This window comes from Beta vulgaris, chromosome 8, assembly GCF_026745355.1.
Source record: "Beta vulgaris subsp. vulgaris cultivar EL10 chromosome 8, EL10.2, whole genome shotgun sequence".
Lineage (NCBI taxonomy): Eukaryota > Viridiplantae > Streptophyta > Magnoliopsida > Caryophyllales > Amaranthaceae > Beta > Beta vulgaris.
The window spans coordinates 35,544,349-35,614,280 of NC_079209.1; the positions used below are offsets into that span (position 1 = coordinate 35,544,349).

Sequence of the window (69,932 nt, forward strand, 5' to 3'; positions counted from 1 at the left end):
TAGCATATTTTTGAGTCATTATATGCATTTTAGACATGAGCATTTGAGTTAGAAACTACAATTTTAAATTTTAATCCATTTTTGGAAAGTGATTATGACTTTTTGTCTTGAGTTTCGAGGTCGAAACTTCTTTAAGGGGGTAGACTGTAATACCCCATATTTTCAGTATTTATTTATTAATTAAAATATTTATTTTCTAAAATAAATATTTTAAGCAAAGGGTATTTTAGCAATTTCACTCGTTTTAAATTATTTTGGCGGAAGATGGCGCCAAAATTGGATTTGTTAAACTTTTGGTTTTAAATCCTAGTCAAAATTATTCAAAAAACCAAAAAAAAAAAAAAAAAAAAAATTTTTTTTTTAGGCCATTATTTTTGACGGGATTGTGAAGTAAATGGGGGAGTTTTGTTTTCCAAATTTATGATGAAGGTTACAAATCTTGGTTTAATCTTCTAATTTATGGTGAAGGTTACAAACTCTTTAATTTTCAAAATTAAGTACTCTACCTATCTACTCCTATAAATACCCACTTTTTAGTCATCTTTTCCACACAAAAACTTTGGAGAATCCATACTTCAAGGTTCTTCTTTCTCTTCTTATCTATTCTAGTTTTATATTTCTTATTCAAGTTCTAATTCTCTTTGGGTTAAGAAAAGAAAAAGATTTTCCATGTTTCTTACTCAAAAATATTATGCTCATGATAGGTTATTCATGTTTACATTCATGATTAAGTTCATGTGATAAGTTACTTATTAGATTTTTATTATTGGTTTGTTAGGAGATCGTTCAAGATTAAGACTAAGTGGAGATACTAGTATACTTTTTGTGCAAGATCAAGGTACGTTATGTAGCTAGATCTTTTAAAATGTGGTTTATATGATAAAGTTGTTTATTGATTTTATTGGTTGGATTGGTTAGAAATTTGGTTTAAAATGGTTACAATGTTTTATTATTCACTCTTGAAAGTGAAAAGAAGGAATGATATTATCAATCATTTTATATAGAAGTTTTGTTATCCTTTTTGGAAAATTAAATTATTTTTACAAGGAAAGGTTGATTGGTTTTTATGAACTTTGAATGTTCAAAAAGTTGTTTATGAGGAAAGGAGGTTTATTCATGACTTACAAGTCATATTATAATTATTTCCGCTTGATTAATATCAAGAGATTCAAAGTCCACTTGTTGGCAATTATAGTTACCCCTTGATATAGCTCGTGATGGGATGACTAGGTTGGAGGGTGTGCACACTTAGCAAAATAGAAGGGGAGATAAGAAGAGGAATTGTTTTCAAGGTTATTTTTAATCCAAGTTGTTTGGAAAGAGTTTATTCTTAAAAGGTTATTCTTGAATTACTATTCAAGTGTTTGGAAAGAGTTTGTTCTGTTGTTCTTGAATTATTATTCAAGTGTTTGGTAAGAGTTGTTCTTAAAATGTTATTTTTGAATTATTATTAAGTGTTTGAAAATAGTTTATTCTTAAAGAGTTATTCTTGAATTTTTGGTTATGGAGTTTTTGAAATGAAAAATTATGATGAACTAACAAATGTGTTACTTATCTAGTACATTTCGTACTCAGTTTTATACTGACGCGTATTTTCTTTTTCCTATTTGGCTTTGCCCTGTTTACCTTTTTGGTAAGCAGATTTGCAGGTGAATTTTGGATGTGCATGGGAGCATACTAGGAAGGGGATCTTCACCTAGATTAGAATGTTTCATTTATTTTGAGTTTTGAGACAATATTTACTTTTATTAATAAAGAAGTATTATTATTTTTGGTTAAAGTCTTCCGCTGCAAGTTATTTTGGTTAGTTAGTAGTTGGTTGCCGAAAGCGTGGTAGTCACGTGGCGGTAATACTCCTAAACTACTCAAATATTTATATATTAAATTATTTATTTAAAAGTGAGTAATTTGGGGGTGTTACAGCTTTCACCATATTCAGTATCAAGGTGAAGCTCATGAGTCATAAGTGACCCTGCCAGCTGTTCTAAGTTGAACTTAGTGAAGTCTTTTGTTTCTTGTAGAGCAGTGACCTTGGCCATCCATCTGTCCTTAGGAAGACTCCTAAGAACCTTTCGAACCTGTTCCTCAGATGAAATAAACTTTCCAAGAGAAGCCAACTCATTAATAATGTTAGTAAAACGAGTAAACATGTCTCGAATGCTTTCCTTCGATTTCATGCAGAACAGTTCATATTGATTTATAAGTAAATCAATTTTGGATCTTTTGACTTCATTAGTTCCTTCATGGGTTACTTCTAGTAAATCCCATATTTGCTTTGCGGATTTGCATCCCATGATCCTATTATGTTCATGGGGTCCAAGTCCACAATGCAACAGTTTAATAGCCATGGCATTTACTTCCATCTTTTCAAAATCAGATTTGTCATAATCAGAGAGGGGTCTTAGAGTTACCTCATTTTTGTCATTTGTAGTTGTGACTTCGAAACCACCAACTTCAATGACTCTCCATACCTGATAATTTTCAGCTTTGATGAATATCTCCATGTTGTTCTTCCAGTAGTTGTAGTACTTCCCATTGAACATAGGAGGCCTTTGAGTGGAGTAACCTTCCTCAAGTTTCTCGGTGGTATTCATTGTTCCTTGGATCTTTTTCTCAATAGGGTTTCCTATCTTACGTGAGTTCTAGCTCTTATACCAATTGTTATTTCCCTAGGAACACTACAAGATGGGGGTGAATTGTAGGTGTAGAAATAAACGTAACTTTTTGCGGAAATTTAAACTTAAACGAATAAACAAGCTAAAGGAACACAAGGGATTTTTACGAGGAAAAATTTCTTGGGCCCAACAAGAAGAAACAACCTCGACCACTAGGGATTTTAAACTCAACTCTTTCACTAATTAGGCCAAACAACTTTGTTACAACCTAATTCTAATCTCGAGCCACACCTTGAGTTCCTAAACTCAAGTTCCTGAGCCATTGTTATTTCCCTAGCCACACTGTTCACTCGAAGTTTTCTCACTCTTACAAGCTTTACTCAAAGCTTCTCTCTTACAGAACTTCACTCAAAGTTCCCTTACCCCAAAAACCAAAATACAATTGATCAAAATAAGCTTAGTGGAATTAGAGTAAGAAAGCAAAGAACAAATGGCTATTATGAGAGAATGAAGGCACAGACACTTAATTAGTTAAACTCACTTAATTACTTAGTCAGACACACTTTGGAACTTATTTAGACTTCAATATTTATAGTGACTAACACATAGAACGTGGGAGTTAAAATCGAGTTCATATTAAATCCATTATCCCATGATGTTCCTTCCCCTAAGGAACACGTTCCTTATCATGTCCCATGATCCCATGATCTTTTTTTGAACGTGGATATGTTTTAGCCACAACTCCTAAAGATTAGGAGTTTCTTGAGCTTTATCTGAAAATAAGTTTAAATATCAAAACAGTTTTTTTATTAAAAACGAATTTTAATCTTCAAGAAAATATTATCTTTTAAAATAACCTCTATAAAACCGAATAAATAATTTTCTTATCTTTTTCGAAAAACAAAATCTTTTCTTTAAAAAGATTTTCTATTGAAAACTGATTTTCATTTAGGTAAAATTGATTTCCTATTATTTTAGGCATGACTTACTCAATTACATAATTGTACCGTTATTTTACTGCACGCCTAAGTCTTTCCTTTTATAAATCAATTCTCTTTAACAGATTTGTTTAGTGCCACTTAGTTTGTTCCTTAGAAAGGATCGAACAAACTCTCATTCTCAAATAAAACTGCCAATGTTCCTTACCATCCTTACTTTGTTCCTTTACAATGGAACTAGAAAATAAAACGCCTTGCTTTTATTCTTCTTGATCCAATGCTTGCTCCGGTATCAACTTATAGAAACTTCTTTACTTAGCCTTTGAAATCCTCTCTTGACTTCTTCCTTGACTTCGTATTCTCCTAGTTCCTTTCATTGATACCTTAAAAATCATACACTTAAATAACTTATTAGTTCACTACTTAGTTTGCATCTTTGTTTCTTTATCATCATGAAAACTAGGGTTCAACAGTCTTGAAGACCCCTTATGAGCTTCTCAAAGGAAGAAAACTCAATATCTCGTACTTTAGAATCTTTGGTTGTAAATGCTTTGTACATAACAATGGGAAAGACAATTTAGGAAAGTTTGATGCTAGAAGCGATGAGGCTATTTTTATTGGATATGCTTTAAGTAGTAAGGCATATAGAGTTTACAACAAACGAACAATGGTGTTGAGGAAAGTGTCCATGTTATTTTGATGAAACTAACTCTCTGCAGGAACCAAGTCATGAAAATGACTTTGAAATAGGACTGACTCGTATTGAGGAGTCAGTAAACATTGATGAGGAACTAACACCTGCAGGAACCGACAAAAAGCATATTTCTGAAGAAGAGATAGTTGTTCCTGATCCTGTTATACAGGAGGAACAGGCACCAGAAATTCATCCAGTAGACGAGACGAATGAAGCTCCTCAAACTGGAGGAGCAGAGACAAGAAGATTTGAACCAAGACCGTGGAAACACTTGAAATCCCATCCATTGGATTTAATAGTAAGTGATATTGAAAAGGGAACTCAAACGAGATCCCAACTGAAAAATTTATGTGCTTTCCATGCCTTTTTGTCTATGACAGAACCACGAGATCACAATGATGCCCTACTGGAGTCTGACTGGATAAACGCCATGCAAGAGGAACTGAATGAGTTCCAGAGGAACAAGGTCTGGCATCTTGAGACCAAGCCTAAAAACCAAAAGGTGATTGGACTAAAATGGGTCTTCAGGAACAAGCTAGACGAACATGGAACAGTCATAAGAAACAAAGCCAGATCGTAGCCAAAGGGTACAATCAACAAGAAGGTATTGACTTTGATGAAACCTTTGCTCCTGTAGCTAGAATAGAAGCAATAAGAATTTTGATTGCCTTTGCATCATTCATGGGTTTTAGGTTGTACCAAATGGACGTCAAATGTGCCTTTTTAAATGGATATTTGTTGAAGACGTTATGTGGAACAACCTCCTGGTTTTGAAAACCCGGATCTTCCGAATCATGTCTATAAGCTAGATAAAGCTCTTTATGGGCTTAAGCAAGCTCCTAGATCATGGTATGAAAGACTTTCAAAATTCTTACTTTCTAATGACTTTATACGAGGCAAAGTTGATAGGACCCTTCCTTCGATCCAAAGGAACAGACATCCTAGTGGTTCAGATTTATGTGGATGATATAATTTTTGGTGCAACTAACGAATCTCTTTGTAAAGAATTTGCTGAGTTAATGCGTAGTGAATTTGAAATGAGTATGATGGGAGAGTTAAACTTCTTTCTCGGTTTGCAAATCAAGCAAACTGAAAAAGAACAATGATCCATCAACAAAAATACGTAAAGGAGTTATTGAAAAAATATGGACTGGATCAAGCAAAATCAAACCATACTCCTATAGGAACAGGTACAAGGTTAGATGAGGATCAAAGTGGTAAGTCCGTAGATCAGAAACTCTATAGAGGTATGATTGGTTCCTTACTTTATCTAACTGCTAGTAGGCCTGATATATCCTTTATGTTGGTTTATGTGCAAGATTCCAATCAAATCCTAAGGAATCCCATTTGACAGCTGTCAAAAGGATTCTTAGATATTTGAAAGGAAGTGATGATCTTTGTTTGTTCTATCCTCGAAGTGACATCTTTGATCTAGTAAGCTATTCCGATGCTGACTATGCTGGAGACTTGGTGAATCGCAAAAGTACATCGGTATTATCCAGTTCCTAGGATCAAGCTTGGTTTCTTGGAGCTCAAAGAAACAAAACACTGTTGCTCTTTCCACAGCAGAAGCTGAATACGTGGCAGCTGCTGCATGCTGCTCTCAGGTATTATGGATCAAGCAACGGGTACGTGACTTTGGCATAAAATTTAAGTGTGTTCCTATATTCTGTGATAACACTAGTGCTATTTGCATTTCCAAGGATCCAGTTCATCACTCTAGAGTCAAGCATATTCACATTAGACATCATTTCCTAAAAGACAATGTAGAGAAGGGATTAGTCAAAGTTGATTTTTGTCCTACTGAAAATCAAATAGCTGACATATTGACTAAACCTCTATCTAGGGACAGGTTTGAAAAGATACGCTTGGAACTAGGAATGATAAAAATTGTTTAAATGTACACATGATGTTGATTCCCCCCAAATTGTTTCTTACTAAGTATGTCCTGCAACCTTCATGAATTAAATTTCATACACCTAGGGTCAAGTATAAGGACTCACATATGTCTCTGAATATTACCCTTAGTGTCCTTGCACATATTTGGTACGTATGTAGTTTGTATATATGGACACATTTTTATCATATGCAAGAGTAAATTTTATTTTCTTTTCATTTTCTAATTTACCTCCAAATTTCCTTGTTTCTTTTTCTTTTCACACCTTTCCGTCCAAAATTAAAAACTTAATCTGAATTATGGCCAAAATTACGCGTTCAATTAATCAAGTTAAATGAAGAAACTTCATTAATTGCCTTCCAAAAACCCATAAACCGTTTCATTAAACCTAACTCTCCATTTTTTTCACACGGAATCATGATTACTTATAAACCCAACCATCACATCACTGACCCCTCATAATTTCCCTCTCACATCAACTCGCTTATCTCTCTCTCTCTCCTCTTTCTCATCTTCAACCTCACACCAAAACTCTGTCACCATGTCTTCCAAAACTCAAAATTCTGGTGATCATGAAAATTTCCCAAAGAGAAAACACCATCCCATGATGAATTAAGTGCTCAAGAATCATCCAAGAATGACGCAGATTCTACCGGGTCAAAATCGGCATCCTCTACTCCTGTTTATCTCTCTCCAAAAAAAGGAAGAAGGTGAAAACGAGATTGAAAGCGATCAAGAACAAGAGATTACTGTACTACAAAACGAGGTAAGAAAACAAAATCTTCACAATTTCTTGTGGGCTTTTGTGTAGATATTGCATGGTGCAAAAAGTCTAAGTGGAATGAGTTATTGAAAATTTTGAAATTTCAGAAGTGGTTAAAAATTGTTAGAATAGATGAGGGTCTTTATGAAAAGAATGAAAGCTTTTTGTTCTGGGTTTACCATAACGAGGGTGTGTGTGTGTCAATTGTCAATGGGTCTGTAGTTACCATCACTGAGAAGAAACTGGGGAATGGTTTGATTCCGAATGAGGGTTACAAGGACTACATTAAGGGTAGGGCTAAGTTGAACATAAATGGAGTTCCAATGCTCAAATTCTTGCTTTCTTTAACGGCAATTCAAATGCTTTATCTTTAGATCAAAAAGAATTGTCTCCATTTCATAAGCTGCTATTTCAATTGGTTTGGCGTTTCATTTTACCCCGTTCCTCAAAAAGAACCCAGGCAAGTCTAATGGATCTTTCCATTATGTACTGCCTTGCTGAAAACATAAAAATCAACCTTCCCTCCTTGATAATTTCACATCTCTCTCACTGCATTACCCATAACACCAAAGTGGGTTATGGAAATCTTCTTTCCTCTGTTTTCAAACAATGCAAAGTTAAACTGCCTACTAGTCCCTCCTTTTCTCTTGAGCCAGAAAATTATCTTACAAAAGAAACTCTGACTAGGCTGAGCTTGAGGTTGGTAAATGGGAAGATAGATTTTGAGAGAGAAGAAACTCCTGTAAAGTTGAAGGGGTAGTAAGAGGAAGTTGGATGAAGAAGGGGTCCCAGTGGGTCTGTCAGGAAGAGCCAAAGGTTGGCTGGGTCCAAGTTCCAGAAGGAGCAGGATCAAGGTGACACAGTCTTTATTCACCTAGATTCTGATCCTGTCCCTTCTACTGCTGTGGATTTTCCGTTACTGTCTACAACTGTGCTTAACAAGCTACTTCGGGAAATTCAGGACTCCTTGACCCTTCTGCACACCAGGATTAATGCCATTGAAGCTACTGTCAATGTTCTGGACTCTCAGCAGCAACAACAAATGCTTGCAATCAAGAATGCTGATACTGGGATCAGGAACAAGGTGGATGGTGTGCTCTCCAAGATAGATTATGTGGTCTCCTCTCTTTCAAAAGAACCAAACCCTAACTTCTCTTAACTTTGGACAACTGAACAAGTTTTTTTTTGGTGTAATTATTAAACAATCTTTTGGATTCTCTTCTTGTGTCCTTCTGAGACACATGAAGTACTTTTAATTTCTCTTTAATTTCTTCACTTTCTTTTGCCTTACTCTGCATATTGCATAATTATTGTCTCTAATGTTGCTTTCTGCATGCCTATTTTGCTTGTGTGTTTGGATGGCTAATATTATGAGATGTATGTTTGAGCAACTTGCTTGTTGCCTAGACTGTTGACTCTCTAATGCTGCAGGTACAATCCTTGGTTTTGATAATGACAAAGGGGGAAGAAATATGAGTGTCAAAAAAAAATTTTATCTTAGTTCCTATGTATATTTTTCTCTCATCCCTGTTCCCAGTCAAGTCTGATCATGTTCCCAGTCTCAGTAGAGTTTTAATTAGGTTAGATTGTGGATAGTTTGTGTAGTTTATTTTCTTAGTCTTTAGCTTCTTAAAAAAACATAAAAACTTAAAACAAAATTTAATTATTTGTCATAATAAAAAAAAGGGGGAATATTGTTATTTCACTATTTTGATAATGACATATAATTAAAGTTTACGTGATTTTAGTTTATTAAGTCCGGTTTTTAGTGTATTATGTTAGAAGTAATTTCATATGTCTTAGATTTATTTTTCTGTTTTGTTTATTTTTTTGTTAGATTTATTCTTTTAGTTTTAATTAGTTATTTATCTTTAGATTTCAGGAATAACATGTTAAATAACTTATGAAGAATTGATTAGGAGTTTAATCAAGATTAAGTTGTTTATATCTTATTTGTGATATTCGGTTAATATTATGGAGGTAACAAATTTAATATATTAAGTTTCCATAATATTTTGTTTAGTTGGTGTGTGCACCATCTTTGGTTTTCCTACACTCTAGGAGCCGCTAAACACTAACCTAAGTATGTGCTTAAAAATAGATCGTTGAGGTAGTTCCTACATTTTAGGAACCACAACAACTAATCTATTTATAAGGCGTGTGAACGTGGAGAAGTGGCTAAGTTTAAGGAAGCCCAACTGCCAACGGAATTATCACAATGGACATATTGTGGAGAAGTGGCTGAAGCTACGCGTGATAATGGAGAAGATCTAAGGGAAGATCGTGGAGAAGAACTCGAGAAGAAAGGTCCCTACAAATACAGTTTTGTAATGATCTTATTTTATATACTTTCAGAAATTTATGTAATATTCTTAGTGAAAGTACATTGGGTTTTCTTCTTCTTAGAAATTGATGTATTATAGATTGGGTTGAGTGAATCTAAGTCTGTAATCATTTTGAGAGAAAAAGAGAAAGAGAAAGAGAAAGAGAAAGAGAAGAGAGAAAGAGAAAAGACTTTGAGTGAAGTCAAGGGAGAAGTCAATTGTTCAGGGGAAACAGGCTGACAGGGAACCAGTTCCTAGAGGAGCAGAGTTGGTCCAAGTTTAGGTTATATATAAGAGAGTATTTTGGCCTAAAAGTTATTAAAAAGAATTGAGTCAAAATCCCTCGTGGTCAAGGTTTTTCTTCCTATTGGGCCTAGGAAGTTTTCCTTGTAAAAATCTCGTGTTCCTAGTTCTTTCTTATTTCATGCAATTATTTCTTTCTTACTCAATCATTCTTTTATTTCCGCAAAAAGTTTGAAAATCTCTCCAACTGCAATTCACCCCCCCCCCTCTTGTAGTTGCTTAAGTGTTCGTCCAAGACTAACAACAACCATCACTCGAGTTCATTTATCACTTCAGATTCATAATCATTTCAATATCACAAGTCTTTATTAATACCAATTTTCATAAATTCCCATAATAAAATAATAATCATAATAATAATAATAATAATAATAATAATAATATAATAATAATAATCATAACATTATTAAATGACATTATCCGATTTTAATAACGGTATAATGAACATCTTTGTCATATCGTACATTGTCCATTGTTATAATCCATAATCGTTATCCATTTTGTCATTCGTAATCATAATCCGCATTAAGTCGATAATCCATAATTATAGTCATACTTATAAATCTTTGTAAGCACATAATCACGTAATCAATTTATATTTCACTTAACAGGATCTATGTTTAGATGGACATCAGAGATTACCTCGTGACGCGTGCCCAAAAGTTAAGTTTTGCGAACAGATTAGCGCTCTTGATAATCCTCGTCTACGAAATCGGAGTCTACAATAGATGTTAATGAGATCTAAGTTAGTTCCTAAATAATCCCTTTTTATGTACGTATATAAAATAAACGATTCAAATAATCCAAATAACTTTAAAGAATTCTTAATGATTTTAAAAGAGTTTTAAATCAAAGTTTATAGTTTTCAAACCATATATGAAATCATTTTAAGTATTCACAGAAATTACTTCAACTTAATTTTATTAACTTAAACAATTAAGTTAAACATGAAAACTAACTTTACTAAAGTAATTAATTTAGGAAGGTTATTGAGTTTTGGTTTCAAAAATAAAAATAGACTAAATAAAACTAATAAAACCAATAAAACTGAAAAGAAAAGAAAGAGAATGAGTTTTAAAACAAGGAACTCAGTTTCTCAAACTGAGAATTGAAATGAGGAACGAAAGAAGTCAGGCGGAACAGGGGAAGGTACGAGGGTGGAGTTCGAAGCAGGGGAGGATCAGTGGTGGTGGTTTTGGCCGGCGCATAGAGGCGGACGGAGGAAGGCAGGCACCGCGAAAAGGATCGGGTAAGGTGGCAGTTCGCGCGGTGGCTAGGCGCGAGCAGGCGACATCACAGGGGGGAAAAGGCTGGGGTTTCGTCTGTTGCGGTGGGTGGCGCAACTCAAGTAGTCGGGTGGTTTTATTTTTTGAGTGGTGGTTTCCGGTGGTGTGTGGTGCTTTCCGGCGGAGAAAGAGAACAGAGGAGGTGTTTAAAATTTCCATTTTTAACTTTCAAAACAATTTTCAGAAATTAAGGAAGAAGATGAAGGAATTGAAGCAAACCTTTGAAGTTTAACTTGTTTGCTTGGGCAATTGAATGTGTTTGGATTGCTATTTATAGAGAAAATTTTCTGAATTTGTGGAGCTTAGTTAAGCTCCATTAATGGAGTAAGTGAGGCTATGGTGTAGCCTTTTGAATATTTACCCCTAACAATCTGATTTTGTGGACTGAAATTCAAGTTTGCTGTGAATTGTTGACAATTTGGCTCCTTTGGAGCTGTTGTGAATCAGACGAGCGAAAAGAAAGGAGGGGAAGAAGATGGTGAATCAGTTTTCACTTCTTTTTTCCCTTTTTTTTTGTTTTTGTTTCAACTTTTCTTTTTGGTAAAAGACATATGGACTATGGACTAGTATTTGGGCTTTGGATTACTAATGTGGATGGACAATATGAACAAAGGTACCCACACACAAATTTAAGGAGTTTGATTCATTAGAAATAATGAAATGAATAATAAAACAAGTAAATGATTCAATTGAAACTTGTTAAATAAATCAAAACTAAATGAAATCATTATTTTAACAAATAAAATCGCATTATCATAAAATAATTTTAAGTGAAAATAATATTAAACCTTAATAAATAATAAAATAATCTTTGAAAATTCGGGGTATTACATCTAATCCTCCTTAAAAACAAAGTTCGTCCTCGAACTTTAAAGTTAGATGTTTAATATTAACGAAACATTAGCTTTGCGCTTTGTTAGTATTACACAGTCATGCCTTTTGGATTCACTAATGCACCAGCAGCTTTCATGGATCTCATGAATAAGACTTTCTAGCCATACCTGGACAAGTTCGTGATAGTATTCATCGACGACATATTGGTGTACTCGAAGGATAAAGAAGATCATGAGGATCAACTGAGGAAAGCATTGGAGATTCTTCGAGAAAAGTAATTGTACGCCAAGTTGATCTCCAAGTGTGAGTTTTGATTGGGAAAAGTATAATTTTTGGGTCATGTGATATCAAAAGAAGGCGTTTCCGTAGATCCATCGAAGATACAAGCAGTAACCGATTGGCCTTAACCTAAGAACGTCACCGAAATAAGGAGTTTCTTGGGTTTAGCTGGAAGTAATAAAATTCCTAATAATTATTTTAAAAGAACACATATAGAAACTTAGAGAATTTCTAATACTACTAAAGAGCTTAGTCTACAAACCTTATTATAAATATAAATTTCTACATCCTATGGTGAAACGATCTTCCTAGCGCAATATTTTCTTGTGGTTACATTTTATCTCAGCATCTAAACATGCAAGAACGAAAAGAAACAATTAATAAGACCTGAGATAAGTGCTTCCACATTAAGGCTTATAAACCCTTTCGATCCCACTCTCACAATTTATTTTAATGTATATTATTTAATTTATTAATACCTATATTATTTAACCTTAGACTCGTAATTATATGACACATTTATTAACTCCTAATTTATATTAATTTATTATAACCTAAGCTCTGATACCAATTTGTAACACCCCAAAACTCTGGTTTTAAAACTTTATAAAAGATTCACTTTTCATTAAAATATTTGACCCAACCTTTAGGATGTTACCACCGTATCTATTGTTAAAAATAAATAAAAGACTAATTATATAAAATTTTAACTCACAAACCAAAGTATCAAAATAAACCAAACTAAGTTGACTAATTTAAACCAATCAAAACTAAACAATCCCAATTATCAGTACTATAATATTTATTAAAACTAGGTGAACTTAAAACCATAAATTCTCTCATTCTTGCAACGTAGTCCCTTTCACCAACTTGCACAATATAAATAGGAAAAAGAACTAAGAAAGACAAAAACACAAAAATTAGCAAAAGCTAAGTAATTACAACTTCATCCCGTAAAATAATAATAGTTATATCGTGAAAATAATTTTTTTATAGCATAACACAAACGAGTATGACGTAGTACATACAAATATTAACATAATACAGACAAGTATATAATATACTTAACCATTTTAATTATTTCAAGTTTATATGAGTCTTACAACAACAAGTTTAATTATTAGAGGGGAATTGAACGTTAGTAGGTCGAGACTAATCCCGATAACCACCTACTTCAACATGGGTCGTCACCAAAATAAATTAAAAGTACTGGCCAATATTGTTTTGCATAGCATCCCTAGTGTGCACACCCCTCACTAATCTAATGGGTATCCGTAACGCGCACCAATAATATTAGGAGGAAGACAGCAGAAAAGAGTTGTAACAGAATAAAAAATTAAGTATTGTTCATCACCGATGGAGGATCCAAGTCCACAGGATAATTCCCTCAATAATGTTTCCACTTTACGTGATTAATAGATTTTAAAAGTTATGACACATCAAATATCATATTAACATTAACAGGAACATCTTCAGTTCAATAAATATTTTTCACAACTTGACCACTTTATAGAATTATAATAATCAATGTCCATAATTTATAGTAACCAATACGTCCATCATTAGAATCTCATAAAATCACAATACCAACTTATAATACCGTTCGAAACATCAATAACTCACTAGTTGTACCCATTAAGTTACATTACCAACATTACTATAATTTTTAATATCGTGATTACATGTGTACATTATAAATCCGAAGGTAATAACTAAATACTAGTAGATACTTATGTATTATACGCAGAGATAGTAGTATTAAAATAATTAATAATAATAATTTTAGTCGTAATAAGTACTAATATTATTTTTGTCACATAATATACATTTAACATAGACATAGAATCACATAACTAAATGTATTACACATAGCACATGCAATTCCTAACGAGATTCTAGTTGTTGATGGACATTGTGAATTACCTCGAACGCGTCCCAAAGTATAGCAATATCAACTAAAAGTCGTCTTCTACGAAATTTCCGTCTACAACAAATAATATTACCTAAAATTAGTCACTTAATATAATATCCCGAAAACTTAACCAAAATTTACAAGATTAATAATAACAAGGTGAACAACCAAAGTAGGAAAAGAAAAGAAAGAAAAAAAAGTAAAAAAAAAAAAACTGGAAAACGTGACAGCAAGTCACAAAATATTGGAGGATGGAAAACTTGTAAAAGTTTTCATGTGACAGCAAGGTCACCACTTGACTTTTGCTGCACATGACAACTTCTCCCTTTTTTTTGTTTTTAAAAAATTAAAACTTGGAGCATTTGCTTCATGTTGCAGCACACAAATCCAGAGAAAGAAGAAGGAGAAAAGAAGAAAGAGAAAGACGAAGAAGAAAGAAGAAAAGAGAAGAAGAAGACCGACGCCTACTCCGACCAAGTCGCCGGAGTCGTGGTGTCGGGTTTTAATATATATATTTATTTATTTATTTTTTCTGGTTGGAACCTTCGAAACACAACAACGGTGGATTCTAGATTTGGAATTTGGAACTTACCAAAGAGATGAAGAAAGTGTATTACGTGGGGATTTTTGGGTGTTTGGGAGTATATATATATAAAAAAATTAATCCTTTTCCAAAACTAAGTCAAGTTATAATTTCAGAAATTTCTTTTCTCTCTATAATTTTCTTTTTGAATGAAAATAATCTGATTTAGTAAGAAAAATATGATTTCGAAAATTTTATTTTTAAAGCATAAAATTTTGATTTAATAAAAAACGAGTTTCATAAAAATCTGATTTATTGTAATTTTAATTTATTTTTCGAAATTTCATAATTATAAAATCTTATTATAACGAAATAAATTTCATAAAATAGTTATAAAAATTTGGGATATTACAGTACGTGGCTTTCAATCAAAAATCAAAGAAAAGTTGTGGCATTCTTTCTTTATTAATGGTAGGTCTTTGCATCACGATGAAGATTTTATTTGCCCCGTAATAAATTAAATACAACGGTGAAAAATATCTAGACAACTTTGCAAATATTTTTTTTATTAATACTTTGTAAAAAATACTAAACTCTACGCAACTTTGCAAACTCTACACCAACCGGGTCTTTATTATTGTAAAAAAAAAATTATTCTAATAATTAATTTATTTTAATAATTAATAATGTGACTTGTATAATATTGTAATAAAATGTTCACCAATAATATCAATAGTGGAGAATAACTAATCATACAATTATCAAAGTGTATATTGAATAATAAAAAAGTAAAAATATAATCGATTGACATATGGACCCATACAAGCAACAAGGTGTTGTAGCTCACACATCGGAGTTGCTCTTATAACTAGGGGTGAAATTTTTTCGGATAAATTCCAAAATGTAATCCAGTCCAATCCGAATTAGTAATTCATATCGGATTTAAACTGTGTTCGGATTGGCTTCATATTGAAATTTTTTGAAAATTTGGATTTTTTAGATCGGATTGCATTGAGGGTAATTGGATCCAAAAATTCAATATAACCAAATAGTAATATGCCTTGTATTATTTATCAGGATTGGGCTTAAGTGCTTAACTGGATTATTTTATAAAAAAGCCTAGTTCATATCTTAGTAGGCTTAGCACTTCAACCATCCTGTAATTCCCCGAATTTTCAAAGCTTATTTTATTATTTATTAAAGTTTAATATTATTTCCACTTAAATTTATTTTCATGATAATGCGATTTTATTTGATAACTATGTTTATTAAAATAATGATTTCATTTAGTTTGATTTATTTAACAAGTTTCAATTAAAATATTTACTTGTTTTATTATTCATTTCATTATTTCTAAATAATTTAAGGAAAAAGCTAAATACAGCCCTAAAGGGCTGCATATAAGAAACTAAAAATGGAGAAAATAAGCATTAACTAATCATTTATTACATAGATTTAATGCAAACTTTTGTCATGAATTTACAACTAAATTCCATTTTAAGCAATGTATTTATGTCTTATATGCAGCCCTAAGGGCTGCATATAGCATAACCCATAATTTAAACCCTTTATTTAGTTGTGGGTATCCTTGTATATGTTGTCCATCTATTTTTAGCAATCCAAAACCCAAATACAAGTCCATAACCCATATGATTTTTAGACAAAAAAAAAGTTAAAAAAGAAAAGGTGAAAACAGTTTTCACCATCTTCTTCTCCCTCCCTTCTTCTTCGTTTGAATTCCAGCTCAAAGGAGCAAAATTTTCAACACAAAATTTCAGCTTTGTCAGTAGGAAAATTGATTAAAGTCCACATTTCATATATTAGGGGTAACAATTTCAATAGCTAGTCTAACACCATAACCCTCACCTCCACCATTAATGGTCTTGACCAAAGCTTCAAATTTCTGACCAAATCCTCTTACAAATACTTAACTTTACTCACCAAATTACTCAAGCAAACAATCTTAAAAGGTTTGCTTCAATTCCTTTCTCTTCTTTCTTAAATTCTGATTTTTGATTTTGAAAAGTTAAAAATGAAATTCAAACCACCATTAACAACCTCCTCTGCTCCTCTTCACCACCGCACCACCTTTGACCCACCACACCACCGGAAATCACCACCTTCGACCACCAAATTCAACCACCTGAACCACAGCTTCGCAGCCCTGCAACCCGCGACAAACCGCCAGCCACAACCCCCCTAATTCGCAGACCTGCTGTCCCCTTTTTCAACCCGCGCGAACCACCATAACCCACCCCAGCCTCTTTCGCGGCGCCTGTTGTCTCACCGGCTGCCGAGCCACCGAAACACCAGCACCACCTCAACTCCTTCGCATTCCCCTCATTCGCCTCCTCTATTTTCTCCCTCCTCTTATTTCGTCCTTCCCGTGCCTCGTTTCTCAGTTTGAGAAATTGAGGTTTTATTTTTGAAACTTCCTTTTTCCTTTTCCTTTTAGTATTCGAGTTTTAATTAGTTTTGTCTAGTTACTTTTTTTTATTGTATACGATCAATAACCTTCTTAAACTAGCATACTTTATTAAGTTGGTATGTTTACTTTTATGACTTGAAAATGTTTCTTGATTTTCTAAAATAAAATAAGGAGCATAATAAAGTTAATTTTCTATGTTTAAAATAATTATTTAAGTAATCTTGTGAGTATTTAAAATAATTTCATAAATGATTTACTTTGATTTATAACTCTCTTAAAATCATTAAGAATTTCTTTAAGTTATTTGGATTATTTAAATCATATATTTTATATACGTATATAAAAAAGGGTTATTTAGGAACTAACTTAGATCTCGTTAACATATATTATAGACTCCGATTTCGTAAACGAGGAATACTAGGAGTACTAATACGTTCGCGAACTTAACTTTTAGGCACGCGTCACGAGGTGATCTCCGATGTCCATCTAAACATATATTGCGTTAGTGTAAAACGAATTGATTACGAGATTATTATATGCTTATAAAATTTATAAGTATCGACTATAACTATGGATTGTCGACTTAATGCAGATTATGAATACGAAGAACAAAATGGACAATGACTATGGATTTCGATTATGAATTATGAATCATGATGATGGACGATGGACGATATGACAAAGATGTTTATTATAACGTTATTAAAATTGTTTAATGTCATTTAGTAATGTTATAGTTATGGTTATTATTATTAATATTATTATTGTTATTATTATTACTAGTATTGTTATTATTATTATTATTATTATTATTATTATTATTATTATTATTATTATTATTATTATTATGGGAAATTATGAAAGTTGAAATTGGTAAGAACTTGTGATAATGAAATGGTTATGAATATGAAGTGATAAATGAACTCAAGTGACGGTTGTGTTTATGAAATGAGTTATTGAAACCGCTATGGATGGATTGAGAATATGATGGATTATGTTCACACTGGATTGAACAAGATGACGTAAATGTGTACGTGATTTATGTGATGACTTGAATTAAAATATGTTAATCACGTAAAGTGAAATATTAGAGGGAAATGATGAACAGGTTGCCCTGTATGAGAGGTTTAACGACCCCTACAAGTTCTATGGTTACTATGCTGATTATTCTGTTATTGTCTTCCTTCTATCTTGTTATGATCTAAGTAGAAGGGGTGTGCACACTAGGGACTCTGTTATTATGGCCATTATGATATTCGTAAGTGGTTACAGGGGTTCACCGCAGCCTACAAGTAGGTGGTTACAGGGGTTCGGCCCGGCCTACAATGTTGAAGTAGGTGCTTATAAGGGTTCGCCCCGACCTACAATGTTGAATTAGGTGGTTACAGGGGTTCGCCCCGACTTACTGGCGTTCTCTTTCCTCTCTTGAATAACTGGATTAATTGAATCAATGATATGATTATTTAGTATATATATATAAAGGCAAGATCATGTGAGAAAGGAATTTAGGTGAGAAATGAGAATGAATAAGGACCATTCGATCTAAACAAATCATACGGTTGAGATATAACCTTAAACAAACAAGTTTACTCATTTTCTCACGCTAGTATGAGTTACTCCATCATCTTTTACCACCATTTTCTCTCTCATCGACGCAAGACCAAAATTAGTGTTTCTCATTCATCAAATGAATTTGTATTAACAAATCGATCAATCAAATGCAAATCAATCATCTTTAGTTTTACGAATTGATACCGTAAGTCTCTTCCCCATCTAGATCTATCTAGTACTCATCCAATTCAATTCATTCACTGTGATTTACTATTGAATTTTTCAAATATTTATGGTGATGAATTCATCTTTATAGTTCGGATTGTTTTATGTTTTTATGTTTCTTCGATTTTACGACTTGATGTTGATAGATTTAGTTCGAATTTTGGTACGTTCTTGCTGAAATTAATCTATGCATTCGTGGATTGTAATGTTGTCAAGCAAACCGTAGGTAGGTTGGTCAAGTGATTGAGTTGCACGAACTTTTGTTTGAGTTAAATAATTATTTATTACTAGAGTTACAACAATATTTATTTAGAGTCATAGCTGGCGTTAGTTAGAGTTACTTCATCTCTTTTTTAGAATTATAAGAAGTGGTAATTATAGTTAGGGGAATACTTATTTAGAGTTATAAAAAATAGTATTAAAATTACAAAAATACTTCTTTAGAGTTATAGAAACTAGTAATTAGAGTGACAACAAGCTTGGTATAGAGTCATAAGAAATACTTCTTTAGAGGTATAGGAAATAGCAATTAGAGTTGCTATTTTAGAATGTTTGTTTAGAGTTGTAACATTGCTTGTTTAGAGTTATGTCAACTCTTTTTTAGAGTTATTATATGAACTAGTCATTATAGTTATACCAATACCTCTTTGGAATTGTAGGATGTAGTAGTTAGAGTTATAACAACCTTTGTTTAAAGTTATAGGAAGTAGTAATTAGTGTTATGTCCACACTTGATTAGAGTTATAGGAACTTACAATTACCAATGTATCTAATTTTTAGAATATAGTGATTGCATACACTTCGATGAAGAAAGTTCCTTTTCTTGACATATAAATCAGAGGTCGTTCAGTTAAAAAATTATGAATGTTGGGTGGCTTTGAGTTTAACTTGAATAAAGAGTATTATGAATTTGATCATTTTTTGTATGGGTGGCTTTGAGTTGAACTTGAATAAAGAGTATTATGAACTTTGATCATTTTTTGTATCCTTCAAGTTCTATGTTTATCAACTGCGAATTTGCTCAACTTGGATTCTTCATTTGATTTTGAATTTTGATTATTCTTTGTTGTTTCCCTATTTTCCTCTGGTGGGTTGTATTCATTTGAACTATGAAAACTATTAGTGTTATGATAACATTTGTTTAGAGTTATTGAAGAACTAATTAAAGTTGTATCAATACTTTTCTAGAGTTGTAACAATATATTCTTGAGTTATAGGAGGAACTAATCGGAGTTGTTAATTACAATACTTTTTAGAGTTGTGGCAATACTTACTAGAATTTTTTGCACGCGATGCGTGCTTGAATTTTTTCGAACATAAACTCAATTTTCTTCGGCATAAGAGTCAAAAAATTTGAACATTAGACGTACGAAGTATAATTGTTTTTAGTTGCAAAATTTGATTGGTTTAGTTTCTGTCACTTAAGTCTCTCACTATTCTTTTTTTTTTTTTTTTTTACTTTTCAAAGTAAAATTCTATGAATAAAATAGAAAATTTTTTGAATTTATTTATGATTTCTAATATTATAATTTTGTAGTTGATTTTTGAATTAAGTACAGTACTTCATAAATTGTAAAGAAAGTAGACACTTTGATTTCAAGTCAATTTTTTCATAGGTTGTAATTTGTAAGTGAATTTTTAAGTTTTTGTAAAGTTTTCTCATTTTAGTGATTTGCATAACGTAAATTATGCAATTTTATGATTTTAGTTGACTTGTGAGTGATTATTATAATTATATTTTTGATATTTTTGTTTGAAGTCCCCTTTGATTTGTAAGTGAATTTGTAATTTAGAATGTAAGAGGGTAAGATAGTCTCTTCATTCGGGGACAACATAGCTCCCTCCTTCCCTTATATAATAGAGATATGTTGTACTTTAATTCTTGAATGATATTTTATATAAACCTTTTTAGCTTGATAATTTATCGCTATTATATAATAGAAAAAAATACGTCCAAATATATGTAAAAGTTTCATTATATATAGGAAACACTATAAAAAAGTAAATAATTTTTTTCCTTGTCTAATTTCTAAATTCTGATTTCACTACAAATATACCTCTATTTTTTATCATGACCCACCATCAATTGTGAATGGTTCTTGAGAATAGTAATGTGTAAGTAAATTTTTGTAAATGTTTTTGTATGTATTGACGTTCTAGGTTATTAGTTTTAGTTTGTATATTAATTTGAGGTTTTAATAAAGTTTCCTGGTTATTTGAGTGTTTTATGTGATTTTTATTACGTGATTTTCTCAATTGTATGGGTGATTTGTAAAGTTTCTTCTTTTAAGTGATTTGTGAGTGAGTGTTGTAAATTTATTTTTGGTATTTTGATTTTGACATCCCTTTTGTAATTTAGAAAGAGAAGGGGGGCAAAATAGGCGTTTCAAAAGAGGACACCATTGCTCCCCCCTTCTCTTATATAATAGAGATTTAGAGTTATACCAAATCTTGTTTAGAGTTTGTAGGAACTAGTCACTAGAGTTATACCAATACTTTCTTTAGAGTTGTAGAAGTATTACTTAGAATTTTAACAACATTTGTTAAAAGTTAAAGGAAGTAGTAACTAGAATTATGTACACACTTGTTTAGAGTTGTAGGAAGTAGTAGTTACGGGTCAATATCAATGCTAGTCTAGAGTCATTTTAGAAGTGCTAATTAGAGTTACACCAACATTTGTTTCGAGTTATATGAACTACTAATTAGAGTTATACCAACATTTGTTTAGAGTTATATGATGAACTTAATAGAGTTATAGCAATACTTCTTTAGAGTATATCAATGCTTGTTTAAAGTTGAACTTTATCTTTTTAGAGTTTATAGGAAGTCATTAGAGTTATACATTATGTCCACACTTGTTAGAGCTATCAGAACTAATATTTGGAGTAGTATCAAGACTTGTTTAAAGTTCTAGGAAGTAGTATATAAGAGTTACATTAATGCTTGTTTAGAGTTATATGAAGTATTAATTAGAATTATAGCAACATTTCTTTAGAGTTGTATAGTTATAGCCCTAGAGTTATACCAATGTCTCACTAGAGTTACGACAATATTACTACTCTATATGATGAGTTAAGGCACATGGATTATTGACTAAAGTGTGTTTGCTCAGTATTGGAATTATGTTTTCCATTTGATAGCCTGTTAGCTCAATTAGTAGAGTATTATGTATGCAAATACACAAAAATATAGGTTCGACTCCCATACAGGCTCTTATTATTTAATATGCTTTGAGCACTTCTTATTTACATGGTCTTGTTCAGCTTTTAGATGTAATTTTGCTCTTAAGGCTGACCTGGTAATGTGGTAAAAGAAGAAAAAAAAATGTGACTAGTTTGAGTCAAAATAATGACAATTTTCAGTTCTAGTTTGTGCACGTGAGTCTTAATGTACTTATTTTATTCTACTTTATGTTTAGGGTTCTAGTTGTCATATCATAACCTATGTGGGAATCGAACCCACATCTTGTGCATGGCAAAATACTCTACCATTTGAGCTAATAGGTTTTATAATACTAGTGAAACTACACAAGTACTTACTTCTAGCTTATATAACTCTACTCAAACTACTAATTTATATAACTCTAATCATAATCCAATATCTTCCCAATAATCATTGAAGAGGCAAGCAAGCCTGCATGAGTGTTTAACTAGGAACATAAAAGTTGTATTCGAGAAATTAGATTTTCTAGGGGTTGCCATCATACCTTGATGCAGATTCTTTAGCAGATGTTGGGATAGTTTCTAATCCAAAATCTGACGTCGGGAATCACCATCTGATTTACAAAACAAAGCCAGAGTACTTAACTTCCCCCATTTGGTTATTAAACTTGCTAATTACAGCATATGGAAACATGCAAAGCAAGTGGAACTGGTAGTTTTACCTCAGCAGGTTTAGTAGTATTTCTTTATTAATTAAATATGTAGACACCCATAGATAGCGATATAGGATTGTTTTAGCTTATTCTTCTGTAATGATTCTTTTGATAAAGGTATGATATCAACCTAAAAGATTCTGCTTAACTTATTCAATTAAAGAGAAATCATCAATCACAAGCATAAATATTAGAAACATGATTTCTCACTAATATATAGTCGAAGTGATCTTACCATTGCTAGATCAATGAGGTGCATCCAAAGCACTGTCAATTTCCATACCTAAACTCCGATGAATATCAAAGAATCTGAAATTACTATGAAGGTAACCTCCAAGTAATGGAATTGTTAGAGTTAGTGAATAGTTAGAGTTATAGCATCACATACTTACACTTCTTAAAAAGAGACAATTCCAAGCACTAACAACGCGGCTAAGAGTAGTACTGTAGTAGCATAGGTAGCAAACATAATCAAATCAGATTTTGCATCAAAAAAAATCGAACCAGATTCCCCCGATTACTAACTGATTGGGATCAAGATAAAAACAAATGAACTATACACAGATAAACTATAATCGAAGATTCAATGAAACTTATATCCAACAACAAATGACCTAAAATTCGTCAAGAATTTTTTTTTTTGATAATTTCGTCAATAAACTAATTAATAGGAAATAAAATCGAAAGACAAGAAAATGTAAACTAAAATTGAAATATTGAATTGAAATTATAAGAATGAAAAACACAATATACTTACACATAATGAATTGATAATAAACCGAAATTGGCAGTTGAATTTTGTCAAAAATCTCCAAATTGGCCTCAAAAATAATCCAGATGCACCTGGAAATAATCACATCGTAATAATCTAAAGCATTGACTTTCACACAGATATGATGATTTGGAAAAAAAAATCAGTCAAGATTGTGCTAAAAATCAAAGAAACGAGAGGAGAGAGAAACAAGATGAGAGAGAAAGAGAGAATGTTCAGGAAAAATTCAATGCGCGACAAACCCATGAAGGTTTTGGGAATTTTCAATTAACTTTTTTCTTTTAATCTGGGTCGTTAAATAGGTCATGATCTAAAGGCTGATATTTGTTCTCACTTCTCATATAAAACATCATTCTCACCTGAACTCAATTCTCTCTCTCTCTCTCTCTCTCTTCTATATATATATATATATATATATATATATATATATATATATATATATATATATGTGCTATGACTTCCAAAACTATTAACCTACTATTTTACAAAGTATTTTCAACTTAAGTATTTTACGGGATGGAGTTGGAATTACTCAGTTTTTATGATTTTTGGGAGCTTGTCTCTCTCGTCTCTTTTCAATGTATTTGTGCAGGTGGGTGATCGATCGGGGGAACAAAAGGGAAATCATTTAGAGTTGTCATCCACTTAGCATATGATTTAGCTTCCGCTGGAACTCTGAAACACTTAATTAATTAGTAATGTTTAACTAACGATTTACTTTGGTGGTAAGGATTAATGAATTTGAGTTTAGTTTGTTTTTAATTTAGCCTTGCCTTTATTTCCAAGGAGATAAGTGCAGCGGTAGCGCCACCCGTTGAGTCGAACCCTCGTGGATTTATTCCCCCCCAAACCCGAGCTTTATCGATTAAAGAAGGGTTCGGGTCGGTGGGGGTGTTCCACATACTCCTAAACCCCTAACAACACTTAATTCTTCATTTACCAAATCTACTAGGCTGCTGTTATGCGTAATTAATTTTATTGAAAAACTAAGTTTTAAAAAATCGGAGTTTTGGATTGGATCAAGTGTAGAGTATGGAAATTTAGATTGAATCGAATTCAATCTCTAATTGATTTAAATTCAGATTAGAAAATTAAAATCCAAATTTTACTCATATCGAATTAAATTAGACCCTAATTCAAATCATATGCCGAACTTTCACCGTGTTTATAACAGCTATGAATTTCGAGTTTATCGCATTTCTCAAGTATAATTATCGTACTCTTGCACTTCACCGTCTATCTTTCTCATCCTCGCTCTTCACTTTGGAAATTTATACTTGTTTTTTTCCAATCTCATCAACAAATATACCCAAATTCTCCCTGTGCCAACACCGTTGTTGTAGTATCCAACCAACTAAAGTACTAACTATGCAGATTTTCTTGGATTTTCTGCCTTAAAATCCCCAAAATTCTTGTTAAATCAATGGAGATTGTGACCGGAGATCGATACCTTGAATCCTTGGTGAAATTCGTTCAGAAAAACGCAGGCGGATTACTCGAAGGAACCCTAATTTTAAAACTGAACCCAGTCGGGCTTCACTATGTACAATCGAGATTGGAAGCGCTTCGTGAACTGGAGAGATTGATCGCCGGAGCTCCAGTTGATTATCTTCGCGCTTACGTTTCTGATCTCGGTGATCACCGCGCTCTGGAGCAGCTTCGGAGGATCCTATGTCGTCTTACGTTGTTGAAGATTGTATCGGTTCTTCCCCCTTCTTCCAGGGATCCCACGCCTTTGTCGTTGCTTGGTTTTGGGAGATTGAAGGTTCTTGAGCTTCGTGGTTGCGATCTTTCCACAACGGCTGTGAAAGGGTTGCTTGAGTTGAGGAATACTTTGGAGAAACTTATTTGTCACAATTCCACTGTAAGTTTAAGCTCAATTGTTCTAGAGATTCATCAATTTAATTTCATTGGCTGTATTTATGACATTTATTGGGTGTGATTGACTTGGAAGCGATCTACGAGTGCCGGGTTTCGAGTTCAGATGGGCCATGTACAGTCTGTTTCGTTTGATGGAAAATGGTTTTCATAAAAATATTTCAGGAGGATAATGTAAATGAATAGTAGTTTTGCTTTGTTTTGTTTGATGGAAAACTATTCAGCTAAGAAGGAGAAAATGGAGAGGTTGGGAATGAGTTAGTCGAGGAGATTGGTTTTTCTTCAACTTTGGAGAAAAATGTTTACAAAAGAATGGAAAACTCTTTTCCACTTTAGTTTTCCTTTTTCAGTTGCTTGTCCAACCAAATAAAAGATTATAGAAAAAATATATTTTTCCTCCAAAAGAAAATGGTTTTTGAGGGGAAGGGCTCACCTAAATGCCTCATGCATCCGTATTTGGCAACTTTACGAGGATATATGATGGCAATTTGACACTAGTCATTGTAATTTGTAAACAGTTTAAGCATCCATCTGGTTGCTTCATGATTGTTTTTAGGTGGTCAAATCCTCATCTATAGCATGCTCAAAATTTAGGAGGATGGAAAGTTGTAATATGTGACTAGAAGCACAATTCCTTGTTTATGTTCCAAAACTAAAAGCTAATACAACTCTAGTTGGTATTATATTATACAGAAGGTTCTTTACATTCCAATTCGGCCCTCTTTGCAAATTTCTTTCTTTAGAATCAGAGCTCCCTTCGTAGTTGGTGTTATAAGGAACGAAACTATAGTGAAACATCTTAATGAGCTTGATTCTAGCTTTGACTTTGACAAAGGAAATGTTGTACTTGAAGAAAACTCGATGATGAAAATGTGCTCCTTTCGCATTATTTTTCTAGTGCATCTCTACTTTCGCCAATCAAATTACAATTCCCGTAGTTATGAATGCCGAGGATGTTTATAAAATGACAAAACAAAAATTGTTCCCGAATCATGCTATGAGGGTTCAATATTTGTTTAGTACTTATTAGCCCTTATTTGAACTAATATAAAAGTATAGGGCCTTAACTTATTAGCCCTTGTAAACTAATGTGAAATTATGGCACTTATTAGCCTTATGTGAACCATTAATCTATATCTGTATTGATTGAAAATTGGAACTAGTATTGGTTGTGAGCTGAATTTGAGTAGGCTTTATCAGATTATTCATAAACTTATTGCCCAATATATGAAGACATATTTCTTGAAGTGAAACGAATAGAGCACAAGTGTGGCACCAAATAGCACAAATTTAGGTGCATGTGTAATGATTTTTTCTTTAATTTTTTACTTAAAAAAGAAGTTTCACGATTTTTAAGTTTAGATAATTGCTAGTAGGCCACTTAAAATTTAGAGGGTAAGTAAGTTTAGATGAAGGTCAATAAGCTCATACAATTTAAGTTCTTTTTAGGGATCCAAGTTATATTTACAATGATAATAAGTGCACACCAATTGAGATTTAGGTAAAAAATACAAGATAGAGCCTATAAGTTCAAGATTAGGGATCATAACAATAATTTAAATAAGGTATTTTGTTTTTTTGTTGATTCATTTTTTAATAGATTAATGCTTATGTCAACACTTATATTTGTATAACTAGCTTGGAACTTAAATAGCGTAGCTTGATAATCTAATTGCACCATGCCCAAAAAATGTAGGAGGGGTTTTTCGTTGAACAATTTTGGCAACTTAGTTTTATAAAGCACATCAAGAGGTGCTAGCCTCCTCGTTTCTAGAAACCCTAGGCATAGTGGATGATGAGGCGTACCCGAAGCAATTGTCCTTCTTAGTTTTTTTTGTTTGGCCCTTCATCAAATTTTTTTCATTCTGGGTTAATAGCACTGTTCCTTGAATAAAACATAAAAAGAAGCATATCTTGCTCTAAAAATGGAAGTAAATTTAGTTAGCCTTTTGCAAAAAAAAGTGTGTCACGCATGTGTGATGTGCATGTCTTCACCTCGCTGCTTGACTCTAGAATCCTTTTGCTTCTAAAGACACCTCACACTTTTTAAGAAGGTTGGGTGATTTTTGATGGTCATTTGAATTTATGATTCCAATTGGTGTTTTGCTAGAAGATGTACTTGCATGGTTTCACCATGTCATAAAGGACTTCTATGTAATGAATTCCAATCATATGCATGTCGAAAAGGAAAGGGCACAATCAAGTAGCAAGGTGGCTAATCACCTAAGTCAGTTAAATTGCAGCATTATGTGAATGGAATAATTAGTGGCACTTAGTGTCATAAGTTGTTAGGGAAACACGAATATTTTATTTTTGAGAGGAAGTAGTGAATGTATATTAAGAGAAGAGTGTAAAGGAGAGAAAGGAAGCGAAAAAGTAATGTGTAGTTTTATTATTTCGTTTTGGGAGTGTCCGAGCCTCTCAAATGCTTAGTGGTGACCATCTTAATATAAACGAATCTCTACTTGATTTTAGCTTGCATTTCTTCTTGCTTACTGTCATTGAGAGTGCTAACTGAGATCGTTACACTTGGTTCAGAGCACATATTCATGACTCCGATGAACACCTCTCAACGGATAGATATATTAGAGGAAAGGTTGTCTTCCCTAGAAACCATTGTTTCAAATATGTGAACCAATCAAACCTTGCGGTTGCTACCATGAAGCTATTTGTGGTGGATTAGATTGTGGTGAGGCGAATCGAAACTTTTAAGCAAAATAGAAAAGATATTTAGGCGTTGGATGAGAGGTTGGAGGGTCGTATCTCTCGATCAAGAGAGATGTTAATCAAATTAATGAGGGAGAGCCAAGAGAAGTTCCAAGCTGAGATGCGTTCTTCGACCCAAGCATGTGGTGCAACCGGTGTATGAATAAGTTGGGAAGTGTCGCTTAGGACTTAATTGGAGAAATGGCTGGAGGAGAGCGTAATGGTGAAGGTAATGGTGGAGGAACCCCTAATAGGTGAGTTTATTTTGTAAACAGAAGGTTCGGTGGTGGTGGGCCGGGAGGGTACAAGGTTCTAGTGGTGGTGGGTTTAGCGGTGGAGGTGGAAATTGGCGTTATTGAAAATTAGACATGCTTATTTTTGAAAGAAGAGACCCCGTCGGATGGATTTGAGGCCCGAGCGCTCATTGTATCGATTGAAAGGCGAGAAGTTGGAGGTGGCTGTAGTGGCGACAGAAGGCGATGCCCTTCGGTGTCACCAATGGGAGAAAACGACATTCCATTCACCTTTGGACCTATTTGAATCATTTCGCCATGCCTCAATTTCGGCCAACCCACGCCAGCTCATTTTGAGTAGTAGGTGCCTTAGTTTTAAAAAGCGTGCCCAGGGTGCGACTAGGCGTCAGGCGGATCCAGACGACGACGACAAAAACGCATCTCCAAAGTGAGGCAAGCCGAACTACCCCAGGCGCTCAGAGGCGCGCGCCTTGATACGCCTCCGCGAAGCGTAAGGCGGCCGCTTTTGGTAGAGAGGTACGGAAGATAAAGGGAAAAAGCAGATCTAAGAAAAAATAAGAAAATGTCTTCAAATTTTAACTTACCTTTGCTTTAATTTGTTAATTTCGAGCAAAAATCCTATGTTAATTGCATGATATCTTATCAAATCAAAGCTTAATTAAAAGCCCTAATTTTTGCAAAAACCCTAATTTGCGAAATGCGAACCAATAGCACAAATTTGTGGTCGTTGGGTGGACAATACTTGCCGAAAAGACTTTTCTGGTGGCCAACGGCACCTCCCGTCATGTCCAGCGCCGACATAATTTTTCTCGAGGTTAGTTTGCTCTGTATCTCTACGACCTTCTCTTCTTCTCTTTCTTCTCTTTCCTTCGAACTTTTGAGGCGAACTCCTTTCTTCTGTTCTTTCGTTCTTCCATCTATCTCTTTCTTCCTTCGAGGTTTTGTGGCTTCTGCCTTATCTCCAACCTTTTTCTTTGTATTTTTTTAACTTCATGTCTGATTAGCCATGTGAAATGTGACCATATCAATTTTTCAATTTTATTTTTATTTTTCTTATCCTCTCCCAGTCTCTTGTCCTTTCCTTCTATTTTTTTTTTTTTTTTTTAAATTATTGCTTCAGTTTTTCTTAGCCGATGACTAAGGTTTTTTTAAATAAGTACCTTAATTTCATTGATATAATAAATAGGCAATCATAAAATTTTACAATAGCGAATCTAAAGTACGAACAATAGCTTTTATTTTTTTAAAAAATTACAATAGCTTATATATTTTTTTTTTCTGTCATTATGTTCTTTGGAGTACAAAATATGTTCTATGGTTAATTATTATTAAGGATTTTGACCCCAAAGATGCGCCTCGTCTACGAGATGCGTGCGCCTTCGCCTTGCGCCTCCCTTCGCCTCGCGGCACGCGCCTCCCTTTGGCACGTGCCTCCCTTCGACACGCGCCTTTAAAACTAAGGTACGTGGCCATACTGCCGCAACTTCATCGCTGTTGCTTTGCGGGAAAGGAATTCTAGAGTTGATACTTATTAGTAAGTTTGTTAATGGGTAAAATGCATATAGATTCGAGTCCTCGACCCAATTAACCTATAAGAAGCTATTGAGACGATGGGCCGACTTGAAGAGGGGAATCGAGTTTTTCGATCGAGGAGGCCTAGTTCCAATTTAATGAAAAGTGGATCATTATCTATATACAATTTAAGCCCAAGTGTGCCTAATTATTATGGAGTCCAACCCACTAACCCCTCAATTAAAAGTTGGGCCTCAAATCATAATGAATCACAAGGTTATGTCATTTCACCCAAATCATACGCAAGTGCCATAAAAACTTACAGCGAACTACGTCGGCTCTCACAGAAAGAGTGGCGAGCCGAGGGCATATGTTTTGCATGCGATGAAAAATGGGCGGCAGGTCACCGGAAGAAGGAGTTTAGCAGTAGTAGTAGTAGTAGCAACAGCAATAGAGCGTTCTTCTTATGGATAGAGGTGATGATTTTGAACCTTAGTCGGATTTTTGATGTAGTGAATGGCCAATATCGCCACTAAGGAAACAACAACCAATGTATCCCTAAACTCTGTTATTGGTTTATTGTGCCCTAAATGGTTGTTATGATGATTAATCCGAAGTGACACAATTTCATTTCCTTAGAAATGTTTCACAGGCTTCCGGTGATAGGGTCAAAGGGATTTGGGGTGTCTTTGGGGAATGGTGAGGCGTTTCGAGATAATGGGGTTTGTAAACACGTGTAACTCGCCTTAGAAGGGGTTGTGTTGATAGTGGAAGATTTATTCCTTTGGGCTTGGGTAACTCTAACCCATATTGTTTGTTAAGTGGCTTGAGAAATTAGGGTTGTTGTGACAAATTGGAAAACCCACAAAATGCAATTCAAGGTGAACTTAGTTGGAGATCCTACTTTGGCATGATCTCATGTTTTCTTGAAGACTATAATTTGAACCTTGCAGAAGGAAGGGGGAGGACTTTGGTTAGAACTGAACCTAAGTGGAGAAAATGGGGGTAGTAAGAGAGTTTGGAACGTTGCATGAGTTTGTGCAAGAAGTGTAGGATAAATTTTCCCCGATTTTTGTAACACCACTCCATCACACTCAAAGAGGGTAGCAATCCCGTGAGTGTGCGGCCCTAACGTTAACAATAGTTTCAAAAGGATGAGATTGAATGTGTAACACCACTCCATCATGCCTTCCACTAGCCTATTATGGAGTCCGGTTTTATTGGTGAAAAAAAAGAATTAATCATGGAGATTTTGTGTTGATTATCGGGCTCCCAACAAGGAAACTGTTTCCGCCAAGTACCCCATTCCGTATTGATGAGCTTTTAGATGTGATTCATGGTGCCACTTTGTCTCTAAACTTGATCTTCAAGCAGGGTGCTTTCAAATTTTGGTTAGGGCAGAAGACACACAAAATGGTCTTCCGTACACATAAGGGGCATTAAGAATTCTTGGTCATGCCTTTTGGATTGACAAGGCTACTTTTCAATCATTGATGATTGACGTTTGCCGCCGTTACTTACGGAAATTTGTGTTAGTGATATTCGATGATATCCTTGTTTATAGTAAGACGGTGGCGGAATATGTGAGAAATTTGGAGTTGGTTTCAGTAATGAACTAACATCATTTGTAATGAACTAAGCATCACTAAGCTAGATAAAAGAAGAAGATTAAGGAGTAAAACTGATATTTGATTAATAATAATGAATTTGACACCGAACAAGATAGAAATAAGCATTCGAGAGGCTTGTTTCCCTCCCCAAACTAAACTACTAAATCCTTTTATATCTTCTTCATACCTTCTTCTTTCCCTAATCTCCTCTATTTATAGTGTATTTGCCTTATTCTCCAAGCTAACATCATATTAACTAATGTATCTAAAATACCCCTCCCCCCTAGGCTAGTCTATTACAATACTAACATGCCAAACTTCCACCTTGTCCTCGAGGTGGATAGAAATCATGATCATCTTTGTCACCATTGTGAAGAAACAAGACTGTCTATTTTTGGTGTTTCAAGGAGTCAACAATGAGCCAGGTAGTACCACTTTTGGAGTAGAGTAGGTGGAGCTCCTTGGACACCAGTTGCAGTTGAAAAAAGGTGTTGGATGAATTGGACTCACTGGGTGGTAAAAGAAATAGTGTGAAGAGATGGGCTGTACAGATTGAATGGGTAAAATTGGGTGGGTTTAAAACAATTGGTTAGGCTGAAATGGAACTAAGGGGTGATACGAGTGTGGGCTGGAAATTTTGAATTTGAAAAATAGGTGGGTCCATGAGTTGAAGGGTTGACCACTTGAACTTGGGTGGAGTAAATGGGCCTAGGATGAGTGATGGCGGTATAAGGCCTTCCTTCTCTAGGCATATGCACTGAATTGCTTCCCATTTGAGGCTGCCCCACTATTTCTTTGAAAACCTTGACCCTGAATATGTGACCTGAGGTTAAAGACCATTGCTTAAAAAAATGGAAAATGGGCTCCAATTGAGGAGGCCCAGTTTCTTGGGTCAACTCTCAAAACCTTGGGCTAGTCTCCATCTCATCTTCATTACTTGCATGGACCTGGCTCAAAGCATGGGTCCTCAACAACATCCATAGAAAAAACTCGGTTGCGGTTTCGTTTGCGGGAACAGTTGCGTTGTCACGGGAACGACTTGTAACGAGGAAATAGAATGTTCCGCGGCCGACTGATATTTGATTGATAATACAGAATAAGGTTATGGACTAGCATCACTAAGGTTGATAAAAGAAGAAGATTAAGGAGTAAAACTGATATTTGATTGATAATACTGAATTTGATAGTGAACAAGATAGTAACAAGCTTTCGAGAGGCTTGTTTCTCTCCCAAAATTAAATTGCTAAATCCTCCAAGATTTTCTTCATACCTTCTTCTATCCCTAATCTCCTCTATTTATAGTGTATTTGCCTTATTCCCCAAGCTAACATATTAACTAGTATATATTACTAAAATACCCCTCCCTCCTAGGCTAGTCTATTACAGAGATCTTGGCTGACAACAGTTGTTTGCCAATATGAGGAAGTGTGATTTTGGGCAGCAGCAAGTTGCATATTTGGGTATTTAATTTCCATTGAAGGGGTGGCTGTGGATCAAGATAAGGGCTTGAGTGGTCATTGCCCCGAACTCCGAGGTTTTCATGGCCTTATGGATACTATCGCAAGTTCATAATGCACTATGCTCAGATTGCGGAGCCACGAACTGTCTAGCTCAAGGACTGTTTCGGATGGTTGATGGAGGCTACAATAGCTTTTGAAAGATTGAAAAAGGTTGTGACCAACCAACCTGTGCTTGCTATGCTAGAGTTGGAGAAAAATAGTTGAAACCGATTCTTCGGGCTTTGGGGTTGGTGCAGTTTATAGTAAGTTGCTTGGCCCCCACCTCAACGCAAATCGCTCTATGAGAAAGATTGATGGCTATTTGCTTGGCAAAGATTGATGGCTATTTGCTTGGCTGTGCAAAAGTGGAAACATTATTTGTTGGGCCATCACTTTGCAATTCATACGGACCAACAAAGCCTCCGCTACATCACACAACAACGTGAGATTGGTGCACGATGCATAAGTGTGTAAGTGGATTGATTGGGTTCGACTTCATAATTCAATTCAATCCGTGAGCGGCAAACCAAGTGGTCAATGCTGTGTCCAGAAAATGGTGGGAGCCGTGGAATCGGGCCTTTGGTGATAATTCGAGGGGTGGATTAGGAGGTTTTAGAGTCGAAATTTTGAAGGACCCACCCTGAAACACATCAGGCGAGAAAGGCGAGAAATTCAACAGGAGGTTTATCTTCATGTGGGCTTCACCCTTGCTGGAAACAAGTTGCTGTACAAGGGACGAGTGGTCCTACCAAAATATTCCACTTTCGTTTCTAAGTTATATAAATATCATGAAGCACTTGTCGGTGATCATGTCGGGGAGGTTGAAACATACCTTAGAATGGCGGCGGAGTAGTATTGGAAGTGGGATGCAAGGACATCACAAGTTATGTCCATAAATGAGGTGTGTGTCAACAATAGAAAGCATTTCAACAATCTTCAGCAAGTTTACTTCAACCTTTGCTCATGCCCACTTGGATTGGGGATGATTTCTCAATGGATTTCTTTGATGGATTACCTATTTCCCTAGACACTGTTTTGGTGGTAGTGGATCGACTACATATTCACATTTCTTAGGCCTACGTCATCCTTTTGGTGCTTTGATTGTTGCTAATGTGTTCATTGAAGAGATTGTGTGGTTACATAGGTTTCTTAGTTCTATTGTGTCAAATAGGGGTCGCATTTTTCTGAGTACTTTCTGGAAGGAGTTATTCCGTCTCCAAGGTAACACCCAGAAATGCAGTACTTCATATCACCTGCGAACCGATGGGCAAATGGAGAATGTCAATTGGAGTTTGGAGATCTACCCCCGTTGCTTTGTGGCTGAGCACCCTAAATCTTGGGCTAAGTGGGTACCATGGGTTCTTTTCTCTCATAATACCTCACCTCACATTTCCACAAAACTCACTCCTTACAAAGTTGTGTATGGGCGGGACCTTCCCACATTTGGCTCTTTTGGGTAGAGGACATTCTCCAGTGGACAGTTTGGAAGAAATGCTCCTGGAGCGCGATGCCATTTTGGATGAGCTTCAAAAAGGAGAAATGAGTCTTTTGAAGTGGGAGACAAAGTTTACTTGAAATTGCATCCCTATCGTCAAAAATCAGTAGCAAAGCGTCAGTTTCAGAAATCGGCGGCTCGTTTCTAAGGCCCATTCTTTATCATCCGTAAGGTGGGAAAGCTAGCCTATCTTTACAGCTCCCCGGTAACAGCAACATCCAACCTACCATACATGTCTCACAGCTTAAGAGAGTTGTAGGTGACAGTCCTGTGTTCCCTACCATTCCCGAAGAGTTATACTCTGACATGGAGTTGGTAGTTGAAGCTAAGGCCTTGCTGGATGTGCTCTATATTCAGGAGTGTACATCAATTAAGACTGAGGTCCTGTTGAAGTGGAAGCATCTACCATACTTTGAGGCTATATGGGAAGACATGGACACTATTCATGCTAGATTTCCGTCTTTCCACCTTGAGGACAAGGTGAGTCTTTTGGGGGGGGGGGGGGTAATGGTATGAATTCCAATCCTCCACCTTTGCTGACATATGCATGTCGAAAAGGAAAGGGCAGATCAGTCAAGTAGCAAGGTTAGCAAGGGCAAATCAGCCAAGTCAGCTAAATTGCAGCATTCTGTGAATGGAATAATTAGTGGCAGTTAGTGTCATAAGCTGTTAGGGAAAAAGGTATATTTTGTTATTGAGAGAAAGTAGTGGATGACTGGATGTATATAAAGGGAAGAGTGGAAGGGAGAAAAGGAAGAGAAAAAGTAATCTGTAGTTTTGTTATTGTTCATTTTAGGAGAGTCTGGGCCTCTTGAATGCTCAGTGGTGACCATCTTACTACAAACTACCTTCTACCTGATTTAGCTTGCGTTTCTTCTTGCTCACTGTGTAGTGACAGCGAGTGCTAACTGAGATCATTACATTGTAAAATAGCTTCTTTTGGAACTTTTTTAGTCATGAAAATTTATATATCAGATGTTCTGGTTTAATTATAGATCAATCTCCAATTATCTATAGAAGTACATGCATGGAATGTTTTCGTTTTAAGAGTTTAATTGTTACTAACTCTTTACCTCCAAATAGGCAGCAATGATTACCGTAACAAATTGCAGAGATAGGTTATCTATGATCTTTTCTCTATATGTATGAATATGGGTTTTTATCTTTGTCCTCTAACTATCTCCGCACAACTTACTGATTTTTTTTTTTTTTTTTTTTTTTTTTTTTTTTTTTTTTTACCTTTTTCCAATTATCTTCAAGGGAGTGCTAATAAAGTTCCAGTAAGATCTTTTAAGAATTTTCCATATAGAAGTACAATCTAGTGTATCTATATTTTGTAGACATGTGGTTGTATTCATTTATTTTGCTACGACCGCTTCCTTTGAAACATGGATATGGGCAGACGACGAGCGGTATTGAAAATCAATGAAAAGAGATACATGTTCTTGAGTGCAGATGCGTTAGATATTCATGCAGGACATTCCACACTAAACATACTGTGAAAGCTCGTTTTTATTCCCCAAATATTATTTCATGTACTAAAGGAGCTGTAACTATACATCTTTGTTGTTTCTTTCTTAATAGTCTCTTTACTTACCTTATTTTTGCTTTTATTTTGATTGTTTCCTCTCCTTTCTGCTCAGTTTTGGTCAGCAAAATATGCTGGTGCTTTGACGGTCATGCATGGTGATCTAATTTCTTTTCTCTCTGTTGAATTTCAGGATGCATTACGTCATGTGTTTGCAAGTAGAATTGCTGACATAAAAGAATCTCCCCAATGGAACAGACTATCGTTTGTATCCTGTGCATGTAATGGTTTGATTCTAATGGATGAGTCATTGCAGCTCCTTCCAGCTGTTGAAACCCTTGATCTTAGCCGAAACAAGTTTGCAAAAGTTGATAATCTACGAAAGTGCACGAGATTGACACACCTGGATCTTGGATTCAATCAACTTCGATCAGTTGCGTCATTTGGTGAGGTAATTCTGGCTGGTAGAAGGGCTTGAATATGAGTGAACATTCAGATATAATTTCTTTTTCCCACTCTCTTGCACTTCCATGTAACTTCCTTCACCTTCAAGACTACCTTTTGTCAACTGTTTGGCAATTCGGAAACCGGGTTTCCTTCTTCACCTATTAACTTTAACCTAATTATGAAAGTGGTAGAATTGCTGGCATAAAATAATTACCTCTCTGGAACTAACTATTGTTTGTATCCTGTGCATGGAATGTTTTGATTTTAGTGGATGAGTTGTTGCAGCTCCATCCACCTGTTTCTTCCTTCATTTAATTATAACACCTAAGTATATTTTCTGTCTCCTACTACTAATTCTGTTACTTTTTATGTTAATCTGATTGTTTTGCAGTAGTTAATCAGGAGTAGAACTAATAGTAGTAGAAATCAATACTACTGCTACTGCTACTGCTACTACTACTACTATACTATCTCTTATACTTCTATTCTTTATTTCTGTTGCTATGTCCGTTCATATTAATACATCACCTAGTGAGTATTCGTATATAAGTCTATTTCTGAATACTTACCATCAATCTCTTTGCATGCAGTTTTAGGAGGATAATAGAATAGACTAACTGATAAATTAACTAAGGCAGTGTGTGGGAATCTTGATTTCATTTCCTGGATTTCAATTCTAGATGGTTAGATTCCCAAATTGAAATTTAAATTTTTTGTTTGGGAAAAGTAAGTTCAAATCAATTATTTCAAATCCAATGTATTGTTTGGATAGAGATTGGAATTTCAATTTCAGAATTCATTTTTTCACCAAAATATAATAATCGCAAATTAGCTACAAAAAGGAGATTAATACTACAATCGAACTACACCTTGGTTCTAAAGTCTAAACTATATCGTTATAAAAAATTATAAAAGGAAATCTTGCCATTGGCTATAAAGTTTTTCATTGTAAAATATAAAATAAAATTGGAATCTTGCCATGGTAAGAAAGGAGGCCCGTCAAAACAAAAGCAGGAAGAAGTGGGAACAAGCAGAGGAATCTGAAATATGAATGTTGCGCCGGTGTGGATATGAATCGACATCAACCTTATTGGTGGCCTGTACTGGTTGCAACATTGGCAAATAAATGAAATATGGTGGTGATGGTGGAAGAGAGAGGGTGGAGAGAGAACACAAGCTTTTATTTCTAAGGATAGAGTAAAGAGAAAAGAGGAGTAAGGAGGTATGGTGTGCTGTAATTTCAAATGACATGTCTGAGATGTCATTTGAAATCCTTACTTTTATGGGTCTTCTCTATTATGCCAGAATTTGGGCTAATTCTAGATTTGAAATTCTAGGTCCATCCAAGCATTTCAGTTGTCCAAATCCAGAATTTGAGGTCGAATGCTTCTATGCAAACACACCATAAAACAATTTAAACACCTGCTAGGAGTGATTGAGTTATTAAGTGTGTAAGTTCAACTTAATTTGTGTTGTTGCCTTGTCTTCCATCCTCCTAAAACTAGAGAGGATTTTGGTTGCAAGTATTTAAAAATAGTGGAAGTGTATTCTGTGTGTTATTCTTGTTCTTGTGATTTTAATACGAGAATTGGCTCATTATTGATGGTTCACGATTATTGTATGTGAGCATCCAAGCTCCTGACTTGGTGGAAGCATTTCTAACAAAAAGCAAATATTGGTGCTTAGTTCAAAATCTACTTTGGTGGTGCAAGCATGGAAGAGGTCGTGGTTGTGGGGTATTAATGCTATTCCCATCAAATTACTTTGAAAGCTATATCTCCTAAGTGCTTTATTGTGCTTTGCAAACAATTTTACGTGAATAGCATGTTAGAAAAATTCCTTTTCATTATTGTAACTCAAGATTTTGGAATGTATCCTTAAAAATAGGGTTTGCAATGTCTTTGTTTTTAGATATGATAATTTATAAATATATATTTTTAAGTCACTGAGGGGGTGTCACCTTATACAAAAGGAGGGTAGAAGAGGGAAAAACTTAAGCCCTTGAACTACCATGTGGCAGTTTGACTACAAATTTAGGAAACATCAAGTATCGCTGGGATAAAACACATTACTGCAGCTATAAAATAACCTAAGGAAAAGGAAGGGAAGCTTTTTTCAACAGAATTTCACTTTTTTTATTCATGATAGTTGAAATAATAGAATTACTTTTCGGAACTTGTTATTTTCTCGCAGAATATAGAACTTATGAACATTTTTGTCTAGACTGGGCACTTAGGTTTTTGTTTTGTGAGTTTCATAGTATAAATATGCTTAATGGGTCAAGGCTTTTATCAAAGATTGTAAAGTTTTACACGATAACATTTATGTCTATTGGATTGATCATTTTTTTAACTGGAATTGAGAAAAAGAGGAAGAGAAACAAGAGGGGTGGGGGGTGGTGGCAGGGCTATTAAGGGGCCTTGCTGCAAGCACACAAGTAAGGGGCATGATCGGGGGTGGGAATGAGGCGAGGCGAGCCCGAATAGTGTTAGCTATGTTACCTGGACTCGGCTAGGAGTGTCGGATATGGGTACGGATCCGAGTGCCTGGTACGACACTTACAAAAAATCAGGACACGAGGACTCTGTCCGATATTTGGACACGGGTATGGGTATGCGAAATTAATATTTTATAATATAAAATTTAATAATTAATCTGCTAATTCATATTTTATGATTGTATTGTTAATAGGCAAAAAAAATTAAGAAGGAAAGCTGAACAGAGGAAGGGAAGGAGAGAAGGAAAAAGAAAAAGAAAAAGAAGAAGGAAAAAGAAAAGAAAGAGAAACAAAGTCACATGAACAATGGATGAGAAGAAAAAAAAAAGAAACAAAGTCACGTGGACTTATGTGCTTTCCCTATGAGAAGAAAAAAAAAAAGAAACAAAGTCACGTGGACTTATGTGCTTCCCCATCTACTGTATAAAGGACAACAAAAAAAGAAAAAGAAAAGATGAGGAGGTGAAAATTGAAGAGATAGAAGATCGAAGAGAGAAGAAGAGAAAGAAGAGAACGGAAGAAACATGAAACTTACTGGCGAGTTGGATGCTCCGGCGGCGAGTCAGATGAGTTACCCACTTCTCCTCTTCTTCTTTTCTCCTCTTTACGTTCGAACTCTAGGGTTTGAGTATCTAGAGTTTAGGCCGCCGTGTTCGAGTGGAGGTTGCCGAATCTGACACGGATTTCGTACCGGTGTCGGTGTCATGTCGTACCGACATTGGTATTTGGCAAATTTTGCCAAGTCCGGGTAACAGATAGTGTTAGGCTCGGCTCGAGCTCGAGTTTCGAAAACAAGGCTCGACTCGAGCTCGAGGCTCGCCGAGCCTCAAAAACAGAGCTCGGCTCTGGCTTGTGTCTTTGAATGTGAGGCTCGGCTCGAAATTGACTTGGTTGAACTTAGAAAATCAGGCTCTAACATTTTACGGCTTAACTTAATCTTTTCAACTGAAATCTTTTATTCATTAAAGATTTAGATATTGAAGAGTCAGTCCCAACAACTAAGCTAGGCCCAACATCTAAAATTATCTAAACATTTGTAGATACACCCATATTTAATTATAATGATGAATTCTCACTATACTTGTTATTCCTTCGATGTGGGACATATTAAAGTTAAAAAGCAAAATCATCCAGCTACGAGCCTTGGCCGGGAGGATTTATAAACTACTTCAGTTTGTAAAGTATTCCCACCATCCATTCCAAAACAAACGTTCCGGCTATCTTAGTGGATCGTAATAGTTTTATATTGCATAATAATTAGATAGTGTTCAAGTTATTTGTTAGAAGCTTATAAGATTTGTGCAACCTATAAATTGTGAAATGTTGTCAAAGTATAAATAGCCTTCATCAAGAAAAGTTAGACATGGCAAACAATAAAGGAAAATAAGGGTGTTGTTTGTCTTAGAAATCGATGTGGGACACTTAATAATTTGCATAAATATTACTCCCTCCGTCTTTTTTTATTTGCTACAAGCACTTTTTCACAAAGACCAAGGAGGGAGTGGGGACCATTGACATAAATGGAATTAACAAAAAAGCAAATAGGTAAATTGTGGGACCTATGTATTATATATGGAAACATTTACAAAATCAAGAAGGGAGTGATGGCAAATTTGTAAATAAAGTGTGGGACCTATGTACTATATATGGAAATATTTGCAAATGTAGCAAATAAATTGAAACACCCCTAAATGGCAAAATGTAGCAAATAAAAAAAGACGGAGGGAGTACCTAAGTAAGAAGTTTTCGAGCATGCTCACGAGCTTTCGAGCCGAGCCATAGACGGCTTGGGCTTGGCTCATTTATATATCGAGCGAAACCTGAACTCAAGTCGAGCCCACTCGAGCCGAGCTTTGACCGAGCTCTAACTGAGCCGAACTCGAATAACTTGCGAGCAGGCTTGGCTCATTCCCATCCCTACGCATGATCATCTCTTTAACAAGAGGCAGGGGTGGCTGTATAATAATCTTGAGGTTATTAAACAAAGATTTCTGAAGTTTGGCCGACATGTTTCTTGGTGGTTATAGAGATGGAGGAATCTATGGCTATGTTTAGTTCACCTGAAATTTTCTGATCTGAACTTATCTGATCTAATCTGAACTTATTTTTTCTGATCTGATCTGAACTGATCAGATTACAAAATCTTATTTTTTAGATTTTTCTCAATATATAAGAAAAAATATAGTCATGTGGGGTCTTGTTTGATTCGTCTCAATAAGTACGTTATTAATATTCAATTATTATAATTTTTACTAATATGTTATGAAAGATATAATGATTTTTAAATATAAGCAAAATCTGAACTTATCTGAACTTATTTTTTCTGATCTGATTTGATTAGATCTGAAATAAGCAAAAATAAGGTGAATTGAACATAGCCTATGTATGTTTGGGAGAAAGAATGAATCTCCGCAGATCTCATTGGCTTCCTTTGACTGAACATTAATAAAGTTTGGAATGCTTCACACAATGACAGTCCCCTGGGGAGTGCTTATGTACAGCAAAGGACAGAGGTTATTGTAAGGTGGACAGCCCCACTTGAGACAGTGCTTCACATGGATGGAGCTGTGCGAGGATCATTAGGTTTAGCGGGTAGTGGTGGAATTCTCAGAGATTCTCGAAGGAAGTTGATTACTATCTTTTCAGCTCATTTTGGTATGCCCATGCTTTTTGTGCTGAGGTTGTGGCACTACTTTGTGGCCTAAAACTAGCTCAACAAGTCTGAATTCGACAGTTGTCCATGGACAATTAAACTGCATCAATATTTTTGATGATACAAGCTACTCTGGAGAGTGCATGACTGCATTCACTTTGTCAATCAATGCTGCAACGGTTCAACCATTCAACGTAATTCAGGATTTCAACTGGGAGGTAGTCTTCACTCATTACTATCAGGAGGCTAATCGCACAGTAGACTGGCTTGCGAATAGGGGTTTAGAACAAGCTATTGGTAGTAGTATTCACCATGATGTTCCCTCAGTGTTAGGATCTACCCTTTATGAGGATATTAAGGGAGTGGCTTGGCTGCGTATAGTTATGCTTTGATTTCTTGTTTTTTTTGGGGGCTAGCCCCTCTTTTGCACCCAAAAAAAAAGAAGTCAATTGAGAGTGTTTAGTGTTGATTGTTCTGTTGGTCTATGCTCCACATAGTATCAAAACATCAGATATATCAATCCTATTGAATTGAAGCCATTCTTGTTTAGCTTGCAAGCTACAAAAGCGAGAGTGTACTTGCATGATGGTACATTGGCAAGAACAAAGGTCAGATAGAGCCATAGAGGACATTACTGTTGCTGATGTGCTCTGTTATTGCTGCATGGTGTATTGGTGCTGTATAAAGCCCACAAACCAGATTTCAGGGAGTGGGAAGTGAAGGCAGTGTGCCGTAGAAAAGTTATGGTGGCAATGTTGTGTTGCTGACGCGAAGGTATCAGTAGTGTGGATTGGAAATTGTAGCGAAAAGGATGAGGATGTTTGCGATTGGTTATGGCTAATGATTGCAAGAGAGCGAGGGGATAGCTTGAGAACTATATGTACTTATTGTGCAACTCCAATATCTTTGGGCTAAAAATAAAATAAAATTGTCTGTGAGCTTAGCCCAGGATAACAGATAACCTTATGTCTGACATGAGCTAATAGAGAAGTCTGTTATTTTGGGGTTGATTAGGAGAAATAGATTATGCGAGGCTAAGCTGCTATCAATTTTTGGTGTCTAACTAAAAATAGATGGTAAAATTTTCTTGAATAAGTTTCAGCTTAACTTGTGCTATTGGATTAAGTGGTGTACCTTGTTTTTTCTGGTGCACACTACGGAACCTTTGATGGGGTTTGGGTTTCATATTTTAATACTTGAAAAAACCAATTCTTTATCCAGCTTTATTTGCTGTCTAACTGTTATTATATTGTTGATATTACTTTTGACTTTTGATTAATTTATTCTAGGAAATTATTTTTGATCGCTTATTAGCTTACATTGCAAATGGTGGTGCATCTTTGCTGTCTTTGAGTTCAATCATTCTGTTACATGTCCTATGTCGGCTCCTTGGAGGTCCTCTTTCTGTGCTCCTCATCCTGCTATATTTGTGGTTAACAGAGAAAGCAGAAGTGTCACTTGCCTTTAGTCGGGGTTTATAGTTTCTCGTGTTATATTTTAGATTTTTTTCCCTCTCTTTTCACATCCTGTATTTCTTTAGGCTAATTCATGTATTGTTACTTGTTAGGCTGCACTGTTTCATCTATCTTTTCCCGACTAGCTTTTTGTTGACAATGGGCCAATGACGAATTTGTCCTTTTTATTTGTGGGGTTAGTGTTGCTAGAAGTGGTTCAGCTTTGCTGCTGCATTTGAAGTTTGAGAATCTTCTTGCATCTCTTGGATGATGTTTTCGAATTTATTATCTGAAAAGCTTATAGGTGTCTTTTCCACTTTGAATATAATGTGGCACTCCTGTCACTGGAGTACTGGACAATGACATAACTTTGAGATTTTCAGTGATTATGTTGTATTGCTGCCACAAAATGAAGCCTTTTTTGTAAATTGCAAAGGAATTGGCTCCTGATTAAATGTATTTATTTCATCACGCAGGTCACATACCGTATATTAAAACTTGTCTTGAGGAATAACGCATTGACTACGTTACGAGGGATCGAGAATTTGAAATCTATTGAAGGACTTGATGTCTCTTACAACATTATCTCTAACTACGTGGAGCTAGAGGTCCTTTCAAGCCTTCCTTCTTTAAAAAATATTTGGCTTGAAGGGAATCCTCTTTGTTGTGCTGGATGGTATCGGCCACAAGTTTTCAGCTTTTTCCTAGATGCTGCACAAGTGAGTTTTGCTATCCCTGTTTGACTTCTCTCTTGTTCCGTCATATTCTTGGAGATTATTTTTCTAAAACAACTGGTCTGGCTGAGCGGAAGAAAGTTTTCATCATAATTTTGTTCTGTCAGGTGAAATTAGATGATAAAGAAATGAGCTCAAGAGAGTTTTGGAAGAGGCAGATAATTATTGCAAGGAGGCACAGACGGCCTGCAAGCTATGGATTCTACTCTCCTGCTAGGGAAGACAATGAAGCGGAAGGTTTTATAGATGGAAAACGGGTAAGTCATTGCTGCAATTGCATGTATTTGAAAAAGTTGTGCAGTTATTGCAAGGCTGTTGTATTGTGTTTTGTAGTGGATAATTCTTTTCGCTGTCTTTGTTGATTAATCATCTGCGGTGTTTTTGCATGATTCTATTTGCAGAAGAAACTCTCACGCCTTGCATGTATTGAAAGTGAAGAGCCTGGGCTGAGCATGTTCTTTGAGCAAGATTCATTGTCATGTGATAATGATATACAAGGTGGAGAGGAGGATCTTTCTGATAATGAAGGTGAGCTAACTTGTTTGATAAACAGAATTGAGTTTATGAAGAAAGAGCGTCCAAAGTTATGGTTGGAGGAATTCAAGGATTGGATGGATCAGGGATCTGAGAATTGGGTTGATGAATATAAGAATGACCAGGCTGCGCTACCTTTTAGTAGTAGAAATTTGGGAGACACATCTAGTTGGAGACAGAGCGGAGAGAGTTCAAGATACTTGGAATATGTATCAGACTCAACTATAAATTCAGGAGATTATAAGAGTGCAACTGCTCAGGAAACTAATAGTTCTTTTGCAATCTCTTCTGCTGGCAATCATGATTATCATTGGCTTCATTTTGCTGATGAAAATGGGGAAAGGAAACCTCGGATAATGCTAAGGGCTTTAGATGAGGATCTTTTGTCGTCTAATTTTCCTAAAGGGAAAAAGTATCTGCAAATAGCAGATATTAACATTGCTACTGTTGGTACAAGTGTACAAGATGGTGATGAGATAAATGCTGGTGTCAGTAGTACATCATTGACTGCCATCAAAAGTATAAAGGATTTATCATCATCATCTGGACACCCAGAATCGCCTCCACATTATGAAGAAGATATTCTCAATCGTCGCCATTACTTGGAGGAAGAATTTTTACAGGTGTCTGCTGAGTCCTTTTCTGCTGCTTCATCTGACAGTAATACTAGCTGTGATGAAGCAGATGGACATGAATGCGGCCCATCATTCTCCGAAATTGAGCAATATACAGGTGAAGAAAGTTTGGCTCGAAATATTAATTGGAAATCCAACCTCTTAGTAGGAAAGGGGGACAATGAACTTCATCTTCCTGAGGTAGGACGAGAATGGGGTTCAATAGATTCATTTGCACAGCAACCCACCAGGATTTTTGCAGACAATGATGAAGATTTCATGATTTCCAGCAAGCAAGCTGCTGATTGTTATGAAACTAAAGCATCTAAAAGGAAACCCAGAAAAAGAGTTGTTTCACTGTCAGATAGCACAAGTTTTTGCGAAGATGATATAAAAAATGGGGAACAGAAGCAGGATGTGAATGATATTAATTGCATTGAAAGAGCTCGTGAAAAGATTAAAACAGTACCAGCACATGTTGAGGCTGGTGGAGTCCTAGCTCACTCAGAGTTGGCAGACTCAAAAGCTGAGGACCACATTGCAAGTTACTTTAATTCACTTGTTGCAGATTCTACCATTCATGAGACTTGCAAGCAGTACATTGTCTGCAATTGTGTAGTAGGGAGGAATCCCATGTGGAGTGAAAGGTAATGTCTTTCACTGCTGTTATATTGCCTTTTTTTCTTAAGGTTGGCAACTTAAATCTCATACACCTGTGGTCCATTGTTTTGTTCTCACTTCATTGCTTAGTTTCAAAATTTGTGCCTTGTGAGGAGCACACCAAAGGGCTTGCTTTTGAAAAAGCACCCATAGCAACCCTGCGGCTGCCACCAGTGAGGAGCAAGGCGGAGTGCCTTAGCCAGTTCAGGGTAGAGGCGTGGGAGAGAGAGAGGAGATGGCAAAGAAATGAGTAGAAAATGACAGAAAAGTTCTGCCTATTGAATCTTACTAAACCTACTACTTTATTTCGAGTGAAAGCTCCCCTGTTGATTTCATAAATTTTATTAAAGTAAAACCCTGAGTAAAAGCCATAACAAATGCAAAATTTTAAAGTTGACTTGCATGGTATGCTAAAATTAAAATTCGTCCATCATTCTGCTGGTGAGAATACTTGTTTCCCGCGATCTCTTATGTTTTTCAGCCACTGGTGCCATTACCGGCAAACCTTTTCCCAGGTTGGCCGAATCCCTTACTTTTATTAACTCTCCGGTGTCGAGAAATTCAAAGAAAGCCAAAACTGAATTGAAATATTAAAGTTTGAAAGCTGTCCAACTAGTCAGTAGTCACCATCCATAACTTTTTTTTATTTCTTTTATTGCTTCGAAAGATGTTGTTGTTTACTCTCCTACGTGTTTCACTAGTGAGTCTATCACTTACCATCCACTTTTCTATATTTATGGTTCCAGCTTCTTTTTTCAACTTTTTTTGTTTCTCCTTATTAAAATGTATATATTGTCCAACTGCCCTGAACCCCTCTTTTTTTTTCATTTTTATAGATGGCTTTTATTTTTAAGTTTGGGGCTCTCTAACAGAAATCCACTCCATACGATGTGCTGGATGGAGACTTATTTTGACTGAACTCTTTCTCTGGACTAGTATATAATCTTCTTTCCTCTCTCTGGATATCAAGAACCCATGGGGAGAGCCCCTATAAATGAGTCTCTTTGGAGAAGAAGGCTCCGACAAGAGTGAGCAGGCACACTCTTCAGAATGTGGTTCAACATCCAGGGCGCTCTCTATGTCAATACCATATGTTTTAGTCTTTCGTGAACTAGCCTTGTTTGCTTCCTCTCTGTTTCGGATGTCCATCCAATCTCTGATTCCAGTCCATAACTTCCTTGAATATAGCTCCTCTTGTTCTTCTCTGGCTAGGAAGTCACTTATATGGCCATCTTTCTTAAGCCTTGTTAAAGGAATCTCGTTACGCCACAAAAAAGTGAAAAAAGTTAATAGCTGCATGTTCACATTGCGTCGTGTATGTAGGCTCTAGGGACCTTTTGTACCTTGATGTGTCTTGCCACTTTTAAAACTAAGCCTCATAAGAGCACTAAATATTGGCTATTGTCTATAAGTTCTCTCTTTTTCCTTTGTTGTGTTGGTAGGCTTTTATAGAAGAAAGGCCAAGGGCCACCATGCAACTACCTAGGGGTGCTAATCAGGTTGAGTTGCTCGCGAGCAACGCATACTGGACTTTGTCAAAGCTTGACTCTAGTTGACTCAATTCGAATTTAAACCCGACTCAAGATCTTAGCGAGTCAATTAAGCTGGACCTAACTCGACTTGATTAGCTCGTGAGGAACTCGATTTTTTTTTTTTTATTAACTTAAAAAAAGGTTAATTTTGAAATTATAAAATGAGTTAGTTCTTGTTATAATTATGATTTTTTCTTCGTTACACTTTTTATTTTTTTAAAAAATATAGTCAATTTGATAGAAGTCGACACAAGTATCAAGATTAAAATCTACTGCATGTATCCTATCAAAAAAATTTTCCGTATATAAAAGTGTTTAAAATCTGAACTCAATAATTCACTTACTTTTGATCCAAATTTAAATAAATTAGCAAGGAGTCGCAGCTCATTACAAAAATAATAACGAAAAAGACGACAAATTTTCAAAGCCCATTAACAAAGTTTCATATTGATAGATTAGAAAAAGGTGGAATCTAGGAGACATAAAACAAAAGTCCAAAAGCTGAAAAAGATAGAGTAGGAACTTCTAAGTCCCGTATTGATATTGATAGATAAGAAAAGGATGGAAAGCAGGGGCATAGAAAACTAGAGTTTGACGAAGCTTAAGATGTAATGTTAGTCCACATTTTTTTAATGAATTTTAGTTTGGGCCATTCACTTAGAATATAAGCTTGTATTTTTTGATCTTGGATTATGCCTGTTTTAATCAAGCTAATCACCATTTTAAGCTCAAGTCGGATTTGAATCCTTGCTTGTCTTAAGAATAAAGCTAAGCTTGCCTGGAGCAAGCGAGCTTATGAGCACAAGTCGAGCAAGCCACAACTTGATTCAAGCAAGGATATAACTTTAAGAGCATGAGTGGAGCAAGGGTAAATTGAGCTTAACAAGTCACGAGGTCGAGTCGAGCACAAGTGATAGGTTTTTGAGTCGAGTCGAGCATATGCTCGCAATCTCTTAACTCGATTAGCACCCCTTCAACTACCACCAAACTGTGACACTTGGCATACATGGAATGTGAACCCATAATTCATGAGTAAGCGGCTTGGAAATTTTCCTGCACGACCACTCTCCTTTTTCCTTATTGTTTACTTGAATGATTGCCACTGGTCATGGTATGTTAAATAACTGAATACAAAATTACGGAGTTGAAGGAAAATGTCCAAATATATGGATTACTATATTCAATAATCCATACATGTAGCAATGAATTACTATTGTTCTTCTCTCAAGTAAGAAATGATTGATTATAAATATCTATGATATACCTTTTCTATTCTATAAAGGGCCTAGAAATACCTTGATAGAGGTGATATTTGATTTCTCCAAATCTTGCATTAATTTTAACTGTGGATTGGTTAAGGCCATGTATAAATTTTTTTGATCCTCATCATTCGAACACACTGATATGTAAGTAAACTCATTGTATTGAGGTCCCCTTCAATCCCCAAACAGTTAACTGCTAGCTAGTCCAGAAGAGAACTTTGGTTCACTAATCAGCCTCTCCTACCAGCTTGTTGAGGCCTAGCTGAAGGATCCAGGTGTTTTCATCAGATATTCAGAATCAAGCTGTTGTTTCTTTTCCAGTCTTACATAACAATGTTAGTGCCTGGCATTGGTTCCTGTGACATGGTGCTCCAATGTCAAAACTATAAGTTGGCTTCAAAAATTAGCATTGGTGGTGTATATTTCACTTCAAGCAGAGTACAATTGAATCACTGTAGATGTAGAGGAAAATTTAATGCTGGTTTTAAAAATGTAGAACTTGCTATTTTGGGTTTTTTGAAGAAAAATGTAACACATCCTTATTTGGCATGTGGGTTTCTAAGTTTCTTTCCTCAATGAAAAGCAAAGATTCTCTCTTCTTTCTATCTATATCCTCTTCTTAGTAAGTGTGTTTAAACCAATTGTTACCTGTAATATGTAGTAGAGGTAGAATTATTTTGAATCAGAGTGCTTGGTGATCATGTGGATTGTGTTGCTGGAGGGCTGATGGAATTTCTAGGAATCCGTTTCTCCAAATGTGAGTTCTTTGCGGGATAGAGCATTGCGTAGTTCTTGCAAATCTTTAATGTTCGTTGGGGAGGAGGGGGGGGGGTTTCCAGGTTTATTTTGAATGTGGTACAGTAAATTGGCCTGCTGATGAGGGAGGGAGGGACGGGGGGAGGGAGAGAGAGAGAGTGGTGGTGAATAGAATGGGTTTCCAGGCTATCTGGCTACTGATGAAGAAATATTAGTCTGCAGAAGTTCCCGGTTCATCAGTAAACTCGTAAAGACATGTTATAATGTTGTAATCTTAGGTGCAGGATGAAAGGTTCACTTGTCAGCAATTTAGCATTATTGTCTAGTGTGAATCAGATTGCTATATCAGGTTTGTAGCTTTCAGTTATTCAGGCTTTCCATAACATTTGATATTTGCCCACTTGCTTGCCTTTGGCCTGCATCACCATTTTACTGGAAACTATTTTTTCTTTTTGTGCTTTTACTGCTTATATCCCCCCTCCTTACCCTGGTGTTCTATGTTGTGCACTATGAATTTATATGGGAACTGCAGAGAGGTAGCTGTTGTTCTGAGCAGCGAAAGGAAGTTGTATGTGATTCTTCTTAATGACATGCTTGATGGGTCAGGTTAGACTTGCTGTGGTATGATCTCTTTTCAAGGGTTTCTTCATCTCTGATGCTCTGTTTCTTAGCTGGTTGCTCCATTATGACTAAAACCATATGTGTGTATCGTGTAGGTACTAGCTTTAGTTTATTGACTTCGCACAAGGTTGAAGATGTGAATGAGGTTTTGATAGGATTGGGACTTCTGGTCTTATGGTTAGTTATTTCTTAGCTGCTTTTATATGCATGTGGTGTTTCCTTCCGAGTAAGTAGATCATTGCTCTTTTCACATACGTAGGGTCTACATTGATGAGGATAAAGCTTATCTGTTGATTACAAGGTGCAAAGAGAAAACAAGGCGTTTGCTTTTCATGATTGGACTCGTTTCACATGGAGAAATAGATAAATGTTCTGTTAGGAGGTATAATATGTAGTCTATGCTCATTCTCTATAAATTTTTCGAATTCTTGGACAAACCTCAAGGAGCAATGCTTATGAGTTTGTTGGAAACTTCATTGGCAGTTTGGATCAGGTTCAGCTGAACTTGTTTGATAGACAAATAGGTGGATTCTTGGGAACTAACGTATATCAATACTGTATGGTGCTTTTCTTGCACAAAAGTAATGGAGGTATATCCTTTTATTTTCCTCTTCATGTTCTTTTAGTCTTTAATGCATTCATGCATGAACATACACATATAATATTCAGCTAGCCTGAGGTGATACTATCTGATTAAGGCTATCCAATATGCATTCATGCGTGCAATTATCATTAACGTCAAAATTTGCATGTGACGCTTACACCTCCATATCTAGTATCAACCTGGACCTCGAAATGACAGGTTATTTGTGAAAGCTACACATCTTAATACTTTGGCTCAACAAGCAACAATCAGCGTAAGAATTCCAGAATAAATGAGCATAAGTGGATTGAGCTTGATTAGCATATTGTTTGGTGAAACTCTTCTCAGTGTTCAACTTCTCTTTTTTCATTTAAAATTTGTAAGATATCGAACATCTAGGTTTCATCTTTCAAAATCATGCCCGTGATACACTAATCTGAGAATTTTTTTTTTCCTTAGAAAATTGACGTCAATTACCTGTCAAATTAATCCAGTATGTTAGAGGATGTTCTTGAAAGTGCATCGAAGGAAACAAAATTATGTAAATGACAACGCTTAGTACCTGGGATGCTATCTCCAGAATCAAAGTCTTGACTGAGGGATTAGAGCCTAAAGTTGCTTTGCCTCACTTTGAAGATTGTTGTTCCTCCCATATGGGGATTTTTTGCAATATAAACGGCTTGTTCCTTGTTTACTTAGTGTTGTTCTCTTTGGGAATATGTGTAAATTCGTCAAACTGGAGCTTTACCGTTTCTTAGATTTAAATAACATGCCCAGGCGCTAGGCGAGTGGAGGTGCAGGATAAAAAGCATTGAACAAAGCAGGCACAATAATTACGAGAGGTGACGCAAGGCACACACGTTTTCCGCTTTATGAGAGGCGCAAGGTGCCCTGCCTTGCTGCTCTTGGTAGTGATGCGACTAGATTCGAGTTGAACTAATATATATTTTTCTTCAAATTGAATCTTACCAATGCTTTAGGACTCAAATTCGAGGAGAAACCTTATTTAGTATGAAAAATATTGACAGGGAAGTGCGTAAAATATTAAGGGAAAGAGGGAGTAATTGAAAATTTGTTGCTATAAATGATGTATGCAAATTCACCATCTATTATTTAGAGCTCGTTGATACTTGTCACCTTGTTAAGAGTCGGTAGGTTATGGTGGGTATATGTGTTTGATACTCTTTCTAATCTTGGGTTTAGGGTCATAAGATTGAGAGTTATCTAGTTCAAATTTTACGTAGCTCTGAAAATGCTTTATGAGCTTGCAAAATGCTTTATAATATTATACGACCTCTCTGGGAAGTTTCATATGAATTGCAACATTTCCTTCTTTAGTATCAAAAGACACCTCAAAAGAACATCTCTTTCTTGTTTACCATAATCACATGGGCGTACAAGACCAACCAAACTTCGTTATTCCATCTTTAATAATGTTTAAAAACCCCTGAGCTGCAATAGATAGAGAATGAGGGAAGTAAAAATTTAATTGTATTCCTTCCTGTATTGTGTACTTGATTTTTCTATGACCATTGAAGCAAGATCATTGAATCAAGGACCCTCTTTTGTCTTTTTCCCGGCAACTTCTGCCTCACAATCACAATGCCGAATGCAGGAGCTAGTTCCCCCAAAAATGAGATATCTGTCAACAAATTCAGTAGTCATTTTGGGTGATTTATGCATAAGGTATAATTACAGATCCAATAATTAATGTGGCAGTACTTAACTGTGTACATGGTTCCATAAACTGCACTGCTAGCACAAAATCACTAGTGGAACTTTCCTTAATATTATTTGATATCCACTTAGCATTGCATACCCCTCTACTAGAGGTCGAATCTGTGTTTGGTGCTGAGCGTAATCCCATGGTGCTTCTAAGGTATTTAAGCCGATGATGCAATGCATTTTAATGTTCTAAGATAGTGATTGTTGTCCTAGAAGGTAATTTCGCTGTTGCACAAGTGCAAATTCTTACATTAGTGACTGCTTCCCGCTTTTCTGACTGTCTGTTTGCACTTACAGGCAGCTACTTGTGTTTTTGATGGATACTGAGCAAAGTAGGAGGATTAAATAGAGGGAACAAGGGAGACATGAAAATGAGGGTTTCAACAAGTACTATCGGAAAAAACAATGACAAGAATGTGCAACGCCTGAATTAAGAACTCATTTGCTTAAATAAGGAAACAAAACTTCCAGAAAGGTCCAGTTCCTTTAGTATTGGTGGGAGTGCGTGCCAAGTAAAGAGAGAGTTCCTTTCTGATTTCTTCTTTGTTGGACAATGGCGAACCCATCTTTTTACAACTTAACATTTTGCAACATTTAAATCTCGACATATGTATTCATACTAATGTCAAAATGAAGTTCCTCCTGTTGCTTGAACCGCTTGGTTTACTGTTTTGATACTTGCTAGGACGCCGTTGAATTGCCTAACATGTGGTTCATCACTTTCATCAGGGAACAAGGTTTTATATGGGGGAATATATGTGTACATATGTCCTTAGTTTTTTGAATATTTGGTTTTCACTATTTGGAGCTTCTGGTTTTTGCACAAATGATTATATTCTTGCCTCATTGCGCTTTGGGGATGAAAGGGATATGACAAATCATGTTCAATTCGAGACAACTATTGCTCAAATGAGATTCAACTTCCTTACATGTCCTAAACAGTACCTTATGCCACCACGAGTTGCTTTTTTATGGGAATGAGAGGACCTAGGAAAGCCTTTGCTGCTGCAAAACGTAGTTGTTTTTGGTGTGGCATGTGTGTGCACTTATAGCTTTTAAACCTTTTCAAGTATGCTTATATGAACTTGGTAATTGGCTAATTGGACTAGCTCTCTGTTTCTTCCGTTTGAGTTAGTGGTCTTTGTCTTCAGATTGCCTGAATTTAAACAATGCCTGTTTAATTATCTTAATTTTCCACGGTCTGCATATCTCACTGCCTTGTTTCAAAGTTCTGGTGCTTTATTGTTATCGACAGGTGAGGAATGGGTACCCAGATCACTATTTTTGTATGAGGGACATCTAATTGTATGCATTGAGGATATTATTCACTTCAGCTCACTTCCAGGCCATGCAGATTCTACCTTGTACTTCTTGCCTGATTCATGCTGCTCCATTGCTGATCTGTCGGAGATGGTAATTTATACAATGTGATCTTCAAAATTTATGAATTTAATTTCTGGATGTGAAATGCTTCACCTTGGGCTTATATTTATTAATTTGATTCTGGTGCTTGGTTGAAACCCTTTTCTGCTGCATGTTGACCTTTAGTTGAATTTGATTCCTGAACAAGGTATACATGCAGTTTTTTAGTTTAATGGGTGCCAATATGTTGTCTTACAATCCCCCCCCCCCCCCCCCCCCCTCTGTCTCTCTCTCTCTCTCTCTCACACACACACACACACACACACACACATTGTATCTCTCTATTTATAGGGACTTATTTAAATAAACCAGCAAGATCTTAAATACAAAATGGAATACTAAACAACTCGAACTTTCTATTATTGTCTTGGATCCACATCGATCCTGGATCTCTAGGATTGGTAGAATTGGTAGATTCTTATACATATTCCTTGCGACGTAAATGTGTTTGTAATTAGGTCTTCAGTGAACTGCAGGATTGCTTGGTTTCTTTATATGGGCATAAGTACCTTACATGTTTCTTTCAAGGTGATCTAAAGAAGTTGTTTACCCAAAATCTAACTCAAGTATTGTTGATATCCTGATATTTTCAGGTCATCGAAGCCAATGAAAGCCAATGTGTGACCTTGACTCTCAGAAAAGGTTCTAGAGTACCCTGCCTTTCATCGATAATTGAGAGAATGAAACTGAAAATTGGATTTCAGAACAGAAGTACTACCTCAAGATCCAGGACATGGAAGTTAAAGTGGTTTTCTGCAGAAAGTTTATGCAAGTTTGTCACATTGTTGAAGGCAATTCACAGAGGAACGGCATCTCCCACTCTGTCCACAACCTATATTTCATAGTTCGTAGATTGCCTTCATTTGCTTCAGTCAATTGATTCTTTCGATAGGACATGGTTTCTTCACTGGTTCATGCTGCTCCATTGCTTCAGGGGCTTGGCAAGTGATTTCTTCTCTTTTTTTTTCTTGTCCTCTTGTCCGTGTATATTGCGTAGGGGATGTGACATATATGCTGTTACTACATTTCATTCATCTATACATCATCTGTCCCTTGATAGAGCTTTTAACTATATAAGCTTAATGCAAAATAAAAATTTCAGATTTTTAAGTACGAACTATCTGTTAAATACTTTTTTTTTTTTTTTACTTTGTAATATGAAGATATGGCACAAGAATTTAGAAGAACAGAGAAGTAGAGAGATGAAATGGAACCCCATTTGAGAAGTGAGAGAGAATAATTTACCAACAATGTCATGAATAATTTTAGGATGGTCTTTTTTTAAAAAAAATAATATCATGGAAATTGTGGGGCCAATGTATGTAAGCAATCCATATAAACTTTCTTTTCCCTTTTTTTTTTTGCCTTTAAAATGATTTTACAAAATACCAAAATTATTTATTTCAATTTCTGAAAATGTTTAATATAATTTTGAAAAATACAAAAAAAAAAATCTGACAAATCCGAAAAATAATTTTGAAGAAAATAGAAGTTGGAATTTTTTTTTTAGTAGATTTTCTTTCTCCACCTCTCATCCCCTTCCTCCCTCTTGTTTCATCGATATTCAATTGTTCTCCAATTTTTTGTAAATCTGTAATACTTCGTATTTTTGGAGTTGTTTATAAATAAGAAAATATAAAGAATAGAATTGAAAAGTATTTTAATATTATTTACAAAAAAATAATACAGTCCGGGTAAGCTTACAACTATGAATTAAAACCTATTTAGTATACCTAATTCTATTATAGTTTGGCTTATTTTAATTTCGAAATAAATAAAATAAATCAAATCCTATTAGACTTAGGAAGGCCACACTATAAATAGGAAAGAGGAGAAATGAAAAGAAAAGAATAATAATAATAAAAAAAATCAGAAATCCTAATCTCTCTCAGTTGTCTTATTTTTCTCTCTCAAATTCTCTCTCCTCTCTCTTCTTCTCCCTCGTCGCCCTCCTCTGAATTTCGTCGCCTTCGACGAGGTTGGGTGTGCGAGAAGGCTATGCAAGCGAGCAGTGAGTGCTCGAGTATGTGCGTGCTGTGTTCGAGGCGAACGTCGAGGGTTTGCGCGAGCGAGGGTGCGAACTCGAGTGGGCTGTGCGACGAACGTGGCGTGTGGCTTCGAGTGTGTTTGTGCAAGCGGAGCGTGAAGCCGGGTGCGAGCGTCGTGAGCGTCGAGCGAGTTGTTCGAGGGTGCGAGCGAGCGATTTGTGCGAGAGGCATCGATTGTGTGTGACGTTTTGTTGGTGCAACATGCGATGAATCGTCGCAACTGTTGTGCGAGTCGTCGACGAGTCGAGGCGAGCAAGGGCTGCCAGAATTCTGTTGCCGGTGTTTGACGTCGGTGAGACAGACTGGCCATGGTATAAAAAAATAATTTGTATATAATATGATTTTCCTTTTAAGTACTTAATATTGTATAATCTGATTTCTATTATATTAAGTTGTAATTTAATTAAGCTCTAATTAGAGTAAAGTATTAATTGATTAAGTTTGTAAAATTGATTTAAGTTGTAAATCAGATTTAAGTTTGTAAGTAAGTAAGCTATAAAGTTAGTAAAAGAAATCAGATTATTAGTTGTAGTTAGAATGTTATAACAGCCTTGTTATTCAAATATGGTTTTTAGTAGTATTGGATATAAGAGCATCTACAATGGGGTGGGTTGGTCTTACTTGGTTTTTATGTTTTGTCATTCTCTCTCCTTCCCTCCTTACACCTCACATCCCACTAAAACTCCCACCAACTCATCTTTTTTTTGTCACAATGGCTTGGTTGGTCTTACTTGGTTTTTCTATTTCTCTTTCTTACTTTTACCAATATTTTAATTTTTTTATATGAAATAGATAATTTAAATTAATAAAAGCTAATTAGATTACGTTAAATTAATTACGATAAATTAAATTACGTTACAAGCTAATTAGCTAATTCGATTGGCTTTGGAAAAACATAAACATTCTTTGAAATTTCGGATTTTGTAGCCCACTTGGATCGATTTAGAAATTATTTTGGGATTTTGTGGGTGGTTTTGATTATTTTGGGAGTAATTAGGATTATTTGAATCCATAATATTGACTTAGTTTATAGATAAAAATATTTTCTAGAAGAGGAGTAGGTAGGAGAGAGTAATTAGAAAAAAATATATTAGAAAGAGATGTGGTAAAATATAGTGTAATTTGGGCTCAATTTATAGATAAAAATATTTTATAGTCGTTATTGTAATTTTTTTTTTATTATTTTAACCTGGTTTTTTTATTAACGTTACAAAATTTTGTAACTTAAAAAATTACAGTTAAAAAGAGGGAGGAAGATTAAATTGTTTTGCTGCTCAATGGTGTACCTGGCAGCACCTGATTTGCTGCTCAGTGGGGTCTGACGCGCGTCAGACCCACTGACAGCAAACCAGCTGCTGTGGGACACATCTTTCCGCGTGGCGCAATCTCCTCCATTTACTTTATGAAACTAACGCGTGGCGCAATCTCACGCCTCCCCAACTCAGCGTTTTCTTTTTTAAAAAAATAATTGGGCCCACCTTTTTTGCCACTTGTCATCTTCTCCCTCACCCCAAGCACGCCATCCGAGGTGCTGTTGGTCTGGAATTCTAGACCAACCAGCTCCAAGGACCAAGTTCCACAATAGTAAAACCAATTAAAACTAGTTTTACTATTTGCTAGACCAATTAAAACTCAGCCATTGTAGATGCTCTAAGGATTTAAATAGAGTTGGTAAAGGTATTATGTTATTAAACTAACTAAAATCAGCTATGCTCACTGGTATTGGTTCTTAAAAGACGCTAAGGCTCCGTTTGGTAGGGTGTAAAACGTTTTTTCGGAAAATTATTTTCCTCTATTTTCAGTTTTACATTGTTTAGTTGACAAAAGGGTGTAAAACTATTTTCCCTTGGGGTAAAATTACTACCCCAATGATGGAAAACCATTTTCCTTTCAAAATGAAGGGAAAACTGTTTTCCTTATCTCTCTTGTACATTTTTCTCACTACCTCCTTATTTTTCCTTTCATTTCATCATTTTCCTTACATGAAACCAAACAACGGAAAACTAATTTTGTAATTGTATTTTCCATTGTAAATTGTTTTCCATGAAAATCATTTTACACTGAAAATGTTTTAAGCTCTACCAAACGGAGCCTAAGTTCAATAGAGTTATGAAAGAAAAGGAAGTTAATAAAGAAGATTAGTTATTTTTATACTCCGAAATACTAAGTTTATATATAGTTAGTCAAGTGTTATATGTTAATAATATCAAGGACATAGCCTGAAGTATTTCCTTATTCGTTTAGGTCCCAATTTTATAAGCGGAACGTTTAATTAATCAGCGAAGATTCTTCGTTAGAAGGGTACGTACGCGTGCCAGTTCAGTTGCAATTACTAGCATCATGTTAGGTTGTGAATTCTTCTATTGGAACCTAAAATCATAATAGAGAACGATTGTATGATTGTGATTCCTGAGATTGTTTGGTAGCATGATTGTGATTGGAAATCGATATGTAGCATTGTTATGCGTATTTCTATCGTATCATAAGTATGAAAGTATTGGCTTTGTATTCTTTGATCTATGGTGTAACAAGGATGTTACAAGAAGTAAAGAATTGAGTATTGTATAGGAGAAATAACATTAAATAAATATATGTTTAATGTGGTATGAATGGACAATACTAAGAAAGGATTTTGGCAATATACTTGTAGTTGGATTCCCTACAAGTGATGAACAATGTGGGGAGTGTGGGACTTATTCTACACTCCTACGCAGGCCTACTGTGACGACAATACTGTCCTTAAGAGGCAGAAGGTTCCGTACGATCTTGGGGGTATGCGTAGTAAGGTGATGGATGTGGGACGGAACGAAACCGTATTTGCAATTCATCTAATAGACCAAGTTGTCTATTATGGATTTAAGTAGCCCGTATGATTCTAGTAAGATGACGGTGCCCGTTCACTGCCAACTAAATAAAAAGTAAAGAATGTAATGCTATTGTAGTATCATGTCTAAGAATGATCCTTATTGCTTTGTTTATGCTTAGTATGTACTAAATGCCTTACTATGTACTTAGCATAACCGATTGTGTGTTATTGTGTTGTTTGTTGACCTGTGATGAACCATTGATGCTACAATGTGGAGCAGACTAGGTGTGCTAGTGTTGCTGCATGAGATTGAGCATACGCGGGATATTTCTTAGTCTTGAAACTTTAAAGCGTTTTGGTTAAGCATTATAAGACTATTATGATTTACTTAGTTTGTGGTTTGAATAAAAAAGGGTCGTTGATGATTTCTGAGTTGTAGTTACATCTTTATTTCCGCTGTAATTTAGTTTTCGTACCAATGATTTAAGTTAAACATTTCTTTTCAATAAGCCTTGCGTTTCACCGCGGTGGTAACACTCCCAAAGTCGATGCGACATAGTCATAGACGTTTATGGATTTTGGGGTGTTACAAAATCTCTTTGCTCTCTTAATATAAGATCATTTTCTTAGCATGAAATGGTAAGAATTCATGAAAAAGTCATGAATTTGTGATGGAAAACTTGTGAAATTGAAATTATAATTTTCGATTTTGTAGGAAATTTTAGGGAATTTTTTTCCCACCATTACTCTCTTTTCATCGTTATAAATTCATGAAATAGATGAAGATACATGACATTAATAATTGTATGTTGACCATTAACACCAAAAACCTAGAATTTAAAGTATGAGTTTTAATATGAACAAAGTCAATCAAAATTCCAGGTCATTGGGAATTTCACATAAACATGGTTTGGATTGCAGTTGTAGTTAGTAAACTATCGATTTGGGACTGATTTATGCGTTCTTTTTTTAGTATTGATAACCATTTTTGCACTACTATAGAATTCTAGAGGAGAAAGAAAAACTCGAAAGGTTGAAGGTGAAGGTGGAAGAAGATGAATGAACCGAAGCTTTAGGTGATTACTAAGATGGGTTCCGACAATTACAAAAACTTCGCAAAAACTAAAATAAGGATCAAAACCTGGACTTCTAAAGTTTATTGAAAATAAACAATTCAAATTAAGAATCCTGAAATACAAATCAATCAATATGATATAAATATATTAATTCAAATTAGCCAACTAGAGTTATAAAATCAAAACATGTCAAATGTAAGAATGACTTAACACTTAATGAAATGCTTTGACACAAAATCACACAAAACATGTAAGAAATAAGAATAAATTAACACGAAATAGAATATCTTGACACTAAATCAAACCAAACCTAAACGTATTGTGATTGGGTGTACATCCTCCAAATAGTAGGTCTAGTAATGACCAATTCTATTTTTAGTAATTACCTAAAAACATCTAATTTGGGATTTTTAGTACGATGAGGGACAATGAGGCTCAAAACTCAGTCAATAAGGCTTAGTGAGTTATTGGACCTAATAAATCTTGTGTCATGATTGTTTAAGCCTCATAGGATTGTTTTGATAAGTAATGAGAATGGATTGTGACTATGAGATTATCCTCCACTTAGTTTGCTAATCATCTGATGAACATCCTATGTTTGGTAATCACCTAAAATCATCTGATCTCGGGTTAGTTGGGCATTTTTAGTACAAGAAGGGAAACTAGGGAGCAAAACTCAAGTCAATGAGGTTTGGTGAGATATTGTGCATAATGGACCGAGTGACAAGATTGTTCAATCCCCATATGATTGTTTTAAATGAGTAATGAGAATAAATTATGACTGGTAGAATATCCTCCACTTAGTAAATATGGTAATGGCAAATCCCACGTTTGGTAAATACCTAAAAGTATATATAATCTGGGATTCGATTGAGCAGTTTAGTACTAGGAGGGACAATGGAGGACAAAAACTCAAGTCAATGAGGTTTAATGATGCATGAGGCCTGATAAGTCATTTATATATATAGTTTTTAGGTGCATTTAGGTTGCATTTTAGAGCATTTAGTTTCATATTTAGGTTCATTATTGCATTATATTCTTAAGTTATGCATTCTACTCCTATTGGGTATGTTTTCTTGTTTTTGATGATTTTCAGGCATTGAGGACGTATTTGGAGTATGATTAGCTAAGCTTGAGGATTAGGAGCACTTGGAAAGAAGCTACAATGCATAAGGATCGTATAGATATGTCATAGTACGAGTTTGAGCAAAAACGAAGCGGAAAATCATTAGAAGAAATGTGAAAATGGAGTCACGTCTACTCTTCTGATCATAACTTTTGATGTGCTTATTAAAACCAAGTAATTCCAGCAGATTTAGAAACTAGACTTGAAGAGATTTCGAATGATAGGTGGCACGCCCCGAGGAGACTTCTAGTCAAGGAATTATGCTTTCCGGAAGATTGCACTGTTTCTGCTGGAATCTCCACGCGTACGCGGATCACTAATCCGCCCCTATTAATGATTTATTAAGACTTTCTTTACCTTGTAAATTACTTTCCTAGGCATTTGAGGTTATTGAATATTATTTAGATTAGGGTTTTATTCTTTCTCTCTCCTCCCCCTATCACGTTATTCTTAGTTTAGTTTTCTCTTCCTCTTTTCCCCTCTAGCTTCTTTAGTTGTAAACCCTAGTTTTTATTCTTCTTCATTAATTCATGAATCTATTAGTTTCTTCATTGATTTCTTTAATTATGTTTTCTTTTATAATTTTAGATCTCATCTTTATTTCATGTTAGAGTAGTTTTTATTTCTAGGGTTTGGGAATCCATGTTTATATAATATGATTATTGATTGATATTTATTTGTGGTTTGATTAGTTATTGATTTCTCTAATTGATTAGTGTTTTATTGTTAATCTTGCAATCTGATCAATTGATTGATTAAATATTGTTACTATCGAGTCATAGATCGAGAGATAGTACTCTTAGAGGCTTACCTACAATTAGCAAATCTGATTATGTTGAGCGACCGTACTAGCATATGTTGATTTGAGAGCGTTAATGCATGACCAAGGATTAACCTGTGCTCTAGATATCTGATTGATTGAACTATTGATGATATTTGATAGATTATAGTTATAAACATGGTGAACCATTACCCTAGATCCTTTTTAGTTTGATTTTCCTAGTTTGATTAGTTTAGACTTTAATTCAGATATTCGTGATCTTGTTTACTTTCTCTATACCTTAGAAACTAGATTAAAACGACCATCTCTATGTGGATTCGACCCTACTACATTGTTACAAGGTTTTGCAAGAATTATTTTTGACGGGTGTACGACAGCCTATTAGGGCCTAATGGATCCAGTGACATGATTGTCCAATTAGAATTTCTTCGATGATGAGAATGGATTGTGATTGGGAGAACATCATCTACTTGGTAATTAAGTTTCATATAAAAGCATATGATTCGAGGTTAATTTGAGCTTTTTAATGCGAGTGACAATGGGGAACCGAAAACTCAAATCAATGAGGTTTTGTGATGTATTGGGCTAAATGGAACTAGTGGCATGATTGTCCAATGGACCCGTGACACATGTATTATCCAATCCCAATATTATTGCTTTGATGAGTAATGGAAATTGATTTTGATTGGGGAGTACATCTCCCACTTACTAGGTTTAGTGATGTCCAAAACCGTGTTTGGTAATTGCCTAAAAGCATCTTATTTGGGGGTTAATTTGGGGTTTTTAGTATAAGGAGCGACAATGGATAACTAGAACTCAAGTCAATGAAGTTTGGTGAGGTATTGGGTCCAATGGACCTAGTGGTGTGATTGTCTAATCTCCATAAGATTGCAATGATGAATAATAGGAATGAACTGTGATTGGGAGAATATCTTTCACTTAATAGGTTTGGCAATGGCCAATCCCATTTTTTGTAATTACCTAAATGCATTTGATTTGGGGTGAATTTGGGATTTTTAATATAATGAGGGATAATAGGGATGATTTGGGATGAGTAATGGATGAGTTGTGATTGGGAGAACATCCTTCACCAAGTAAGTTTGTTAATGCCCAAAACCATGTTTGGTAATTACCTAAAAACATCTGATCTGAGGTTAATTTAGGCTTTTTAGTACAAGAAGTGACAATTGAGGACCAAAACACAAGTCAATGAGGTTTGGTGAGGTATTAGGCCTAATGGACCCAATAGCATGATCGTCAAATTCCCACAGGATTACTTTGATAAGCAATGAAAATGTAATGTGATTGGGAGAACATCCTCCACTCAGTAGGTTTCGTAGTGGCCAATCTCATTTTTGGTAATTACTACAAACATCAGATATGGGGTTATTTTGGGTTTTTTTTAGTACAAGGAGGGACAATGGGGGCCCAAAACTCAAGTCAATGAGGTTTGGTGAGATATTGGGCCTAACAAACCTAGTGGTTTGATTGTCCAATCATCATTGGATTGCTTTGATAAGTATTGGAAATGAATTGTAATTGGGAGAATATTCTCCACTTAGTATGTTTGTAATGTCTAGAACCATGTTTGGTGATTACTTTAAAGCTTATGATCTGGGGTTTATTTGGGGTTTTTAGTACAAGTAGCGACAATAGGAACCCAAAACTCAATTCAATGAGGTTTGATGAGGTATTGCGCCTAATATCCCTCGTATTAAAAAGCCTAAATTAACCCATATCAAACGCGTTGAGGTAATTACCAAACATGGGATTGACAATTTCCAAACATATTAAGTGGATGTTCTCCCAATCACAATCCATTCGTATTATTCATTAAAGCAATCCTATGGGGATTGGACAATTATACCACTGGGTCCATTTGACCCAATGCCCCACCAAACCTCATTGACTCTATCTTGTCCCTCCTCATACTAACAAAAACTGAAATTAACCCCCGATCAACTGCTTTTAATTAATTTTTAAACATGGTCTCGGGGATTACCCAACCTACTCAGTGGAGGATGTTCTCCCAATCACCCATTTTCCTTACTAATCAAATCAATCCTACAGGGATTGGACAATCATGCGACTAGGGCAAAATACAAGAAGTTTTGGAAAAGCTTGCACACAAGGGTTAAATTCAAATGGCCATAACTTTCAATAGACAACATTTTTGAGTGATTAAAGTTTGAGATGAAAGCTTGGCTCAATAGCTTTTCAACGAGTGGTCAGGAGATCAATTTCGATGAAAAACGAGTGAGATATGGTCGTTTGAAAATGAACCGACAAAACTGAAATAGTTACCTCAGCGCTCGGGTCAATTGACTCACCTGGGTCAGATTAAGGGAAAATGAAATTTCTGTTACTGTGATTTGAGCCTCCCAGATCAGACATCAAACTGAGCGGTCGGGTCACTCCAAGCCGCCCAAGTGGCTGGGTTTTTCCGGAAAACAAACTTCTCTTTATTCTCTTGTGTACTAAGGTTTTCTTGTAATTTTACTTAGTTTATTTTAGTACTATATAAGACAAACTTCTCTCATTTTAGAGAAAGCTAATTTAGATTATATTTTCAAAAAGTGAGATTTGAAATTCTTAGAATCACAGGAGAGACAAAATCTCATCTTCTAGAGAGAGAAGTGAGAAACTTGTTGAAAGCTTGGGATTTGAAGAATCTAAGAAGGAAACTTGAAGATTTTGAGGCTCCTTGAAACTTTAATGACAATTTCTTACTCACTCTCATATTTTATTGCTTTATAATTTTCATGTCATTCTCACTGTATTTACTTTTTCATCCTAGATTATTGTTTTATTTCATGTTAATAGTTGTTAATAATGTCTAGCTTTTAGTTGATAATTTATCATGATTTATGAGTAGCTATTTCTTTGGGAGGGGTTTGAAGTCATTAATGAGTTCATGAACCTCTAAATCCAACATTGGGTTTTGACTTGGGATAATTTTGGTTACTAATTCGGCTTTTTTATGAATGTTTGTGTGATTGACCATCATAGGAGCATAATTTAGGTACCTTAGTGAAGGATCGAGAGATGATAGTAATGGGTTGCCTCAAATCAATTATTAGGCTTGAAGGACCATGCGAATAAGGACTATCTAGCCTACGGGACTTAGTTTGCTTGTTTATCTTTATCATGTTCATGGATATGCTTGGTTGAATGCCTTAGATATGAGAATAGGTCTTCGTAAGATTCTAGGTTAATCTAGCTAGCTCGATAGAGTAGTTAGCATAGTACTAATGGATGAATAATTTCTCTCAATTGATCCTCATTGTTGATCCCCATTGTGATTTTTTTGTTTATGAATAAGTTAATTCATGGATGTCCCTTCCCAATGTTATTTTTCTTATCGTCTTTTCATTTATAAATCTTCAAAAAAAGATAGACCTAGACTAGCTTATTAGAAGTCAATACTTATTGATGTTTCCCTTATTTCTTGTGGATTTGACCCGTTACTTTCTGTATATTGGTAGTTTAGCTTGACGTATTTACAACGAGCGCTTCAAATTTTGCCGTTGAAGAAGAAGAAGATAATTTTTAATTTTTTTTTGGTGAAAATGGGAAAAACAAAGAAATAAATTATATACACCTCCCTCAATCTAGCAAATAGCTACTCCCCCAAGCTAGAATAAAGCATTGTCCTCAATGCTTGAACATGACGATGAAAGCGAGGGAGGGAGGGAGGGAGGGAGGGAGGGAGGGAGGAGGGGGGGGGGGAGAAACACTCAACCAACAAGCATATGGAACATTTGCAATGGTAAACCGTTTTTATTTTGAATTTAAAAAATAATCCTATACTTAATAATATTATACAATCGTGACATTAGTGATGGTAAATCCATTACTTCAATCGTTAAACCTGTTTACTATCTTAACCCAAGTTAAGACCAAACCACAACATAACCCACTAAATCCCCACCCCACCACCACCCTTCCACCGAAAACACCATACCTCCGTTATTCTCTCCATTTCGATGAGTTTCTGTCTCTCTCTCGTAACTCTCTCCCTCCCCGTGACTTTTCTTCTCATCTCTCTTTATCTTTAGCTGTTGTCTCCAGATCTTCAACGTTGTTGTCCTCTCTCTCCCCTTCACGTTGCTACTGTTGGTGGTGTTCCCGTTGCATATTTATTTTATTTCTCTTTAATTCGATGGTGGTGATGCTACCGTTGTTGCGCTGCTCTTGTTGTGACCGCGACTATTCGATGTTGGTGCTATCCTCCTCTCTCTTTTGCTCGAGTCTTCCTCCCTCTTGTGTCTGCTTGACTACGACCATAATTATCTCTTTCTCTATCTTGTAGATAAGGTGGTTTCGAGTAGTTAAATGGTCGTTTTGGTGGCTGAAGTGGGGTAAAATTGAGGGGGTGGTGTTTTCAAGGCTAGGTTGGGATTTGGATGAATCAAGTGGTTTCAGGAGGTGGGACAGTGGTGGTGGGGCTGGGTTTAGGTGGAGAGGTAGGACAATAGTGGAGAAGTGGGGCATTGGTGGTGGAGTGGGGTTCATGTGGAGTTGTCGGACAATCGTGGAGGGTTGGAACTGTGGTGGTTGAGTGGGATGTCAGTGGGTTGGGTGGTGGTTGGGGGTTAGGGTTAAACAGGGTTAGGTAAACCTATAAAACTAACAGTTGAATTAACGCTATTACCATCATTAATGTTACTTTTGTATATTATTATTAAGTATATGGTTATTTTTGAAACTGAAAAAGAAAACGATTTGCCATTACAAATATTCCATAGTAGAGGGTTACCATTGGGAAATTCCCAAAAAAGTAAAAGCAATAAATCACGGGTTTCTTCCCGAGAAAGGCTTATTTAAGGTCCTAAGCTTGACCTTTCTAATGAATAGCAGTTTGATGATCGCAAGGGTTTGTCAAATGCACTAACAAACATTTTCATTATTATTAAGTATGCAATGACAAACTACAAAGTGTGCATAAAGTGCAATTCAACTCCATGCAAATGAGGAAAATGGTGCCAAAAAGAAGGGGTAAAACAAAGAAACAAGAAGAAGAAGATATCAAAAGAATTAGAAAACAAAGGAAAAAGCGGCAAATTCTCCTTGACAAACGCTTTTCGGCTGGAAATCATACTATTCTTCTCAACAATAAACGAATTGGATACTTGAAGGTTAAAAGAGATAAGAAGCTCATCTAGAGGTGGATTTTTGAGAGATGAGAATGGATATGAAACGGGAGTAGAGGGAATAAGGTTAATCATTCTTATAAATGGAATAAGAGGGGAAGAGATAGAAATAAGGCTTTCACGAACTACTTTACTCACATCATAAAACTTAAGAGGGAAGACTTCTGCCTTCAATGGGTTCTCCTCAAGCACATCTTCATTACCCATCGAAACTTTCAAAATCATCCCCAACCAGCAAATGAGGTATCTCACTTTCAGATTGACCAAGATCTTCACTCAAGATAGAATGGGTAGGAGAGAATGAGTGTTCTAGAGCACAAGGAGGGGGAGTATGGTCCAATTCGATAAAGGTAGAAACATGAGACTCAAAAAGGGAATGAATAAACTGATAAATATCCTCACTTTCAACAATATCCTCAGTAATGGGCCGTTTCTCCTCAAAAACATACCTCTCATCGTCACTACTCCAAAAACCATCATCAAGATCTTGGGGTTTTGCAATTGATTTTCATTTTCAATATACCTTGAATCAATATAACGAAACTTAAGAATGTCATTTTTGCAATCCCGATTTTCTCTAAAAAAATTCAAACCACTTTTCAATTGTAAAAAGAGATCCTCAATGGATTTGGGGTCGAATTCAGGAAGGGGCTCATAATTGGCACTAGAATTTGGCCCTTTAAGAAATCGCTCAAGACTAAGCTTCCCCAATATCATTGTCATGGAAATTTATAAACTCCCCAAGCCTATCAAAGTATGCCCAAAAGGATTCTTTTCCATATTGAGGAAGAAATGTACTTGACATTTTTTTGAGAGCTTTTTCTTTTAAAAAAAAAAGGAAAATAAAAATAATATTCACAAATAGCCTAGACTTATGTAATCAACACGAATCAATGCAAGCTGAAGTCCTCGACAATGACACCAATATTTGTCGCGCTCGTTATAAACATGTCAAAAGTAACTTAAACTACCCAATATAGGGTAAGCACAGGGTCGAATTCACAATGACTAAGGGAAACACCAATAAGTTTTGAAATATAATAAGCTAGGCTAGGTCTTTCTTCTTTTTGAATATTTATAAATGAAAATACAATAAGAAAAAAAACATTGGGAATGAGCATCCATCAATTAATCCGTCATACACCAAGCAATCACAATGGGATCAACAATGATGCTCAATTGAGGGAAATTGTTCATCCAATCGAGCTAGCTATATTGGCCTAATATCTTACTGAAGACCTATTCTCATGGCTAAGACATTCAACCAAGCATATCCATAAACGTGATGAATATGAACAATCAAACTAAGTCCCCTAGGCTAGGTGGTCCCTATTCTCATGGTCATTCAAGCCTAATAATTGATTTGAGGCAACCCCTTAATTTCATCTTCCGATCTTTCACTAAGGGTACCTAATTATGCTCCTATGATGACTAATCACATAAACATCTATAAAAAAAGCCAAATCAATTAACCAAAATTATCCCAGGTTAAAACCTGATGTTGGATTTAGATGTTCATGAAATCATCAATGACTTCAAACCCTTCCAAAGAAATAACTAGTCACAAATCGTGATAAGTTATAAACTTAAAGACATTAACAACTATTAACATGAACCAAAACAATAATCCAATTTGAACAAGTAAATAGAGTGAGAATGCATGAAAATAAGAAAATAAGCAATAAATTATTAGAGAGAGTAAGAAATTGTCATTAAAGTTGCAAGAAGCCTCAAAATCTTCAAGTTTCTTTCTTAGATTTTTCAAATTCCAAGCTTTCAACAAGTTTCTCTCATTTCTCTCTCTAGAAGATGAGATATTCTCTCTCCAAGGGTTATAAGAATTTCAGATCTCACTTTATTAAAGTATAATGTGAATTAGCTTTCTCTAAAATGAAAAGAGTTTGTCTTATATAGTCCTAAGATCAACAAAGTAAAATTACAAGAAAACCCCCGTACACAAAAGAATGAAGAGAAGTTTGTTTTTCGAAAACACCCAGCAACCCGGGTGGGTTGGAGTGATCGAGGCGCTTGGGTTGAGGTTTGACCTTGGCGGTTCAGATCAACAGGACTGAAATTTCAGTTTTACGTAATATACCCGGGCGGGTCTATTACCCGACCCTCGGGTCACTTTTTCAGGTTCACCTGTTCATTTTCAGACAACCATATTTCACTTGTTTTCATCAGAATTGAGCTCATGACCACTCGTTGGAAAGCTATTGAACCAGGCTCTCATCTCCAACTTTAATCAATCAAATAATTTTATGTGCTGAAAGTTAAGACCATTTGAAATTGACCCTTGTGCGCAAACCCTTCCAAAACTTCTTGTATTTTTCCCTAGTTGCATGATTGTCCAAACCCTGTAGAATTCCTTTGATGAGTACTGAGAATGAATTGTGATTAGGAAAAGTCAAGTCAATGAGGTCCGGTAAGGTATCTATTCCAATGGATCTAGTGGTATGATTGTCCAATCCCCATAGGATTGCTTTGATGAATAATAGGAATAGACTATGATTGGGAGAACATCTTCCAGTTCGTAGGTTTGGCAATGGCCAATCCCATGTTTGGTAATTACAACGCATTTGATCTAGGTTAATTTGGGCTTTTCAATACAATGAGAGATAACGGGGGCCAAAAACTCAAGTTAATGAGGTTTGGTGAGGTATTGGGCCTAATAGCCCAGTGGAGTAATTGTCTAATGCCCATATGATTGCTTTGATGAGTAACCGTAATGGATTGTGATTGGAAGAACATCTTCCACTTAGTAAGTTCGGCAATGGTCAATCACATCTTTGGTAATTACCTCAATGTATTTGATCTGGGTTAATTTAGACTTTTTTAGTTCAATGAGAGATAATGATGGGCCAACAACTCAAGTTAATCAGGTTTGGTGAAGTATTGAGCCTAATTGCCTAATGGACCCAGTGGCATGATTGTCCAATCACTATAGGATTGCTTTGATGAATAATAGGTATGGATTTGATTGGGAGAACATATTCCACTTAGTAGGTTTGGCAATGGCAAATCTCAAGTTTGGTAATTACCTCAACGCATTTGATCTGGGTTAATTTAGGCTTTTTTGTACATTGAGGGATAATGGGGGCCAAAAACTCAAGTCAATGAGGTTTGGTAAGTTATTGGGCCTAATGGACTAAGCGGCATGATTGTCCAATTCCCATGTGAATTTGTTGATGAGTAATGAGAATGGATTGTGATTGGGAGAACATCATCCAGTTAGTAGGTTTGATAATGCCCAATATCACTTTTGGTAATGAAAAATCCCACTTTTGGTAATTACCTAAAAGCATCTCATTTGGGGTTTATTTGAACAGTTTAATACAAGGAGGGACAATAGGGGCCCACAACTCAAGTCAATGAGGTTTGGTGAAGTATTGGGCCTAATGGACCCAGTGACATGATTATCCAATCCCTATAGTTTAACACCCCGATAATTCTCTCTTTTCCAAAAAAATACTTTTCATATATAAAACTCAGAGAATCATCAAAGTATTATCACCCGTGTGATAACATATCGACTTATTCAGAATTTTGCAGCAGAAAACATATAACTAACTTTAGAATTTAAATATAATAAATCACAAAAAGTAAATTTAAAAACCAAACAAAAATATTAACGTTAACTCCAAACCAAACTTAAATATAATATATCTACTATAAAACAATAAATAATCGACATGCGACACAAGCTCTCCATTCCCAAAACCCCATGATGCATCATCTGCACACCTAT

At 35.5% G+C, this 69,932-nt stretch overlaps 1 protein-coding gene across 3 annotated transcripts; it reads left to right on the forward strand.

The window, feature by feature from the left end:
- Positions 1–24,403: 24,403 nt before the first annotated feature.
- Positions 24,404–54,307, forward strand: LOC104901365 (hypothetical protein). 3 transcript variants are annotated; one of them, XR_007269229.2, is made up of 11 exons: positions 24,404–25,082; positions 35,894–36,151; positions 43,228–43,470; positions 43,593–43,742; positions 43,887–45,280; positions 49,376–49,449; positions 49,560–49,641; positions 49,724–49,846; positions 49,948–50,054; positions 53,002–53,185; positions 53,788–53,913. XR_007269229.2 is itself a non-coding variant. In XM_010688930.4 (11 exons), the coding sequence occupies exons 1-11, from the start codon at positions 24,642–24,644 to the stop codon at positions 54,037–54,039; spliced, it is 3,282 nt and encodes a 1,093-aa protein (XP_010687232.1). In that variant the 5' UTR covers positions 24,406–24,641; the 3' UTR covers positions 54,040–54,307. The 3 variants fall into 3 exon arrangements, 2 of the variants coding, with proteins under 2 accessions (XP_010687234.1, XP_010687232.1); XM_010688930.4 differs by having other exon boundaries at positions 24,406–25,082; positions 53,028–53,185; positions 53,788–54,307; XM_010688932.4 differs by lacking the exons at positions 53,002–53,185; positions 53,788–53,913 and adding an exon at positions 52,070–52,995.
- The last annotated feature ends 15,625 nt before the right edge of the window (positions 54,308–69,932 follow it).

Bases quoted from the DNA above. Each gene is read 5' to 3' on its own strand.
- LOC104901365 (XM_010688930.4), top strand. From the start codon at position 24,642: ATGGAGATTGTGACCGGAGATCGATACCTTGAATCCTTGGTGAAATTC. The intron at 25,083-35,893 runs GTAAGTTTAAGC...GTTGAATTTCAG, and splicing joins TTATTTGTCACAATTCCACT to GATGCATTACGTCATGTGTT. The intron at 49,847-49,947 runs GTATAATATGTA...CTTCATTGGCAG, and splicing joins GATAAATGTTCTGTTAGGAG to TTTGGATCAGGTTCAGCTGA.